At 42.9% G+C, this 57,500-nt stretch overlaps 1 long non-coding RNA gene and 1 other non-coding gene across 6 annotated transcripts; both read right to left on the bottom strand.

Annotated features, from left to right (window-relative positions):
- Window positions 1-21,675: 21,675 nt before the first annotated feature.
- Window positions 21,676-46,890, bottom strand: LOC122811429. Of its 5 annotated transcripts, none has more exons than XR_006366253.1 (7): window positions 46,641-46,890; window positions 35,936-36,035; window positions 35,436-35,471; window positions 29,811-29,898; window positions 29,570-29,627; window positions 29,346-29,381; window positions 21,676-22,284 (listed from the first exon to the last, which is right to left on the bottom strand). It is a non-coding gene; the product is annotated as an uncharacterized LOC122811429 (long non-coding RNA). The 5 variants fall into 5 exon arrangements; XR_006366255.1 differs by lacking the exon at window positions 46,641-46,890 and adding an exon at window positions 44,719-44,861; XR_006366256.1 differs by lacking the exon at window positions 46,641-46,890 and adding an exon at window positions 44,740-44,861.
- LOC122812566 lies at window positions 34,105-34,285 on the bottom strand. Its single transcript, XR_006366532.1, has one exon. It is a non-coding gene; the product is annotated as a small nucleolar RNA SNORA81 (small nucleolar RNA).
- Window positions 46,891-57,500: the final 10,610 nt, after the last annotated feature.

Raw genomic sequence — 57,500 nt, 5'->3', positions numbered from 1 at the left:
TTTTCAACTATGGCGCCCAGTTTGCAGTCATCTGCAAACTTTGTCAGCCATAACCCTCCTGTGTTTGCTTGTACTTCAGAAAAGTAGATGCCGAACAAGAGTGGACCCAGGACTGAGCCATGTGGGACACCACTTGTGACAGGCTTTTGAGTCTGACATGGCTCCAGCAACTCTGACCCTGTGGGTTCTGTCGCTTAGCCAGTTTGCAACCCATCTTGTGATGTATGGGTTTACATTCAAGCTGATGAGTTTTTCGATGATACCCGAGTGGGGTATTGTGTCGAAGGCCTTTGCCAGGTCGAGGTAGGCTGTATGGACTGCCTTTCCCTCATCAATGGCCTTGGTGACTGTCTCGAAAAAGTCAACCAAGTTTAAGAGGCAGGATCTGCCTTTGACCAAGCCAAACTGGGTTGGATCCAAAGTCTGCAAGTTCCCTATGTCTTTATTTATGAGTTCCATTATGATCCTCTCCATGGCTTTGCAGATAAGGCTTGTCAAGCTAATGGGGCGGTAATTTCCAGGGTCTGTGGAGGCACCGCCCTTATGAAGTGGGACCACAGTCGCCGTGCGCCACTCCTTGGGTACGTATCCTGAGGTGAGGCTAAGATTAAACAGCTGTCCTAACTGTGGGTTTAATTCCTCGTTGAGTTCATGAAGCACACAGCCGGGACACCATCCGTCCCATGTATGCCGTGTTTTTTGCCTCAGTGAGGGCAGTTCTCACCTGGGCGTTGGAGATGTTTGGGGCTACAATCCTCTGGAATAGATATCTCTCCTTTGGGAAGAAGTTTGCACTGAACCTGTCAGCCAGTATGTTAGCAATGTGTGTAGGTTCAGTAATTTTCACATCATTTTGAACTCATTCTGAGCATATCTGGGAGTTTCCTCCTAGGTTTCTAACATAGCTAAAGAAGGCCTTATGATTGTCTTTAGAGTCCTTGGAGATTTTTCGCTCAAAATTTGCCTTGGATGATTTTATGAGAGCTCTTAGTTTTTTACTTAATGATCAAAGGTGTCTTACCTTTCAAGGATTTTGCTCTATCTTGTAGTAGCTTCCTCCTTTTGTTGTAGAGCTTGTTTATGGCTGGGGTCCACCAGACTGGACGCTTGCCTTTGGTACAGAGAGTCTTAGTTTTGTTTGGGATTGCCTGATCCATGCAGTCCTGTAGGTGCTGGTAGAAGGCATTTGTAAGTGATTCAGCGGTTTGAGTAATGTTTACCACTGGCTCAGGGGCCTTAAAGGAGACCACACTAGTTTTTAGAAGTGTGAAATCGGCTTTTGAGAAGTTTTTCACTGTGGTCTTTTTGTTTCAGGTGGGGCGGATGAGGACCTCCAGCGAGATTAGTTTATGATCTGATCTCACCAGTGAGGGGTATACTTCGGTGTTGAACATTTTGATCCCATGTTCGTGATGATGAGATCAAGTATGTTTTCGCCTCTTGTGGGGATGGTGACTAGTTGTTCCATGGTATTTGAGTTTATGAACTCCAGGAATCTTTGGGTTAGAGTGTTCGGGCTTGAGTAGTGTTCCCAGTCTATATTAGGGTAGTTGAAGTCACCTAGTATGATGGTGTTTGGAGATACATTTATCCCCTCCAATGTTTTCAGGAAGGCCATGTGAGGTTCCTGAGTTTGAGAGGGTGGCCTGTAACATGCTACAAATTGCAGAGCAGTCTTGCCTATGGTTAATTGCACCTGGATGGTCTCCGATGCATCGTGCGTTGCCACCAACCTTGAGGTGTGGGTGTCCTTATGAATATGGACACCCCCCCTCCTTTCTTGGTGTTGTCCGGATTTTGGGGCCGGAACGTATGATATGAGGTGAAACCTGTTAGTGCTGGGGTGCTCTCAGGAGCCTTGAACCAGGTTTCTGTCACAGCACAGACATCGATGTTCTCCATATTGAGAAGGGCCTCGAAAAGTGCATCTTGAGATGCAGACTTCTGGCATTGAGCAGCATTACCCTTAGTTTTTTTCCTTTTTGGTGTTCTTGGGTGGTAGGTTTAGAATTTGAGCCTTGCCTAAAAAGGCACTATGGGGTGGCAAGAGCCTTTGCCAATATCCGAAGCCCAGGGTGACAGGTGCAAGCCGCCCTTGCGAAGCAGCGTGGCTTGTCCAGCATGTCATCCCAGGCAGACAGACATTGGATCCCCTTTGAATGACACCAGAATTTAAGCCAATTATTAAAGCTGATCATCTTATCACTGTATTGTGGCATCATTCTAGGTGAAGGTAGGATACTGCTCAAGGTCAGGGTCATATCTGCCTGGGCTACATAATCAGAGAGCTCCTCGACGTCCCTTTTCATGTAGTCCAAGGAGGTACGTCTCAGGTCGTTGACACCAGCGTGGACAATGACTGAGTCGTACTTGTACCTGCTGTTGCGAGACCTGAGTGCTTGCGTTATGTGGCGGATTCTAGCACCCGACAGGCAGCTTACTGTGACCTTCTCCTTACTCAGTCTGGTGAGCGGGACGGCAGTGTGTCTGACTATGGAATCACCAATGACAAGTGTGTCTGGCATTTTGTTTGGCCTTAAGGGCTGTGACTGTTTGACACTCTGACTGTGTGGTCTATGTGTTGCATGTGTTGGGTTGTGAGGTGGTAGTTGTTTGGGTGTCTGCTTTGGTGGCCTCTGCTGTTTTGGTAAATTTTTGACCAGAGCCTCCGAGTATGTCTTTGTGTGAGTATGTGTATGATTTGAAGTTGTGATGGTACCATGTGTGACTGGGTAAGTATTGTGTGTGGTTGCCTTCTCCTCCTGTCTGGTCTTGCCAGTCCTATGTTGAGAGAGCTCAGCCTCCAGTTTGGCCGTATAGTTGCATCTCTCGCATGTATTTGTGTTTTGTGGGAGAAGGAGAGGATTGTTCAGGTACATGAGGCAATTGTAACATTGCCTCAATATTCCCAGGTTCACCAGTTGAGCTGGAGAGGACACTAGCAACTGATCCCTCGACATACTAGAAGTAGTAGATAAAGAACTTTCAAAGGACTCCGGGGAAGTGGGTTTTGGGCTGGTGGGGTACTATCTATAATAAGAGTGCTTTATCAAGGTGCAAGTACTGTAGGAGTAAGTGCTAGGCTTTACAGATAGAATAGTCTACTTGGGAATCAAGTAGAGATGAACTTTTCAGTTATAGGATATGCTGGTTAGATCAGCAGTACAGTTTAGCGTGTTTTATAGCAGGGGGCTGAAGGGAGCTAGGAATTGGCCCAAAACGACCAATGGACTACTAGTTTCTGGCTGAAACTTCACCAAATCGGACAAAGAGGCCGCTCAGTGCTTCCCACTCCCACTGGTAAGCAAAGAAACTTCCCTCCTTCCTAATAAGGCAATGGATCAGTAACAGGAACTAAAAACAAAGCCCAGGGATCAGCAACTCTGAAACTGGACTACTCTAGTTCAGTAAAGTGGGAAAACAAGAGATTTTTTGTTTTATTACAGAGATAATGAATAAAAAACAGACAGTAAATGCTATAAATGCTGTAAATCGGCTAGCGCACTTTAGTGTGTAGCCTACAGAAACAATTTGCAACAATTAGTAACTTAGTGCAATAAACAGTGTAAAATGCAGAAATCACTTAAAGTAGCAGTAAAACAGGCGAAATGCAGTCGCTAGCTTAATAACAGTGGGAAAGCCACAAAAAATACTTGTATCTGGTAGAAAGTCACTCTTTTAGCTCTCTGCTGCTTGGATCACTCTGCAGGCCACCACGAGGATCTGTGCAGAGTTGGTACAAGCTGGAAAACACGTGTTTAGCGTGTTTTATAGCAGGGGGCTGAAAGGAGCTAGGAATTGGCCCAAAACGACCCTGAAACTTCACCAATTCGGACAAAAAGGCTGCTCAGTGCTTCCCACTCCCACTGGTAAGCAAAGAAACTTCCCTCCTTCCTAATAAGGCAATGGATCAGTAACAGGAACTAAAAACAAAGCCCAGGGATCAGCAACTCTGAAACTGGACTACTCTAGTTCAGTAAGGTGGGAAAACAAGAGATTTTTTTTTTTTTTTTTTTTTTTTTTTTTACACAGAGACAAGGAAAAAAAAGACAGTAAATGCTATAAATGCTTTTAAGTGGCTAGCACACTTGTGTGTTAGCCTACAGGTAAAATTAAGCAACAAATAACTTTAAGAGTGCAAAATAGTTAATCAACACAAAAACAGTTTAAATAGAATGCAGAGCTGTATAAACAGGCTAAGATGCAGTCGCTAAGCAGTAAATATTCAAAAAGCCAGAAAAAAATACTTAAATCAGTTATAGCAAATACAGTTATAACAAATGCTCTGAAATATACTGTATATTTCCAATATGTTTGAGAAGGACAGTCAGAACACAAGAAGGTTCAGGCGAAGAAGAAAAAAAGTTTTGTTTTACTTTTGAAAAGGTAAAAAGGAGGAACAGAAGGCCTTATCAAGTGTTCTCTGTATTAAGAAGAATGAGCTAATGACACTAGACTGGGAGGTGTGTCACAGTAGGGGCGGGCAACTGCAAAGCCACCAAGTATAAGAGCAAGACACCAACAGGGAGGGAGGGTGGGACAAAATAGCCTAAGACAACAAGCTATGAAAGTTTTTAAACAGAAAAAGATTTCTGAAGATTCTGAATAGACAAAGTGCTTTATATATATTAAATTATAAAAACAGTAATCTGTTAAAATAATCAAAAAATACTTATATTTTGTAGCTCAGTTGCGGTCAAACAACTTCTCCAGCCTGCACCAAAGACCAGAACAACAACTTTTTTTTACAAGAACACAAAAGAACCAGCCCCCACTAGCCAAGAGATAATTACACAGAGTGTGAGGCAAGAGCCTCGCCACATGTAGGTCTGTCCCCAAAAGTAGGTGAACTGTAATTTGAAAGTTTGATGCAATAGCCTTGCCTCCAATAACATTGTCCAACTATGTACTTAAAAAATTATTTATTTATTTTACATTTGTTTACCGGGCTAGTCCAACTGGATATAAATCCGTTTTCAGCAGAGGCCCGGGGAGAAAAGCTCCACAATGGTTAATACATTAATAAATTAGGTGGATATCAGTAAACTTTTAGTTATGTACTCACCATAACTTCAGATGTTTGGGATCCATCTCGCCTACATTCTGAATGATGGGTTCGGAGCCGATCCCTCGGCCGACTCGTGCGCTGCTTGCCAAAGAAGAAAAGTCTTCTCTTATTTGAGAGCTTACTATATCTATGCCAGCCACCACCCACCAGAGTCCCCTTAGATCTAGTTTGTCATACATGCATACATGGTACCCCCTGCTTATATAACATAAAACAGTGGAGCTCAAAACCGTTCTCTCTCTGATCTGCAAGGCAGGGGAAGGAGGGTAGAATAGTCGCAGATGTGGAGAGGATCCCAAACATCTGAAGCACCTGAATCCTGGGTGGCTCACTGGAAAACACTCCTGAGTACCGTGGAACCAAAATGAAGCTCCTTTAGATGCACATCCAATTTTGTAGTGGGAAATGAAGTGTGCGGGTTGGACCAGGTAGCCGCAGTAGCAAATTTTAATAATAGCGAAAAAGAATGAAAAAAAGCTATAGTAGCCATAGCTCAGAATGAGCTTGAAGAAGAATAGGCCTGAGTTATGCAACTGATCCATTTTGAGATTGTAGCTTATTATCTGAGAAGGACACAAACAACTGGTCTGACTTACGGTTGGGTTGCTGGGTGAACATCCAATTTATGGAGAGTGTATTCTGCCTCATTAGAGAATTTTGGAAAGAAAACTGGTAGTTCTAGAGATTGTTGAAGACAGAAACTAGAGCAGACCTTTGGGACAAAGGATGGATTAGGCCTAAGAGATACTCTATCTTTGTGAAAAATGAGATATGGTGGTTTAATAGACAGGGCTTGAAGCTCTGAGACTCTTCTTGCTGAAGTAATAGCCACTAAGAATGCCGCTTTCCATGACAGATATTTTAATTCGCAAGTAGCAGCCGGTTCAAAGGGGAGATGTTAAGCACTAAATCAAGATCCACGGGGTGCAGGATGAAATACTGGTGGTCTTAACAGACTCGCACCTTTAATGAATGTTTTGCATAGCCTGCTGCTCATCAAAGGAGGATCCGTGGATTCATGGAATTTAGAGATAGCAGCTAGTTGAACTTTAATAGTTGAGACAGAAGATCCCTGATTAAATAGGGATGTTAAGAATTTCAAACCTCTGGTACAGGAGCAGTGATAGGGTCTAAGCCCTTGAGTTGAGCCCAGATAGCAAACCTCTTCCACTTACTGAGGTACAATTTGTTAGTGGTGGGTTTATGGGTCAAGACAAAATGTGAACAACTTCCGGTCTAGTGTGTGGCTCCTGACTAAGGTCGGAAGTGGAGGAGCCAAGCTGTCAATTTCAGAGATTGAAGGACTGATGCCAATGTCCCGACTGATGGATTAGCAAATCGGATCAGGTCTAAGGTCCACGGATCGCCCACCGCATGCTTTTTCAGGTAAGGAAACCATATCTGACGAGGCCAGTATGGGGGCATCAGAATCATTGAAGACCTTAGCTGAGAAGCTGAATGACTTTGGGAAGGAGTGGGATTGGAGGAAAAGCATAAAGCAACCCTGTTGGCCAGGGTTGAGCTAGAGCATCCATGGCCGGTACTTCCTGATGTGGAATCAAGGAGAAGAACCTTTGGCACTTGGTGTTTTGTGGAGTCGAAAATAGGTCGCACCCAAGGCCGTCCCCATCTCTTGAAAACCTGGGCTGCTACTGTGCGGTTTAGAGACCATTCGTGAGGAGAGAGAATTGTCCTGCTTAATTTGTCCGCCAATACATTTGACTTTCCCGGGATGTGGGTCGCTACCAAGAAGCGGTTGGTAGCTACAGCCCATTCCCACACCTCATGGCCTCTCTGCAAGGGATACGATCTGGTCCCTCCCTTGTTTTCAGATACCAAACCACCGACATGTTGTCTGTGTGGATGGCGATGATACCCTGAGGAAGGAACTTGTGTAAGGCCTGTAGGGATAGAAGTACAGCCCTCATCTCCAACACGTTGATGTGGAGAAGAGCTTCCTGAAGCCAGGAGCCCCCTGACTACTAGCTCGAACAATGCCCCCCACCCTATCTGGGAGGCATCTGTCGCCAGGGTAACCGCTGGAGGGGGGAGAACAAAAGGTTTGCCCTGATCTAAGTTGGAAGTCTGAAGCCACCAGCGCAGGTCCCTTTGCATATTTCCGTAATCATGATGTGATGATTGAGGGGGAGATCTTGAAAGGACCATTGAGTTGATAAGAGCCACTGAAGAATCCTCATGTGTAACCTTGCTAGAGGAACTAAAAGTACCGTATGACATTGAGCCTAGAACCTGTAGGACCATCCTGGCTGGGGCTTTGGATCTCGAGATCAGAGCTTGAACTTGGCCCTGTAAGGTTCGGATCCTGTCGGCCGGAAGAAAGACACGATCAATCTTGAGTCTATCTCTGCTCCTATAAACTTTATGCGCCTGAGAGGGCAGCAAGACAGACTTTGACCAATTGAATGTAATCCCCAGGAAACACCCAGGAGATGGTGGCTTTGAGGTTGTCCATAAGTAGATGCCTGGTGTGGCAGTCAGGAGCCAGTCGTCGAGATAGGGAAACACTTGGAATCCAAGGCTCCTCAGGTGAGCCGTCACTACTGCCAAACACTTGGTGAACACCCTGGGGCTGTGGTGAGACCAAAGGCAGAGCACAAAATTGGTAATGACTGGCTCCCCAGGCTGAAGCGCAGATACCTCCTGGACGCCTGATGTATCGGTATGTGATAATAGGCGCCCTTGAGGTCTATGGAGCACATCCAAACATCCTTTTCCAACAACGAGGAGGGATTGCAATGGATTATTCGAATTTGGATTGTGTGACGGATAGGTTCAGTCTGCTGAGATCCAATATTGGTCTCAGGTCAGGTCCCCTGTTTTGGCACTAAAAAGAACCTGGAGTAATTTCCTGATCCGATTTGGTCTGTGGGACCGTTGACTCCCTTTTTGTAGCAGCTTTGAAGCTTCTGCGGCTGCTATTTCTTTGACTGGGTGGTGGGTCCGGGATTCTCTTGGATGGAGGGGTGAGTATTTGAATGGGATGGTGTAACCGCACCCATCTGTCCTGAGTGATTGACTCCCAGGCTTTTAGGTGCTTGGCAACGACACCCGACTGGCTCAGCAGCACAGCCGGGCAATCCCTCATGTCGTGTGGGAGGCTGAAGAGCCACGAAGGACTCATGTCTCCAGAATTGCGGGCCCTCTGCCTCTGGGACGGCCCTCTGCCTCTGGACGGGAATCTTCCTGCTGTTGGGAGAAAAACTTGTAGATTTCCGGAACCATTTTCCCTCCTTGGCCTTGGGGTAAGGCCCCTCAGAAGGGGAGTGGAATAACCCTACGCACGGTAACATTTTTCCCTCTTGCTCACAGCGGGTAAGGGTGTCTTTCACCTTGGGTCCAAACAATGAGGACCCATCAAAGGGAGCCCGTGTATGAAGACTTGAAGGCCTCCGCGAACTGACATAAGAGCCAGGCTTGTCTAGAGCCACGCCTGTGCCTGCCGCTTAGGATATGAGCCTCATGGACGAGTTAGCAATTGACGCCAGGATAGCCAACTGAGAGCCAACGGACTGGGCTAGCTGCTCAGGTAGGTTACCCGAGGGAGTCTGACAACTCCTTGACCAGATCCCTCTGAAGCCTAGTAAATGTGCCAAATAATTCAGAGACCCTTAAGGTAAAGGCCGCTGAAGTCAGGTGCGCTTCTGCAGCTATCCATACTCCTAGACTCCTTATTAGGAGGATGGATGGACGCTGAAGCCTCTGCCACGCCCTGCTGTGTAGCAGATGCCACCACCATGGCATCTACAGCCACGCCTTTAGTAAGGAACTCCTTCTCGGAGCAGATAAGAATTTGTTCGGACGAGAAGGGACTGGTTCCACAGTATCCGAGAATTCACCGACAAACTAAATCCAGAAGCTCGAAGGGCGGAGATACCCAGGAGGCGGAGGGCTGAGCCCCAAAGGCCTTGAGGAGCACTGATTCTGTCCCAGTTGGGGGTTTGGACATCCAGCTCGTTGTTTGAGGATCTCTAAGATGTCTGCAAAGGAGACATCATCAGAGGACGACAAGGGGGACCCTCTGCATCATCCATATCCGTGGTCCGATGATAGACCGGGGAGTCCACGTGTTACGTCCTTCCACCTCTTCCTCCTTGGGGGGGTCTGGAGATGACTAAAACCCTCAGGAAGAGGGAACCCCAATGGGGGTAACCTCAGGCCTCGGCCCGGCCTGAACAGACAGGGAACTACCAAAGACCCAGTCTCCATGCCCAGGGAAGGTGCTGGTAAACCGGAGAGATGGTCAAGAGGATTTGGCCAAGGCACTCCTCATGGCTCTGAAAGCCGGACCTCCCGATCCTGGGAGCGCCCAGTCTCCGGGCCATGATAGTGAGCAGAGTCCATAGCCGCCAAGCGAGAGGAGGCTCGAACCCAGCATCGGTCCCGAAACATCACCCTCGGGTCCAGCCAAGAAGTCCACAGACCAACTCGACCCGAGGGCCCGGGTTGTTGAGTAAGGGTCGGAGCGACCCCGAGATCTCCACCGGCTCCAAGCACCTGCTCCGACGGAGCCAAGCAGTCGGAGGAGGAATAGCAATGGATGGGTTATGGCCATGGCCATCGCCCGGCCAACTGGGTCGGAGTCAAACAAATTTTTGGAAGACTGGGGACTGGAAAGTCTTTGAGCACCCTGTCTATATCAGAATCCGACATTCTCAAGACCGAGAGGAAACAGAACGGGTTCGAGAAGACCTTCCTCGGCCCCAAGGGACTAGGGACTCGATGAGAATCGGCCGAGGAAACACACACACCAGATTCCATCGGTGCCGAGGTAGACTTCGCGCCGAGGAGGAAGTGTCTGAGCTGTGACCCTGTGTCGGCGAGCAGTGGAGCCGGCGTGACGAGCCGCCTCCAGCAATCGGGTCTGAAAGTCCAGTCGATGCTGGAGGTCTCTTGGCAGTCGGATCCGACGGACTGGTCGGAGCGAGCCCTTTTCTTTGGCAGGAGTCGGAGCGAAGACAAGGCTTTTCAAAAGAGGCATTAATCAACCCTTTACCAATTAATTTATTTGTCCTCTCCTGAAGGACCCTAGAGGAAAAGCGTGACATACGCTACATGACTCCTGCAAGTGCTTAGCCCCTAAACAATAAACACAAAGTAGATGGTCATCAGTAACAGACATCTTAAAAGCACACTTAGTACATTTTTTAAAGCCCGAAGGCCTAGGGGCTTGAGACATAATGTTAGCAATTCCTGACAGGAAATTTAACCACTGTAGAATCGGTTAGACAAAAAAAACCGAAGGCTTACAGAAACTGTGTAAACACAACCTTAGGTGTACAAACCGGGAACTTAACACAGTAAAAGCTCAGTTATAGAGTTTAACCTAAAGGCCCTGGATTGAAAGGGCGCCAAAACAAACTCTACCCAATCACACACAATAAGTCCAGTACTCAATCGAACACAGCAATAGCAATAGCTAAAGCAATAAAACGGCTTTTGTGAGATATAAGCACAAAACTGACAGAAAAGTAGTAATAAAGCTACTCAGCCCAGCCAGCTCGAGACCACGCCCTGCAGTTAAGCGGCAAACGAGATCTGGGGACTGTTGGTGGTGCATCCTGGGATATAGTAAGCTCAGCCAATAAGAGACTTCGAGGATCATTCAGAATGTAGGCGAGATAGGATCACATAACATCAAAAATTACTATATTAACTCAGTAAGCAACTTCCACTGAACTAGGTGCAGAGACAGTAGGAACATACAGTGGTTATAAAGTTTACACACCCCTGTTAAAAATGACAGGTTTGAGAGACCACAATAAATCATTTCAAAACTTTACCCAGCTTTAATGTGACCTATAACCTGAATAATTCAATTGAAAAAAATCTGTTATGGGGAAAAAATATATAAAAATGCACATTACACTAGATAAGTGTGCACACCCTTAAATACTTTGTTAAAGCACCTTTTGATTTAATTACAACATCCAATCTTCTTGGGTAGGATTCTATCAGCATGGCACATCTTGACTTGGCAATATTTCCCACTCTTCCTTGCAAAAGCACTCCAACAAGATTGAGAGGGAATCTCTTCTGCAGAGTCCTGTTGCAAGTCACCACACAGATTTTCTGTTTGATTTAGGTCAGGGCTCTGGCTAGGCCATTCAAAAATATTATTTTTTCTAGTGCAGCTATTGTTTTGTGGATTTGATGTATGCTTGGAGTCTGTGCTGAAAGGTGAAATTACTCTTCAGCTTTCCAGCAGACAAGGTTTTGGGCCAAGTGACTGGTATTTGGAACAGTTCATAATTCTCTCCACCTTGACTAAAAGCCCCTGTTACAGCTGAAAAGCAACCCCAAGGTATAATACTGCCACCATGTTCACAGCAGGGATTGTGTTCTTTTGGTGATGCAAAGTATTTAAGCCAACTGTATCTTTTGGAATCATGGCAAAAAGTCCAACCTTTGTCTCAAGACCATAACTCTCCCCCCACATGCTTTAAGACTAGGTCTTGTTTTGCAAATGTTAGCCAGGCCTGGATGGTTGTGTGTACAAAAAGGTTTGTCAGGCAACCCCATAGTCCAGCTACAGAGGATACAGGAAATTGTTACATGTAGTACCTACACAACAGTACTTGGCAGACACTCCTGCAGCTCATTCAGTGTTGCTGTAGGTCTCTTGGCAGTCTCCCTGACCAATTGGAGGGACATCCAGTTCATTGCAACATTACTATTGTCCCATATTTCTCCATTTGATGACAGCCTTCCACATTCCATGGTATATCCAATATTGTGGAAATTTGTTTGTCAACAATGAGATCTCTGTAAGCTCTCTACATACCCTGGCTTTTGCTGTAGCAGGCAACTGAGTGTCAGGAAAATCCTACTAGGCCATCTGAACTTTATCTGGTGTTAAGTCTTTAATTGATGGCAGGTGTGTACCCAAGACTGAATGCTGTAATTAAATCAAAGGTGCTTCAACAAAGTATTAGTTTTAAAGGTGTGTACACTTACACAACCTGTGTATTCCAAGTCCCCCCCCCAACAGTTTTTCAAATGAATTGTACAGGTCAGAATTTAAGGTGGGAAAATTTTTGAAGTGATTTATTGTGGTACCACAAGACAGGCATGTACACTTGATATCTGCTGTAGCTGTAGATCTTGGTGTTCAATAGATGTTCTACTTAAAACTGCACCCAAGCTAGCAAACTATCAAGACGATCCAGCTCATGTAGTGGTACTAAATACACAAAGTAGCTGTTCTATGCACAAGACCACTGGATTTGAGTACTTTATTTTGGTTTTTAATGCTTCCTCTATACAGGGCTGTGCAATGAGCAGCACACACCATTACTTTATACAAAGTAAAATGAACCAACCCAAATGGCCCAATGCCCAACCAATTACACTCTGTTGGGCCCAATGACGAAATGACCACTACCACCAGAGCAGTCCACACGCTTAATGTAAAGCCATCAAGAGTACAAACAGTATTAGCTATTACATTGAACAGTGTGCACAAGCCAGCAGACACTAATTACATTTTTGCATTAAAATAAACACACAACTGCCTTTCTAACTCAGTTAGCAAAAGTGTACAATTTAAGCTGCTAGACACAGCACAGGAATGCAGGAAGTGTCAGATCGCAAATGGGGAAGCCAAGCAGCTACTGCCACCTCCCAGACAGGTCTCAGGACACCAAAGCTTATAGCAAACATGCAAGATTCATAACCAAGCTCAAAGGTTGCAACGCCGCCCACACACACTTTCTGGCTCATCATTCAAGACTTTACCCTTAACTTTTCATTTCTCACTAAATTTACAGATCACTTGCACACAACTAAGAGATGATCAGCCACTGAATCAAGGAACGGACAACTCCAAGTAGACTAATTCAACTAAATCACAGTTGCCAGACAATATCAGAGCGGTGAGATCACAACTCTCCATCAATTATGAAGCACCCTGTTCCATTACTACACCTCCCATTAACCAAATCAGTATAAAGTACTTGGATTGAATATGTCTATCTTTAATGGCTTTCAGTATATTTTTATAAGTCTTTAGAGCTAGTTTAAAATGTTATCTTGTACATCTACTACAACCTAAAGCTTTTCTCCACAGGTCTCTGCAAAATTATAACCAGTCAGCCTTTTCTGGTAAAGAAAAATCAAACCAAAATCTTCTGTGGTTTTATAAGAACTGACCCTACAACAATCCTTGCATAGATAAAATTCCTCAACACATTTTCCAATGATTAACTCCAGATATATTCAAATTTCAGTGTTTATACCAGTTTACATGACCAATATAAAATCTTTCTAGACTAACTCCAGGTTTTGGACAGATCAAAGTTATGTCTTACCATAACATTCCGTTTTGTAAATCTTTGTTAGTTCATTAAAACTAGGACCTCAGTTCAGTCCTCGGACCAGATGCAGCCATTTCCAAGCTCACGCAAGCAAAACCAGGAGTTCAAGTTCACCAGAAGTTCAGGTCTGGGGAAGGAGGGCAGGAAGTAATGAATGAACACAGATGGAACATTATGGTAAGACAACTTTGATGTAAATTTTTGTTCATTCATTACAAATAAGACCAAACCCCTAGCTACTAGAGTCCTGGGTGGCCCCAAGGAAGGATATTCCTGAGCACCATAGAAATAAAAAGATGCTCATCCCCTGGAGGCCAAATCCAATTTGTAATGAGATATTAAGGCATGAGGTCTTGCCCAAGTGGCTGCTGCGCAGACATCCAGAGGCTCTGGAATGAAATGCTGCAGAAGTAGCCATAGCTCTGGCAGAATGGGCCTTTATTCTGGAAGGTAAGGATAGCTTAATCTGTTAGAAGATAAAGACATTTCTAAAACAGGAGGATAGTCACTTTGGAAACAGGTTTACCCAATCTGGGTCATGCAAAGGCTAAACTGATCTGTTTTCCTGAATGATTTAGTACTGTCCAAATAACCACAAAGCTGCCGATGCACATTAAGGGTGTACAAAAGGTACTCCCCTGTATTAGAATCCTGTGGGGGGGGGGGGGGCTTGACAGGATGGGTCAAAGACCGCTCCAATATATTAGTGTCTTCATTGGGGACATCTGAGATTTGCCTGAGACTGCAATCCCCAAGCGGAGAGCAAGACTAAGTGTTAGAGGCTGGAGACTAGGAGATTCCTGGTCAGAGCAGTAAGGAACCAATGGTCTAGACAGGGAAACATCCTGGAGGTCTATTGAACACATCCAATTGTCCCTCCCTAGGAAGGTAAGAATGGACTGTACCGTGACCATCTGGAATTTGAGGTTTGATAAATTTGTTCAATAGGCAGAGATCCAGAATTGGTCTCCAATCTGGTCTTTTTAGCACTCAAAAGAACCTAGAGTGAGACACAGATCCTGTCTGGTGGGACTGGTTGGATGACTTGGCAGCTTTCCTATTTCTAAGGCTAATTACCTCTGATTGGGTGGTACATCAGGGATTGATTTGACAGGTCTGGAGGTTAAATCAAATGGCATTTGATAAACTCTGGGTATTATTTTCTGCACCCAAACATCGGTAGTAAGATGCCAAGCTGGTAGATGCAGAAGGATAAAACAACCCCCATCTGCTTCCAGAGGAAAGCAACCAGGCCACTGCTCAGGAGCGCTGGTAGGGTCTAGACCGGTAGAGAAAACCTCCAACACCCTGGTTACACAGACCCCCTCTACCCCCAAAAGGGGAGTCTTCCCTGTCCCAGGGGGATTTGTTCAACAAGAGTGTCACAAAAGGATCCTTGGGATTTCTTAAACGACATCTTTCCTCCCTTCTGGTTCCTGGAGTAGGACCTCTGGGGTTGGAAAAGCATATGCCCACAGCAGACAAAGTCTTTCAGTCTCTCACTACATGCAAGTGTCTCGTACTTTGTGTCCTAACATTGCAGATTCGTAAACAGGTGCACTGACATAGGAAGACTTAAAAGGGGTCTGTGAAGTCGAACAACCGCATCCAAGCATTACATCTCATGAAAACGCCCAATTTGGCAGCTCACACTGCCCCCTCGGTGGTGAGATGAACAGAGGAGAGAGTCTGTCCATGATCCAGGACAGAGGATGGACAGTAGAACTCTCTTCTGCCACTTCCTCCTGGTGGCTGTCAATCAGAATCAACTATCTACTGCTTGGACCAGTGGGGCTGGTCTTCAGGTGTAGACTAAATTGTCTGTGGCCTTCCAGGCACACTGCACAACGAGTTTAACAAGGTCATCTGCCAGTGAGGTCACCCAGGAAGTAGATAGCCAGGCTCAGAAGGCCTGCAAGAACAGATTCCTTAGAAGGGTTGGTTCCAGCCCCCCCCCCCCCCCCACTGCTTGAGGATTTTTGAGAAAGTTTCCGAAGGAGACATCTGGGGGAGACCATGGTGCTTCTTGCACCATTTCTTCCAGGGTGGCTGGCTCTCCAGTGGGATCTTAAGGACTTTAATGAAGGGGTTCTCTTAAAAGGGGACTCTACGCCCATGCTCAGGGTCCCAAAATAGCAGGTTGGGAGAGGTGCATGCTGGGGGGTGACAGTCATTGGCACTACCTGTGAAGGACCCTCTCCATCACCCGAGGGATGGGAGTCCAGAACCAAGAGGGACAACCTTGGAACAAGGGTCAAACCCCACCCTAAGAAGCCCACCTCCAGTTGAGCTCCGGTGACCTGGAAGAGTCGAACAGTGGACAAACTGTGCCAGTGAGAGCTAGGTACCAAGGTACAGACAGTCCAAGCACTGCTCAGAGAAAGCATTTGCTTCACCACAGCAGATGCAGCAAGGGTAGTCTGTGCAGACAGGGGAACACTGCTGTCGGAGCAGAGACTGCAGGTAGCACAGTGGCCATTGGTACTGAGATTTCCAGGATCTAGTTAGAGGCTGGAGGATAAATGGGGAAAAATGGAGTAAAAGATTCAGAGCCAAAAGGGACGGAAGGTTTAGCTGGAATGAGCAATCCCCTAGCTGTCAGAAGCTGGTCCACAACCCACACTAGGTCTAATTTAGAAAGACTCCTAGTGGATCAAAAGGAGGCTGCTGAAGGAGAATCAGGTCTTTCTAGAAAAGGGCTAAATAAACCTTTGCCCCAAAAAAGGGTCATAAGTTGCATCTTGTCATTGGCAGGTATTAGAGTTTGAGCAAATGAAGCCAAAGAAACTGTCGGCAGTGGCCAGGGATGTTGCCAAAGCATGTCATTGGAGCCAATGTGGGATCCAAGGATGGCACCAGTCAGTGTTGCCAAGAATGGAACAGAAATAGGGAATATCATGGATGGCACAGAGAGACAGCCTGGTGCCAAAGAGGTCTGCACAGAGGGTGCCAGCAAAGCACAGAGCTGACTCGGTTCTGTAAAAGCTGCAGGAACAGTGACTTTTTCCTTGTTTTTTGGTCTTTGGAGGGGTGAGACCTCAGACCCAGATAGAGCCTTGGAAAAAGGAGTAGAGTAAACCTTTTAAAATAAATGTACACGTTCCGCTAGTCTCAGATTATTAAAACTAGCACAAATGTCAACTTTGATATGATCCACACCCAAACAGTAGACACGCATATATTTAATTAGGAATCTTACATCCACACTTCTCACACTGTTTAAATCCCAACTTGCTTTGTCTGACATAGTAAAGCAACAAGGCTATCCTATAGAAAAAAAAATTTAAGGGAGTGAAATGTTATTTAAAAACACTGGTAGTAAAGGGCCTGTCAAAGACAGGATAGGGGGAACAGTACCAATAAGTTAAAAATTAAATTACCAGGGTAGGAAATAAGATTAGGTTATAGGGGACAGTGAGAAAAGACTAACTTTACTAAAAATTAAAACAATTTTTGAGAAGCGTTAACTTTCTACTTCGCTTTGAGAGATGGTCAACATGTCTGTCTAGGAACACAGCAAACAAGATCTGGAGTAATTAGCAGGGCATTATAGGTAGGGTCTTAGCTGAGAGTTTTTGGCTTGTGCAAGCTGGGAAATGGCCATTATTAGTTCACAGGTCCTACTTGTAATGAACAAAGACAGATGTAATCTTTCCTCAAATGTTCATTCCAGCAATGTCGTACTGGTAGTGGATTCTAAATACTTTCTGAAAATTTAGAACTCCAATACTTACCAGACAGTGCAGAGGTAGCATTGCTGCCTCTCAGCTGGGGTTCCTTCTGTGTGGAGTCTGCATGTCCTCCCTGCATTTATATGGGTTTCCTCCCTGCATTTATATGGGTTTCCTCCCATGTTACAAAGACATGTATCTGGCGCATTTCTCCCCAGGCCTCTGCTGAAAATTTGCTTCATTCCATGTCCCAGTTAACAAAATGTTAAAAATAAAAGCGATTTAAATGGTTTTACAAGATATCTGCCGAGAATCACCTGCTAGACAAAAGTTATAAGGCTGTTCTGGAGCTCTGGAAGTTTGCACTAACTTTGTGGACAGAGGTAAAGTTTAGTAGAAAAAAATTCCATTTAAACAGGTGCTCATATCCTGGAGCCATTAATGCTATTAAACTCAATCATTGTAGTAGTACAATATTCCAACTCAAACAAAACAGTAAACACGTCTGTTAAACTGCTTACACTATCTTGGCAACTAGCATTTTGTTCCTTCAGCTGAGCACTTTCATATGAGGTCAAGTAGCTCTGTCTGTGCTACTTGAACAAGCGTTTGCATCCTACTGACACCTCGGGTGTGAAACATCCAAGCACCCAGCAGTGTCACCATCTGTATTGAGTTACTCAGCAACCCCCTAATCAGTTGCAGCAATGCATCAGAACCTGAAGCAGACTATTTACAGTGTACCGAAGTCCCTTCATTTAGTCACTGAATTCCTTTCTGGAGAAGGAAATGAGACTACTCACCTGGTTTCCATTTGGGTACTACATCAAGACCGTGAAATCCTTTTTGGGCGGATGATGGGCCTGCTTATCTACCTGCCTCTAGGTCTTTTGTTCAGTTTTACTATATCTTGATGCCCCTTTGCAGACCTCAAATCCTAAAACCTGTGCTACTGCCTCCTTATCTGGACACATTGAGCCATTTCCCTAAAAATGTCCCCTCTTGGGAGAGTCGTGATAAGGTAGTGTACCCTTTAAGAGGATAGCATAAATGGTTTTCCTTGAGGGTCTGAGATTAAAACCGGTCTTGGCTGGCCTTTAGAACCTGATGGAAAGCCTAAAACTGATAAAAGCACTCAACTCTCCTCGTCAATAAGGAGAAATTAATCGTAGGCACTAAGCCTATAATTGCAAATTACCTTGCAAAGGTAAGGGAAAACTGCTATTGTACTTTACAAAAAAAGCAGCTAAACAGGCATGTCCAAGGGTCAGCTTCTAGTGATTTCTCCTGTTCACCTGGTGAATCTGGGCATACTGGGGCAATGCAGAAACTAACTCATGTACAGACTCTCCTCCTACCACCCAACACTACAACCTGCAAGAGATGCACTTGCATAGCCAAACCGGAAGCAAAGCTCTCTCCAGCCAAGATTGTACTAAACAGTCAATAAAAGGTTAACTGCACTACACCTCAAGCAACACATAGCCCTTCAAAACCCACCCATAGCAACACTAAACCCACATATATGGAGGACCTTAACATTAACCTGCCCAGGCAATAAGGACTTCAGAAGCTGAAACAGTCACAAAGTAATAATTAGCTCACCAGTATGCCACCCAACAGCCCCTAAGGCAAGACAATGTACCAACACTGATGTCCCACTCAGACTGAACGAGAACTGCAGTCCGCTGCCAGGATCTGCCACAATGCATGCACTCAAGTACAAACTTGACTCTTATTGAAAAGATTAGAGACATACCTCCCTGGACTACATGGAAGAGCTCTCTGGTCATGTGGCCCCAGGCAGGTACGACCCTAGCCAGAGTAGCATCCTGCCTTCATCCAGAAGGCAGTAAAAGGACAAAACGACTGACCAATAATTAGCCAAGCTTCTGGTGTCAAAGGGGATCCAGTATATCTGCCTGGGACTGGATCGACAAACCACGATGCTTTGCCAGAGATGGTCTGCACCCGTCACCCATGGGATTCAGGTTACTGGCTAAAAGCTCTTGCCACCCCTACAGTGCCTTCTTTAAGCAAGGTTTAAAGGACAAAACAACCACTATAACAGATACAAGCATGCAAAATCTGAAGGTAATGCTATTCAATGCTACAAGTCTAAACCTTAAAATGCACTTGGGGCACTCCTAGGAGAATGACATATGTGCAGTAAGAGAGACTTTGTTCAAGGCTCGAGAGCACCCCTGCAATACCAGGCTTGCCACACTTTTCAGCCACCAAACCAAGACTGAAACACTAACATTCACCAAGGATATTCATACCTCCAGGCTAGTTGCCCAACACAACGCATCTGAAATTCTCCAGATGCGAACACTAGGCAAGATTGCAATCCAAATTGTAGCTTGCTACAGACCCCCCCCCCCCCCCCACTATGCCAAGATTCTCACTACACCTTTCTAAACATACTGGAAAATATTAAGATACAACCAAACACCCTAATACTGGGAGATTTCAACTACCCTGGTACCAACACCTTTTCCCAATAGTTCTTGGAATTCACAAATTCCAACACCCTGCATCAACTAATGCATTGCCCCACCAGCAACTCCAATATCTTAGACCTGGTCATTACCACCATGGGAGATGGATGCTCCACACCAGTGGTCACCCCCAGGTCTGACCATAAGCAAACCACCATACACATCCCACACCCCCATTAAGGAAGCCTCCATAAAAAAATTCTCCAAAGCCAACTTCATGCTACTCAAGTCAGAAGTGACCAACTTCATGGTGACCCATGTAGACAGGATCTGAAAGAGCACATCCACTTGTGCATGAATCGTGCCACCCCAAAATGGAATCAAGATGCTCTCAGAAATGGAAGCTAATCTGGTGGTCCCCTGCCATAAAACTATACAACAGAAGGAAGAAACTGTTGCAGAATAGGAAAATCTCAGGATGAAAAAAAAAAAACTCCCTTACCAGCCCTCAGTAAGAGGAGATCCCTCAAAAATCCTCAAAAGCTAGTTAAGAAAATAAAATTGCCAAAGATTCTAAAGACAACTACAAGGCATTATATAGTTATTTCAAGAATCTAAATGGCAATGCTCAGAGCTGTAACAAAATGGCATTAAAATATACTGATCCCAAGGATATTGCCAGTATGCTGGCAGCACAATTTAGTGCCAACTTCACCCCATCTCACCCACTAAAGGCCCCATCTCAATACCAAAAGATTGAGAAATTCCAGTAATCACAGCCACAAGTAGAGACCGCACTCTCCAAAGGCAAGAACAAGGCATCCATGGGACCAGACATCCCATGCAGTGTACTACATGAACTACAAAATGAACTGGCACCTCAATTAGTCATAGCCTCACCTCAGGCTTTGTGCCCACCAAGTGGAGCACAGCTACAGTTATCCCCCTCCACAACAGGGAAAACCACCTTGGATCCCAGGAACTACCATCCCATCAGTCTGACAAGCCTGATCTACAAGGGCATGGAACTTAAACAAAGACATTGGGTGGGGTCCAGTGTTTGAAGGTTGCCAGTTTGGGTTCATGAAGGGTCTATCTAGTCTCCTGAACCGGACTTCAAATCAGTCTCCAGAGCTGTGGAAGAGAGTAAGGTGGTCCCACACAACCTATCTGGACCTCACCAAGGCATTAGACAATCCCCCACTTTGGAATCAAACTTACTAAGCTGGGCATAAATCCATACATCACTTGCTGGGTTGCCAACTGGCTTACAAACAGAACCCAGACTGTAAAAGTAGCAGGCTCCAGACAAGTGACTAGTGGAGTACCTCAGGGTTCAGTCCTGGGACTGCTCTTGTTTGACATCTACTCTGACATACAGGCCAACACTAAGGAACTCTAGCTAAACAAAGTTCCCAGATGATGGCAAACTGGGAGCCATTACTGAATCCCCAAATGTGGATATGCTACAGAAGGGCCTTACAGAAACAGATGCTTGGTGCCAAAGCCATGGGCTCAAGCTTAATGACAAAATGTATAGTTATCCCCTTGGGAAAAAACATGTACCCATGAATTACCACATATGTAGCAGTACACTAAACACCAAAAGTGTGAGGAGACTTCAGGACAGTGGTCACCACCGCAGCCGCCCCACAAACCACACAAGGGTAATTTAAGGTAACGAGTGTTGCCAATACAAAATACTGGAGATGCTGTTTTAACTTTTACGGAGTCTTGCCAAGAATAAAAGCGACAATTAGAACCAGAGTTATCCTCATGCAGAGACAGGTCTGAGTGGAAAGCTCAGGAAAAACTCGACTACTTTTTTTGCTTTTTGTAAAAACTGGATGAGGGAGAAGACATGTGCTTTTACAGCATGCATCCCTGATCAGACCGTCTCAAACTGCACTTCTGACCAAAAATCAACACGCAATACTGCTTCAATTTGAGGAATGGGGACACCCACTTTAAGACTTTCAATATGCAGCAAAACAGTCAATCCCTGGCTAACAGATTTCACCCAACTCATATGGACCACAAGTGAAACATTAGTGCAGGTTTAGACTAGACTTCACACCTCTTTCCTGGGCTGCATTAACAGCAGCCACTTAGAATTCAGTGTACATGCTGCCACGGGCCAGAACAATTAAGGCACAAAGTTATAACATTTGCATACCTTTTATGAACAGACCACTATATTAAAGCAGCCACACTCAAACTGGGAGGCCAATAATCATAATGTGAAGTTAATCAGTTGCAAGCTTTTGAACTTTTTAAACAGAACACTTAAGACGTATATAAAAATTAATACACAGGAAATGTAAACATCGAACTGGCAACAGAACCTGCAGTCTTTTATACCACTTTACTTGAAATATGAAGTAAAAGCCATGTCTGGGACAGTATGCTGTTATCTACCCATCTATCTCCAAAAATTGATAAGTTGTGTTCAGGTGAATCCGAATTGAAACAAGAGTCCAGATTCAGATTTCTTCTCAGATCAGGTTTCCCAAATCCACAGTAGCAGTCCTGCTCCAGTACAGCAGAGTCAAGCCTTTTCAAAGCCAATGCTGCTCAGAAGTTGCATTCCGATGAGGCAACAGCAACGTGAAAGTAATTCCATTCTCCTACATGTATATGTACAACTACCAAAGTGTTGATTGAATAAAACTTTTCCATAAAAACTTGAACCACATAAGTAGCACAGTTACACTTTGCTTGACCAGTCCAGACAGCAAACTGTACACTCCAGAAGCCTCGATACATGTAACCTATTAAAAAAAGACAATACCAAAGAGGTTATACTTTGCATAGTCTACTTGCTGGATTTTTCACATCTGTTATTGCCAGACAAAAATTTAAGTCACTCAAAAAACTACTGCACTCCTAGTGGCATTCCCTTTACGCACACAGAATGGGCACAAACGGAACAAGGGAGTCAACTGCCTTAGCCAGTTTGAGTGGTCCACGCAGATACTTACAACCTTACTATTCCAACAGGCAAGTTGAAAAGCCCACTAAAAAGTGGTGAAGAGTCAAGACTTCATTCTCCCCAGAGCAAAAGATCCAAGACTTTACACCTCAAGCAATATGCACAGAACCCCCCCAAGATGTAGACCCCACTAGGGGACAGCATCCTCAATTTTAAATATTTCTCACATCCCTAGGAGATAACCAGACCCTTATAGTAAAACTTGAACTGTGGCACATGCTGGAGTGCACTACTTTGATGACCCCCCCCCTTATAAACATAAATACACCAAGTTGGCCATCTTACACCAAGCTCCTCTGAATGAGGAAATGCAGAGCACAACCCCAAATACAATATTTTCTTAAATAAAAAACCCACAAGGGGAATCCTGGAAAAGGAATCTTAGATTGCAAGAAATAAGCCTTGAATGAAAAAATTAAGAGCATCCAGGTGTAAAGGAATATTTCCCCATATACTGTATACACCTGTAACTGCAATGAAAGCCTAACATGCACAGAAATACATGTTACACAATACAACCAAATTAAGAGGCTTCCATGAAAATGGAAGTAAGGTACAGACAAACTGTCCCCTACCTTAGGAAATGTGAATGAAAATGCACTTTTATTGCAATGAGCAAGCTTTAAAGAGCATTTAGTAGTAGAGACCCACCTGACAAAAATGCAGCCTTCTGCTTAAGGGAGAATGGTATGTGCTGCTGGGCAAGCATTTTTGTTCAATACATTCAGTGCTGGTGCAGCCATGGGTACTTGCCCAATAGTTTGTACTCCGCCACAGCCACTGATCATGCTGCCACCAAGGCAATGTTCATGGAGTTGAAATCCAAGACTCCCATAGTGTTAATCTTATGCCACAACGTAATACTGACTACTCATGGCAAAAAGGTCAAGGGAAAAAGACAGCACCAAACCATGACAGATGTACTAACAAGCTAGTCACTCAACAGTACAGCCAAGGCCATGGGAAGCCAACATTTTTAGATACCAAAACCACCTATGGAGTGTTACACCGTTCAAGCCTACAGCCACCTTTCAGTGTTAGAATTCCAGGTGTTTTGGTACGCATGACAACAATCTCAATATACATAAAGAAAATATTTGACTCGCATTCGCTAAGCAATCACTTACGTGCCAGAATTAGGAATTCAGCAGTGTACTACAAGAGGACACGAGTTTGGACACACTCCAAACTTACATGAAGTATACCAGTGCAAGACTGGGCTTTGGATACAAGACTTGGGCTGCATTAAAAATCTACAAATAGTAAAATTACTTTTGGGAAGGGATCAAAAACTTTGTCCTCTACTATTCTGAAGATTTCCTGAGTTTTTTTTTTTTTTTTTTTAGGGCAACAGCTTCAATGTAAACACTTTCCTCTGCAACTGAGAAAGGAAAAAAGTTAGGCAGTCTCTAGAGATACTATGTGAAGTCTGGATGCACTCAATTCGCAATAGCAAAGCATTCTTTACAGAGTAAGAAGTCAATTGAAGGATTTATATCTGGATCAGCTGTAGTCCTCCAAGCAATACAGTATTTTGCTTTACCCAAACATACACCCAAGTGCTCAATTAAAATATTTGGTACATTAACAAGCTTGCTCTGCACTAAAGGTGCAAGCAAGACAGAGCTTCAAGAAGGTTCATCAATACTCTAATATATTGGCATACTGAGAACTCAAAAAATGCATCCAGCAGACCAAGTCTGCAGATTCTAAAGGGCTTCTAAGTGCTATTAACCCCTCATAACTGCCCTAGAGTACCTAAATTGTCACAATAGCATGACCAAGCTTAAAAAGGCCTCCTAGGTTAGCATGACCAAGCTTAAAAAGGCCTCATAGGTTAGCCTAGTTCTCTGAACTATGGCACAATTCCAAAGCACAACATGCAAGTTTACTTCATCTGGCGATTCCACCCACAAACATGCCTAGAATATTTTTTGCGCAAGGGGTTAATCTTAAGACCAAACACCGGATTCTCCATTCGCACAAGTTTTTGCAGCTGTAGAATCTCTCCATTGACAATTCCCAGCCACTATAGCTAGTGTCACACCAGTTAAATTTTTCTTGCATAAAATCCTTATGCAAACAAGAGATCAATGAAATAGGGATGTGAAGACAAAGGGGGTTGGTAAAGCTGGTCTCTATGGTTACATCTATTCACTTTTAAAAGAAATTTAAAGTTTACAGCCCCAGATGTTTATGAAAGCAGCTTTGACAGCACAGAAGTCTGTACAGCAGATAGCTTTAGAACACTGGTGGGTGTAAAAAAAAAATAAAGTTTAGGTTATTAGACAAAGCTTAGGTTAGAATTATAGAACACCGACATGCAGGAGTATGGGGACAGTAAACTACAAATGAAAATACACTATGGAAGAGACCATTTGGGAAGAGTTGTCCTAAAGTCATTTACCAAATCTGTAGTACCACAATGCACTCTCACATACCAAGTTTTGCAGAGTTCAAGCCAACTGCAGGGCCAGGTTAATGCTCCTAATGTAGATATAAGTAAACCTACACTGCTGAAGTTACCTGCCAAACCCATTGCCTGCTCTGTTAAAATAACCTATGCCGACTAACACAACCACCACATACCCATTCACTAGTGTGCATCTCTCTTCTATACTGTACTGAATCTACAGATGAAAACACATATGCATATATTAGTATTTGACCATTCATGGCAACCAATCCTCCCACACTGGTGAAGACAAGAGCATGCAGAGTAAAACATCCGGCCCAGCCAAAAGTTGTCAGTTTGTTCACAACACCCCAGATCAGAGATGCAACAGGGAATCTATGCTCCACACAGTCATACTAACCTCAAACTGTTCACTACTTAAAATGCATGCCAAGGAAACTACACAGGCAAAGTATATCTGCAGCAGATATCTGAACTACAGACAAACTAGTGCAGTATATGCATGTGTGGAATCCAGAAAGGATGCCCCCACCTCAAACTCAACACTAATCTACCATATTCAAGTGGAAACAGAGGAAAGTTTGCATCTTGAAGACTGGTAACTACCTTAAAATTAGTCAGCACTTTTCCATTAGATTATAAAAAAAAAGTGACAAAAGAACTTTAAACAAGGTTAGCGGCCCATTTTGAATAGACAGCCATTCCACTGGAGTCAATTCAGATATACCCTCAAATGCATCCAAAAAAGACTAGCACTACATTATGAGACGCAAGGACAGAGGAAATCAAGAGGTCAGTCCCGATCTGACAGTGCATTTTACTTTAGTGCACGCCATAGCTAGCATTATTGCAGAAAATTTAAAGCAGGAACTGCCAGCCAAGATGGATTAAAAAGAAAAGCTTCCAGCATTAAAATGTGTATACAGAACCACACATGACAAAATGCAGGTCAAAGGGTGGCAGTGCACACAGTTAAAAGGCAGGGGAATTTTAACTCTCGTAGACCTAGAACTGTTTACAACAAAAGCAGTTCTCATTTAAGTTTGTCATGTACTACAAGCAATCAATTCAAGAACATTCAATTTGGGACGAACTGAAAAAAGAACGCTTATGTACACATACTTTTCATGCCAATTTTCAGTGCTGAAACAAGTAGGAATAGGTTAACATTGACACTCTCAGAAGCAATGGCATAAGTTTGTAAACTGCTGCTACAAATACAGCAGTTTGTATGTTCAGTTGCCACCACTTAGACCAGCTGTGCATGGAAAAGGGGAGCCTGGCTTATTTATACAAAAGCTTGACCCAAATCCAAAGGGATTTTTCCTACACCTGCAAATGGAGGGGGTGATGTGTAGGTACAGCTTCTGCAAAACCACCAAACTTCATAACCAGAAACAGCACCCCCCCCCAAAAAAAAGTGGGTCATGCCAGTCACCATTAAAACCAGTGGACACCCACTATGGAATAAAACTCAAATGCAAACCCACCAGACCACAGTATAACCACTCAGTACAGTAAAACAGCAAAGTTTTAATTTCCCTGTCATATATGCTTAAAGGAAGCACTGAATGCTCTAGTACTAATATTGTAAATAATGCCTATATAGAATTTTTACGGAGTAGAGTACCTCCATAACTGTCAAGACGAGTACAGCTGTCAAGACTTAGCACCTGCTTTACAAACCTGCAATGGGCAGACTGGCAAAATAAATGCACGCCCAAGGACAATGGAAAAGTACCAAACTTGTACAACTCACCAGAGTAAGGTGTCTGGTAGCTGGAGCAAACACCGAATTGTATGTAGTTGTGGTTGCACAACTGTATGTAGCTCTGGTTGTACAGGGTTAGATTCGCCTCAGTGGCCTGTGTGACAGTGACAGTCACTTTACTACCAAAGGTAAATACCCTACCTGAATTTCCAGCACTTAAGCTCTTGGAGAAACTGCAATACTACTGCAATGAAGACGGCAATGTACTATTCCCTAGAAAACCACTTGCAAGGACTGTAGGCACTCCACTCACTACGCAGCCCCATTCTACACCACATCAAGTACAGTCAAACACTGGGAAATGCCCCCTTGACATATCCACTTTGTCCAGTTACTGGTGTAAAGGAGTTTGCTGCCAAGGGACCACCACCTCCCTTGTAGTCTGCATTCGTTTTATGTATGAATTACTGGCATGTTTTCAATGGGTACCAAGCTACCAGCAAAAGCTACTGTTTGTGCTAGCTATAGCGAGACCTGCACTCAAATGGAATGACTAGGCATCAAAACATGCACTAGGACCACATAAGTATACTTACAAGATGGTCAGAAAGCCCCAAGCAGTGGACAATTACAGCCTGCATGCAAACTGCCAAGTCTGAAATATTACATTTGTGACCACCATGACTTTGTCACAGCTTAAGTAACCAACATTCAAGGTAAAAGGAAAAAAAAGTCTCAATACCCCACCAGTAATGAGACTTTGGCATTCCAAGCCTCACAGGCAGACCCAATTTGATTTCTAAAAGACATAACAGGAACTGAAGTTAGATGCCCCTTTTGAAATAACCTTTCACAAGTGTAATTAACCTGCTGCCCCACGACATAAATGGGACTTTTATGAAGTACCAAGTCATGCAGCTGCCCTATGCCTTCATAACATTACCACCCCAAAGGACAACTGGTTGTTTTTACACCACTTGGGGGGGGGGGGGGCAATGCAAAACTAATGTTTATAAACTTATACAATGCCCCTTAGGCCATACAAATGCCATGTGCTCATCACCTATTACCCCCAAAAAATCTAGCCACCTTGACATCACTTAGAAGAGGACTTCTACATTTCTTTAGCCATTTTTCAACTGGTTGGACAAAATGTGCATTTCCAATAAAAGTTGTACCAACTCTTTATAAAACCACTCTTCCCCCTCAAGAAAAAGGGGCCTTCATCTTTGGCCATAACCTCCAGGTGAGGGACTCGTGTCGCATGTCAATTTTAACTTGCTGCCACCATTCCTAACCTCTGGGAAAAGGGTTCCCCTGCTGTAGCAGTTTATGCCACTAAAGTTACCCACAAATTAGCCAAGACTTCATAATACCTGCAAGTGAACAGTTCTTGAAGGCCACAAGTTTACACCTATTTATATCTGCAGTAAACGCAAGATTGGTTCTACTTCAACCAGTAAACATGGAGAACCCAACTACATCCCAGAAGCTTGTTCGCTGCCGAAATGTTGATTCCAAAACAAATTGAGCAAAACCAGGTGTTGCACTAAATCACAAGACAATTGACATCAAGGTCAGTCCTCATTTTGCCAACCATGCATTTTACTCTCCTTCCTATGTACCAGAGTCATTGTATAACTAGATTAACCAAGTTCTACAATTTTAGCCTGGTGCTTCCAACAGGAGGGAAAAGCAGACATTTACAGCAGAAAAGCTACTTACAGACCCAGACATACAGCACACCATACAATATGCCAGTCTGCAGGTCATAGGTGCCCCCCCCCCCATTTCCCAACTATGTAGTACTGCAGTATCTGGTCTAACCAAATAACCTGCAACAGTATAGGTTTAGCTTATATGCATAGTCACATCTTGCATTTTAGGAAATAAAAACCTTTCTAGACCAGAGGTTATATTGTAATGCATGCTTCAGTTCTGGTACTGACACAAACAAGAGATCGTAGCTTGAAGTATAGAGTAGGCAATGGTACAAAAACTTGGTAATTTCATGTATCAAACAAGTACAGTAAAGAGAGGGATACATTTATGCCACCACACATGAAACTTGGCAAGCCCACACTAAAATATGAAAGTGACAATAGACCATTTAAGTTTAAATGTTTAACTTTAGTGATTTGCTACAAGTACAATTTCAAGATTGTCAACACTAGTGATTACCCACATTTGCCACAAAAGGCATGAAGGACAAAAAGGAACAAAGCAACAGCAAAGCTGGTCATTAAAGTCATGCAACTAATATTCTCTTACGGTAAACACTGCATACTTTTCAATGTTTCATACAAACGTTTCCTTTAATGTAGGACAGTGTACCCCACAGCAACAGAGCTCAAAGTAGCAACTTCCATACAGCGGTCACAGCTTTACCAAGTGGGTGACAATTACCACTGCAAGTCTTCGCTAAAGCAAAACATGTTCATCTGTATAATGCACCCTTAACTGCTTACTCATTTCATTCAGCTCTGTAAATGGCCCCAAAAGAGGCCTGCCTGACAAAGGAGAGGTGCCCTACAAAGCACATTACAGTAACCATGGCAGACTTGAAATAAAATTAAACACCCCCAAGTGTGACTCACCCACCAGCCTATAGGTTTTCTGCTAACAGACACTAGCTCCTGGTCATACAAGCATTCAGAAGACAAGCTGCAACTTGCGCATCAAAACAATATCCATGACTGCAGATCATACTCACCTAGGACCTCCTCCACACCAGGACAATCCCATTCACCTGCAAGACAAAATATAGAGAGATCAAACCTTACTCCAATGGAGACTATTCAGACAAAGTGCTACTAGGAATGCATCAGTGCGCTGCGAGATCACATCAAGTGTTTTCAGAGACTCTAGTCTAAGGATTTCATCACTGCACTCCTAACTTGCATTTAAGGTATAGAAACAAGCCTAAACATGACTTACCAGTTAAAAAACATTCCTTCTGGCTTCCTAGTTATTTTACACCACATTTCAGATCCACCTAAGTGAGGGGAAAAAAAAAAAAAAAGTTAGAGTACAACCATAAGCCTGCCAACAACCACCAAAGGGATGCATCAGTTTAGCACCACTTTTAAGTCATATTTCGTATCAGAGACTCTAGTCTGCAGATTTCATCATGGCATCACCAGATTTTATTTTGGTTTTAAAATAAGTGAAACTTTACCTGAGCCCATTTCAATCTTCTCACTTCCAATGGGGCAGGTTTCTTTTGAGTTTCATGTTTAACAAGTTTGCCGAAACAGTCCTGTAGACTAGATGGAAAAGAAACAGGTCACTTGACACCACAAATCATGCTTCTACTGAAAACTGCCAATATCAAATTTTATTTAAACAATCTTGCCCTCCAACAGACCAACTAGTTACACATTTGATACACATACAACAGGGGAAAAAAAAATCCCATCACCAGACTACACCTGCTGGTGCAGTTGGATTAGTTAGCATGAGGAGCTTCTTGGCACAGCCCATTAAAATGCCCCCCACCCCACCCCAGTCAGTATTATAGCAAAAACTAGTTTCTAGTAGTGCACAAGCACTTCCATCCTCCTAAATGATTGTTTCAAGGGTATTCCCATCCCTTTGAGAAAGGGTAACCCATGCTGTGTCTACCAGTGCAGTACTCTACTCTATGGAACCATTCAGCAGTTAAGCTACACCCAAAGACCACAAAAAGTAATTAGTGCTCCAATTGCTCTACAAAATCCACTACTCGCAAGGCCAATCTCAGGAATTGGAACACCCCACACCAAGTACCACAATATAATTGATGCACACCCCAGCATGGTGTCACTTCCAATACAAAATCACTGCAGATAGATAGTGGTCCAAGTAAATTAAAGTGTCACCTCAAAAAGTTCAGGTTTTAATGGAAATGACAATTCCCAAATCAAATGCACATTTGAGGAACACTACCCTCTATGTAGGAGCAAAGGCAAAACGTGGAACACTTGCTATAAAGTTTAACTAAGCAACTCAAGATGCTCAAAACCATGGTAAAAATATCCCTTCTATTGGCATAGAAACTGTACTCAAGTCTTGTGGGTACCCATCAATCATATTACCTCACCCATGTACCAATCCACTTCAAGCAGGCAACCTGCATATCAAGGTTAAGAGCTGTGTAATGAATTTAAGTCTCCACTCTCAACCTTTCACAGACCTTTAACACCACATCCCACCCCTTCTACTCTAAATTCCGCTAAGAGTCTCCCTTCCAACCCTAAACTGGTTCTCAAACCATCTCTGGCAGATGGTGGCAGCAACCCTGTTCTCTTCCTCATCACTACAGTGTACCCCAAAGTTCCACATTGCCCCCCCTTATTAAAAATATCAACTTCCATAACTCCCTTACTCATGGCACCGTGACCCAATACGCAGAGGATTCTACAATCTGTACTACCAAAACCCCTTCTGAGCTACAATTACCTAACTCAACAAGCCTTTACATCCACTGGAAACTGGATGTCAAACAACCACCTTGCTCTCAACCCAAACAAGACACCGATTCTATTCACTCCCATCCTCCCACAGGACCAAACTCTATCCACTCAAGACAATACCATCGACGTCATCTCTAGCACCAAACTGTTCCACATTCTCAAACAGCAGAAACTGGGCACCCTCTACAGGCACAAGAATTACCTTAACCAGTGAAAAAAAAATCTAGCCTCATCCCTGCTATATGGTACCCCTATCACTCATCCCTCAAAACCAAGCTAGACTCAAGTTAGGACAATAAGGTCACCAGATTTGCAACAAATGTGAGATCCTCTGCACACCACTGCTCCTCTCAACAGCAACTAAACTGGCTTGAACTGCCACTCTCCAACTACCTACACTTGACTACTGCACATAAAATATACAAAACCACATGCCCCTCTCCTCCCTGCTGTCCTACCAACCAAAAAGACCCCTTAAGATCAGAAAATAAGACCCTGTTCAAGACAGACCCCCAACTCCCAGCCAGTCAAACACACTATTCCTTTACAGTTTCCAAACTCTGGATTGTCCTCTCAGCCACAATAACCTCCACCAGTAGCCCTGCACTCTTGAAAGTGTCTGACAACATCTCTTATCTTGCTGGCTATGCCCATGCCAAAAATAACTCAAGACTCGCCTACCCTTACTCAACCCCTCTGCCTCTCCCAATTTTCCCCATCCTTTTTTCTAGCCAGCAGTCTATCCCATCTGTGCCCAACCCAGTTACCTTACCCAACCTCGATACCCACTCCCATCTACTGAACCTACTCCTCCCTGTCTTTTTGCACTATTGTCCTAAACTCGTATCCAAACTACTTGTTAATACAGTCATGTTTGGTGATTAAGGATTTAAAGGAGACCATGAGTAACATGCTTGTGTTAAGTAATTTGATATTCATAAGAATTCTAAACAAGTTAGACAATTTGTGCTAGTCAGCATTTAGATGTTACGCAGTTAGAGATCAATAAAATAATGGGTGTCCCTTTTAAAAGGCTGTCATCTGTTGTGGAATTACCAACATGGAACTGCTTAGATTTGATCTGCAATCCCGCAGAGAAATGTGCAAAATAGTTAAATTACCAGAATCCAACAGGATATAGGAAGCATTTTTTCAACGCCAAATGCTGGTCTGTTAAAACAATTTTTTTTGTTTAGTGCTGAATCAATAAACAGACGTTTCCAGCATTAACTTTTAATAAAGATTCACTACTGCTGCCATTTCATATCTAGCATACATGTACTAACAGTGCCAAGATATTTTTCCACAGAAGGTCATTGAAATAACTGAGCACTGCCCTGTCAAAGAAGCATTACAAAATGCCCTTCAGAAATAAAGCTACTGTTTTTAACTACTGCAGCTATCACCAAGTCAAAATGGTACCTACCAACAGAATATCATTTAGCACAATGTTAGTTTACAGGAGAAAAGATGCAACGAAACTAACGGAAAGAAATCAGAGAGCTCAAATCAAAGAATCTTCACCTATTCTGGTTAGGAAGCATTCCTGTAAATACCATATTTGCGAGCTTATTTTATTGTTTCCACAGCCATAATTTAAAAGGTATCATAGGGGATGGGCAACAGTAAAAACTAGTAAGAGATTATATAGAAAAATACACTACTTAAAACATTGTGAATTGTTAACCAGCGAATGGCACAGTGCAACAGTAGGTAGTGTCACCTCATACCAAGGGGTTCTCTGGTTTGATTTCCTGCAGAGGTGCCTTTTGTGCAGAGCCTGCATGTCACCCCCATGTTCACATGGGTTTTCACCAGCTGCTCTGGTTTCCTCTCCCATTCCAAAGACATGCAGTAGGTGGATTGGACACTAAATTAGCCATAGTTATATGTGCACTATGGAAGAACAGCCATGACAGTGCTAGCCACCCAGTGGTGTGAACACTGGTTCTAGATAAGTGTCCCTGCTGAAGTGACTCACTTTGGGTCCAAAAATGGGAAAAGGGATTGTAGATGGGTCCAAAAATGGGAAAAGGGATTGTTGATGGATCAGAGACAGAACAGGAATATTAAACAGAGCAAACAGCTTTGCAGCAAATATAAAACAATTATGTATACGTGCATTAAGTGTTAGTTAATTAACAGATTTAAGCAAGGCAATTATGAAACAAGCATAGAAACATTGACTTTAATGGCAGATAAGAGCTCGTTGCCTCACATAGCCTACTGATGCGTTTTGCTTTTGTTTGTTGTCACAGAAATTTATTATCTGTCCACACCATCAGTCCAGGTAGTTTGTTCCAGTCATTGAATAACCACATATACTAAACCTTTCCAGAGTAGAACATACACCTTTAGGTCATGGTCCTGCTGTTATAAGAGCAGTTTTCCTGCAAGTTAAATCATGGAATCCCTTAGCTCTCTGTGGTGTTGATTTGTCAGACTCCACCACAACAGACTGCAGGTTGCGTTTTACCACTTGAAAAAGCAATGCAAAAGTAACGTTTCCAACTTGTACAACGCCCCGCATGCCACATACAAATGCCCTGTGCTAATCACCTACTACCCCAAAAATATCTAGCCACCTTGTTGACATCACTTAGAAGTGGATTTGAAATACACTTTAGCCATTTTTCAACTGGTTGTACAAAACGTGCATTTCCAATCAACTCACTTGATAAAACCACTCCCCCTAAAAAAAAAAAAGCAGCCCCCCCCCCCCTTCACCATCACCTCCAGTGAGACTAATGCAAAATGTTATTTAACTTGCTGCCACCACTCCTAACCTCTGGAAAAAGGGTTCCCCTGCTGTAGCAATTTATGCCACTAAAATTGCCCACAAATGAGTCCAGACTTCACAAGACCTGCAAGTGAACAGTTCTTGAAGGCCATAAGTTTACACCTGCAGAAAGCACAAGAGTGGTTGTACTTCACCCAGAAAACAAGGAGAACCCAACTACATCCCAGAAACTTGTTCATTGCTGAAAAATTGATTACAAAACAAAATGAAGGAAAACCAACTGTTGCACTACACCACGAGACAAAAGACAATGGACATTAAGAAAGAGGTCCGTCCTAGTCTCATTTTGATGACCATGCATTTTTTTACTCTCCTTCCTGCGTGTACCAGAGCTAGCATTATTGCATGACTAGATTAACCAAGTTCTACAATTTTAGCCTGGTGCTTTAACAGGAAGGAAAACACTTTACTTACAGACCCAAACAGTATCATGCAACACACCATACAATACGCCAGTCTGCAGGTCATGGGTGAAGAGGCATTAGGTGCCACCCCCCCCCCATTTCCCAAATATGTTGCAGTATCTAACCAAGTAGCAGCCAACAATATAGGTTTAACTAGTACATGTACAGTCGCATCTTGCATTTATCATGCCAGAAAAAAAAAAAGTTTTCTAGACCAGAGGTTATATGTGATGCAGGCTTCAGTTCTGGTACAGACACAAGAACAAGAGATCATATGGTACAAAAACGTGTTAGACACACTGAAACTATACTGACAACACTGATTACCAGCATTTGCCTTAAAAGGCATTAAGGATAAAGAGGACCAAAGCAACAGCAAAGCCAGTCATAAGGTTATGCACATGCTCTGGAGTGTTTTAATATTCCACTATGGTAAACTGTGCATAATTTTCAATGTTTCATACCAACATTTCCTTCAGTGTACAGCTTGTAGCAAACTCCCAAAACTAATGGCTGAATTAGCCTAATAAAAAAGGCCCAACCTTCACAAAATTCTTACTTTCATTGAGAAGGGATTAAGGGCCTTCACAATCAAAATTAAGACCTGCCAGTTAAGGGGCTTTAATGGCCAGCACACACAGTACTTCTGTCTTCCAAAATACATTCCGGAATGGGAATGAATGCAAGTCGGAACTTCCCTACACTACGCTGTAGAAAGTGGGATTCAGTTTGACAGTGTTACCCCACAGCAATAGAGCTCAAAGCTGCAGCTACTTCCATACAGCAGTCTGTCAGCTTTACCAACTGGGCAATAATTACCACTGCAGTCATTCCTAAAGCAAAACATGTTCACCTGTATACAATGCACTCTACTGCTTACTCATTCAGCTCTATAAATGACCACACAAAAAAAGGCCTGCCTGACAAAGGGCAGGTGTCCTACATTGGACAAAAGCACACTAACCATGGCAGGCTTGAGAAACAACAGCTCCAAATGTGACCCACCCACCAACCTATTAATCTGCCAATAGTTTTTTGCTCAGACACTAGCTCCTAGTCTTGATCATACTAGTTTTCATTCAGAAGACTGAAGCTGCAAGCAACTTTGCACATCAAAACCGTATCAATGTCTGCAGATCACTCACCTAGGACCTCCTTTACACCAGGACAATCCCATTCACCTGCAAGGCAAAAAAGATGTACGAGATCAACCTTATTCCAATGGAGACTATTCAGACAAAAGTGCTACTGGGAATGCATCAGTGCGCTGCGAGATCACATCAAGTGTTTTCAGAGACTCTAGTCTAAGGATTTCATCACTGCACTCCTAACTTGCATTTAGGGTATAGAAACAAGCCTAAATAAGACTTGCCAGTTAAAACATTCCTTCTGGCTTCCTTTAAGTCACGGTGGTATTTTACACCACATTTCAGAGTCACCTAAGAAGCGAGTGGGGAAAAAAAAAAATGTATGTATGTAGAGCACAACCATATACCTGCCACCAATTACCAGTGGCTGAGAGATGCATCAGTTTTAACACTACTTTAAGTCATATTTCGTATCGGAGACTCTAGTCTGCAGATTTCATCATGGCATCACCAGATTTTTTTTTCTTTTTCTTTTTTAAAATAAGTGTTAACTTTACCTGTGCCCACTTCACTTAGAATCTTCTCACTCCCAAAGGGCAAGGTTTCTTTGAGTTTCATGTTCAAGATGGCAAGTTTCTGCCAAAACAGCCCTGTAAACTAGATTTAAAAGAAAACAAGTCACACTTGACACCACAAATCATGCTCTGAAACCATTTAGTTTTTTTTTCTTTTTATAATACAATCTTGCCCTCCAAAAGTAAGGTTTTCTACATACAGACCAACTCGTTACACATTCGATAAACTCAATGCTCAAACTGTACAGTAGTTAGGGGGGGGCACATACCCCATCACTAGACTACAGCTGCTGATGCAGTTTCATTAGTTAGCATGATGATCTCCCCTTACACTGGGCCTGGCACAGCTCATTAAAAAGCTTTTTTTTCCCCCCAGTCAGTTCTTTCGGCTTTTCACAGTTAGGGGTCGCCACAGTGGAACTCTGGTCTGCTAAAGATTAGCAGATTTTTTTTTTTTTTTTTTTTTTTTTTTTTTACTGTGCAGAGGTGCCAGCTTAAAGCCAAACCTTCAACGAAGGCACACCCATTCACACGTCTTTAGAACGCCACTCGACTGCAGGGAGGACATGCAGACTACACACAGAAGGCGCTCCAGCAAAGAATTGAACGGGAAAACCTCTCGCTGTGAGGTGATACCACCGCTGCACCACTGGGGCTCGTTTCTAGTCATGCACAAGGACTTCCATCCTCCTAAATGACTTAACCCTAAAGTTTCAAAGTTACTCACCCCTTTAAGGGTAACCCATGCTGGCTGTGTCCACCAGTGCAGTACTCTACTTTGTGGAACCAGTCAGCAGTTAAGCTACACCAAAGACCACAAAAAGTAATTAGTGATTCAAGAACTCCACAAATCCACTACTTGCAAGGCCAATCTCTGAGGGAACTGAACATCCCCCCCCCATATAGGCAGTAGCAAACACCAAGTATCACAATATAATTGATCACACCCCAGCAAGGTGTCACATACTACATAAATCACTGCAGATAGAGGTTGTCCAAGTAAAAATATCATATCAGAAGTAGACTACCCTCTCCTATGTAGAGCAAAGGCAAAACGTGGAACACTTGCTATAAAGTTCAACTAAGCAACTCAAGATGCTCAAAACCATGTTAAAAATATCCCTTCTATTAGAATAGTGTCAGTCTTGTGGGTACCAAACATTACCTCACTCATGTAACAATCCACTTCAAGCAGGCAACCTATCAACGTTAAGAGCCGTGTAATGAATTTGTAAGTCTCCACTCTCTCGACCTTTCAAAAAGGCCTTTAACACCATATCCCAACCCCTTCTACTCTAAACTCAGCAATCTACAAGTCTCCCCTTCAACCCTAAACTGGCTCTCCACTCTCTCTGGCAGATAAAGTGGCAGCAATCCTGTTCTCCCTTCCTCATCACTACAGGTGTACCCCAAGGTTCCACATTGGGCCTCCTGTTCAATATATTTATCAAACACTTCCTTAACTCCCTTACTCTTGGCACAGTGATCCAACAGGCAAATAATTCAACAATCTGCACAGCCAAAACCCCTTCTGAGCTACTAACAAGCCTTTATGTCCACTGAAAACTGGACATCAAAAAACACACCTTGCTCTCAACTCAAAGACAAATCTGATTCCATTTACCCCCCCCCCCCCAAAAAAAAAATCCTGAACAGGACCCAATTCTCTATCCACACCCAGGAAAATACCACTGAAGTAGTCTCTAGCACCAAACTGTTGCTTTTCTTGTCAATGGTGACTAACATTTTACCTAAACATTCTCCAAAAAAAAACTGAGTACCCTCTACAGGCACAACTATTACCTTAACTACAGTGCAAAAATGACTAGCCTCTGCCTTCGATCCCTGCTACATGGTATCCCTTAATCCTTACAAATGTATACATCCCTCAAAACCAACTCATAAAACAAGGACACTTGTTGTAATGAAGGCCAAACAAATCCAGGAACACCTTTTTAAAACAATAGTCACCACAAAATACAGTTAAGCTCAGAACATCATGCTTGACATGTCATCCCTCAAAACCAAGCCAGACTCACGTTAGGACAAGATTACGAGATTTGTAACAAAGATCCTCAGCAAACCACTGCTCCTCTTTACAGCAACTAAACTGGCTTAAACTGCCACTCCAACTACCTACACTTTAAACGGCTGCACATAAAATACACCCCCCTTCCCTGCTGTCCTATCAACCAAATAAATCCCTTAGATCAGAAAATAAAATCCTGCTCAAGGTAGACAAACCTCAACTCCAAGCCAGTCAAGTGCTCTATTCCTTTACTGTTTCCAAACTCTGGATAGCCCTCCCAGCCACAACTACCTCCATCAGTAGCCCTGCACTCTTCAAGGGTCTGGACAACATCTCCCATCTTGCTGGCTATGTCCATGCCAAAAATAACTCAAGACTTGGCTACCCTTACTCAACCCCTCTGCTTTTTCTCCAATTTTTCCCAGCCTTTGTTACCTTACCCAAGGTAAATTACCCATCCTCGCTTTCCTGAACCTAGCTCTCCCTGCCTTTTTGCACACTATTGTCCTAAATTTATATCCAAACTACTTAATACAGTTTTAACTCGACATGTACATTATACTGTAAAATCCAGGCCTATTACTGTACTGTATTGCCTTCCAGCTATTTATGTACTGAAATTGTATTTTCTGTATAAATTATGTGAAGCTTTTCTCCCCAGACCTCCATTGAAAATGGGCTCTAAGCCTAGTAGACTTTCCCAGTTAAAAAAAAAAAAAAAAAATCAATGAATGTTGTGTCTTTTGGCTTTTCCCAGTTAGGGGTCGCCACAGCAGAACTCTGGTCCGCTAATGATTGGTAGTTTATTTTTACATGCAGAGTTACCAGCCCTGGCGCACAACCTTCAATGAAGGTACGCCCATTCACGCACGTCTCCATGCAGAAGCCGCTCAGAGAATCGAACCAGACAGAGTCTTACTGGGAGGAGACAACGCTGCCGCAGCACCACCACCACAGGTTAAACAAATGCAAATCTGTGATTAGCTGAAACTTGCCATTCAAAATAACTCAAGTTTGTTGCAATTGCATTAGCTTTATTGTGGTGAAGACCACTTAAAAACGAGTTGAGGGGGGTGGCATGTAATGGAGCTGTTCAGTTAACACAAGTTTATGCATGCTTGGGCATTCCTGATGTAATTGACATTTTATTTATTTATAAAGAAATACAATAATATCCAACTCTAGAGGAGTTGTTTTCAGCTCTGAAATCGCAATTTTAGACACCATTTTGGGCTGATTCTCTTTCAACTTTCTGGCATAAATGTGCCTTGTGCACCGGGGGGCTAAGGCTAAACTATTCAGTGCCAGAAAGTCTGCTCTTCAAATTTTAATTTAGAACTAGCTAATTTATCAGCAGTAGCACTAAAACCTTAATACCTGTGACTAGCACTTGCTCCAACTCACTAAAAAGCACTAGAAAGCCTTAATTTTTGTTACAAGCACTCACCTCTTCTCGGTATAAGGAGAAAATAGTCGTAGGCATAGGCAGAGAGCCTACAACTGCAAATACCATTGCCAGAAAGTAAGGGAAGACAGCTCTCTTACTACACAAGGAAAGCACCTAACCAGGCATGCCTAATGGTCAGCTTCAGGTGATTTCTCCTGTACACCTGGTGGGCATACTGGGGCAATGCAGCAATTGCCTCATTTACAGACAACCCTCTCCTCATTCCACCAAACACTACAACCTGCGAGAGATGCACCTACACAGCCAAAATGGAAGGAAAGCTTTCACCAGCCAAGATTGTGCTAGACAGTCACCCACACAACACCTCCAAAACAGTCCTTCAAAACACACATAAGCAGAGACTAATAACATTAACCTGCTCAGGCAACAAAGCTGAAACTCAACTACCCCCAAACACACCCAAAGCCACATAGCTCACACCAGTGTGCCACCAAACAGCAGCCCCCAAGGCAAAACATACCCACTTTAGTCATAGGTGACTATAGTCAGGCACACTAATGTCCCACTCACCAAGCTGAAGGAGAAAATTAGTTGCGTGTCGGACGACAGATCTGCCACATAATGCATGCACTCAAGTCACTCCACAACAGGTACAAATATGACTGCCATTGTCCATGCTGGAGTGAATGACCTGAGACATACCTCAAGTCAGGTATGACCCTAGCCCTGAGTGGCATCCTGACATCGCCCAGAATTATACCACAGTAAAAGGACAAAATGACTTCAATAATCAGCTAAGCTTCTGGTGTCATTCAAAGTGGATTCAGTATCTGTGCCTGGGATGACAAGATAGACAAACCACAATGCTTCGCAAGAGATGGTTTGCACCAATCACCCCTGGGATTCAGGTCATTGGCCAAGGCTCTTGCCACCCCTAGAGTGCCTTTTGAGGAAAGGTTCAAAAGGACAAACTACCACCGTAACTTCTACAAGCAAGCAAAATCTGAAGGTAATGCTAGCTCTCTCGAGACTCTAAAATGGAGAACATCAATATCTGTGCAGGAATGCCTGGTTCAAAGCTCCAGAGAGCACCCCTGCAATACCAGGCTACAACTCATACCACACTTCAGCCACCAAACCAGGACCAAAACACAAACTGTGGAGGAGTATCCATATTCACCAAGGATACTCACACCTCTAGGCTGGTTGCCCAACACAATGCATCTGAAATTATCCACGTATAACTAAGACTAGGCAAGACTGCAATACAAACTGTAGCTCGCTACAGATCCTCCACAATGCCCCAAGAGTCTCACTACACCTTTCTAAACATACTGGAAAATATTAAGACACACCTTAATACGGGACGATTTCAACTACCCTTCCATTAATGGGAAGACTACTCCTGTGCCAATACCTTTGCTCAACAGTTCTTGGAATTCATAAACTCAAACGCACTAGAGCAACTAATTCAGTCCCACCAGGGGTACCAATATGCTAGACCTGGTCAATGTCAACATAGATCGCTGCTCCACACCAGTGGTCACCCCCTCACTGGTTAGATCAGACCATAAGCTAATCACCCTTAACATTCACACCCTATCCACGCTCCCCTTTAAGGAAATCTCAGTTAAAAAAAAAAAAAAATTCAAGCCAGAAGTAAACTCGATGACACCCATGCAGATGGGAACTGGAAGTTCCAACTGCTGAATCCTACATTAAGGTGCTGTACGAGCACATTCACTTGTGCATGGACTGAGTGATCCCAAATAAAACCAAGAAGCTGTCCTCAAAAAAGGAAGTCAATCTGGTAATCTCCTTGTATAAACAAGCTGTAAAACAGAAGGAAGAAACTGGTGCAGAAAACAGGAAGAACCCAGGATTTAAAAAAAAATCCTTCACCAGCCTCAGTAGAAAGTTGGGATCCATCATAAAATCTTCCACAGCTAATTAAGTTAAAAAAAATTGCCAAAGACTCCAAAAACAACCACAAGACATTCTATAGCTAGGTCAAGAATCTTAATGGCAACGCTCATATCTGCTCTAAGCTACAGCAGAATGTCACTAGATATACTGATCCAAAGGATATTGCCAATATCCTGGCAGATAGATCCAGTGCCAACTTGGCATCTCAGTACCAACAGAATGCCAAATTCCAGTAATCACGGCCACTCTGGTAAAAAATCACACTCTCCAAAGCCAAGAATACAGCATCCATGGGACCAGAAGACATCCCGGGCAGTGTACTGTATGGCACTTCACCTGTGTGATGTTTAATCATAGCCTCACCACAGGCTTTGTACCCACAGAGAGTGGTGCACAGCTACAGTCATCCCAGTCTTTGGATGCTGGGAACTACCATCCCATTAGTCTGACCTGCAAGGCCATGGAACGTATCAAGGAACTTATAAACACAGACATTGGCAACTTTCAAACACTGGACCCCACCCAGTTTGGGTTCATGAAGGGCAGACCTTGCCTCCTGAACCTGACTTTCAACACTATCCCCCACTCTGGAATCAGATAAACTTACTAAACTGGGCATTAATCCCTACATCACTCGATGGGTTGCAAACTGGCTTACTGACAAACACTGTAAAAGTAGCAGACTAAATCCAGCTCCAGACAAGTGGTGTACTGCAGGGTTCTGTCCTGGGACCACACTTGTTTGGCATCTACTGCTCTGAAAAACAGGCCAACACTAAAGGACTCAGACTTGCAAAGTTTGCAGAGGACTGCAAGCTGGGACCCATTACTGAATCCCCAAATGATGTTGATATACTACAAAAGGGCCTTACTGAAACAGATACCTGGTGCCAGAACCATGGGCTCAAGCTAAAATGCCAAAAAAATGTATAGTTGTCCCCTTTGCGGAAAAACCACATCTGTGAACTACCACATAAGCAGCAGTACACACTAAACACCAAAAAAGTGATGCGACCTAGGGACACAGGTGGACAGTGGTCTCACCTTTGATAACCACACAGCCACAAGTTAGAAAATCCTTCTACATGGTACACATCACAAAGGGCTTTTCATCCAGAAAAAAAAGTTATTGTTCTTCATTAGACCCATTATAGAATACAATGCTCAGTTTGGTATGTACCCCACAAGACATCTGCAACTAGAAAGGCCGCAGAAATCTCACAAAAAGAATCACAAGCCTAAAGCAGATGCCTTATGCTGACCGTCTAAAGAAACTCCAGCTATACCCTGTCGGCTCTCGCCTACTCAGAGGTGATGCGAGTAACATACAAGGTCATATCAAACCCAGAGTTATTGGATACGCTACACTTGAAGAAATCCCAATCCCATCAAGCCACACGCTTCAGAGATAACATGCTGGAGGGATAGGCTCTTGACTTGAGACCCCCCCCCCCATACTCCAGAATAAGCTTCCCATACATGTTATGCAGAACGCCTCAGTGGCCTTCTAAGAGGAACCTTGAAGATTGGAAGGGAGATAGGAAATTCAACCCAGGGAACACATCAGTAGTCCTGCTAGACAGAGGTTCAGGAAAGTAAAATGTTTGTGGGAAGCAACAGCCAGGGAATAGTTAAGGCTAGGCTTGTATAGGCCCCTAGGGCAGATGCACCACTTTTACACAACCACAAAAGCAGCCCCAGAAACACTAGATCCAAGGTCCAGAACCTTGGCCTGCAACATAAACCAGAACATGCTGGAGAGAACAATGTCCCTGCACCATGAATCAATCCCTACATCTAGACAAAAAGTTTCTCTGCCAAACGAAAATATTACTCACTTGATGGAAAATTTGCAGTCATCCTACCAGAGCCCCCATATCTCTAATGGACAGAGAAATAAACCCCCAAACCCATCCCACCACTAATCTTGGCTACTCATTAACATACCCCAGCAATATTTTGGTTTAGACTGCACCACCTTGGAAGGCAGATCATTATGCTGTACTACCTCGAGTCCCACCCACACAAAGTGACATTTAACACCAAACCGAATGCCTTTTGAGCCAACTGGATACTCTGCAAATGTGTGTAGCAATGACGACTGAATCGAAAAGCAGAATGAATTAGGAGCCTCAAGTACTCACTGATAAATATATACAAGTGTTAATATCCGCAAGGTTAGGCCAGGTGGCCCCTTTCATGACCAACAGCATACACAACTTGAAATTTAATCTACTGCCTAACAAAGAATCCCTCGTATGTTCATAGGGGTGTACTAGGCCGAATGGCCCTGTTGCCCTTACAAGTCTAGGCAAAAAAAAAAAGCCTAGGTACCGTGCCACCCAGCGTTAGTATCCAGTACTGCAGCCAAAATTGATCCCTGGAGTGAACTTCCCCAATTGCCCTTCATATTTTGCTCTTATAAAAAGTGTTTCTGGTAATGTCAAAAACGAGTTCCACGCGAATGCAAACACCGGGACCCGAACGCATCACACCAAGTTTTAGGTTTAGTACTGTGGGTCGCGTTTACATCACCCTGCAGGCTGGCTTTGCGCATCAAACTAAAAGTACACAGTATTAATAACAATTAAATAATATTACACGATCAGAGTACTATTGGTATTTTCAACAGTTAAACATTGTTACGGTCTCAATTGACTCTTCCCACTGTAAAGGTGGGTGTAGCTTACAATTAAACTTTACCCATATTACTCAGAGGAAACTAGGGAGCCCAGAAAACTGACAAACTGGGTTGCTTTTGTACAGTTAGCCTCGTGAAGGCCACGTGGTCGATCCCCCAACGACTGCATAAAACTAGAGAACCGAAAGGTAATAATTACTGTACCCATTTAGGGTATAGATTTCCCCAGCAGCGTTATTTTGTAAATAAAGCAGGAACGTATTAGAAACAAAAGCACCTTAGCAGTGTTAATTCCTGATCTGCCCGAATACATTATTACCTAAACGACTGACAAGCACTTAACAGTATATTTTAGAAAAAATAAACGTATGCTATATTTGATTACTTCCCACACAGGAACATTTATTTTACCTGCGATAGCCACAAGCAATTAAGTAACCCTAAAAAGGTAAACTTTCCCGGTTAGGGGTCGCCGCAGCGCAACTCCGGCCCGCTAATGATTGGCAGTGGATTTTTATTTACTGTACCGAGTTACCAGTTCAGCCTTCAAAGGAGGCACACCAATTCACGTACGCATCAGACGTCACTCGGTCACGGGGAGGACACGCAAACTCCACACAAGGCGCTCCAGTCGAGAATCGAATGATAGAACCTCTTGCTGCGGGGAAAGAACACTAACCGATGCACCACCGCGGCTAAGTAACCGTAAAAAGTATACATTAAAAATAAAGGCAGCAGAGAGTAACCTCCCAGTGAAGTACCTCGCAGGTTACATTTTCTACCTGGCAAAAATCTTCATAAAATTATAAGATTACATTGCAGCAAAACGCAACCTCTTACTACTAGGACGCCTGACAAAATAGGCGATACTGAAGTATTAGCCCACCCGATGCGCAGCAGCAAACCACGCCTGCGCGAACTGGTGGGTTAATATCTTTTAGCTTTTACCGGTTAGGGGTCGCCACAGCGGAACTCCGGTCCGCTAATGATTGGCAGTATATTTTGACGAACGCCAATGTGCCAGGTCGACGTTCAACCTTCGAAGGCACGCCAATTTACGCAAGACTTTACAACGCCCACCCAATCGCGGGGAGGACATGCAGACTCCACACAGAAGGCACTCCTGCCGACAATCGAACTGGAGATGCAGTAATTTAAAGCCAGAACACTATGTGGTATACTTTGAGAACTAAGATGTGAAGCCTGACCCCATCTGGGCCGACTCTAATTAATACAAAGTCCAAATATATAACTTTAAAATGCAGGAAACGTACAGAAGTACCTCGGCTTAGTTCTGTACAGGTATGGTTGTCAGTAGTGATTAAACTAGCAGGCACGCAAATTCTCGTGTCACGTCATGTGAAAGGGCTTAATATTCACGCACGCAACGAACACAAAGCACCTAAAGCAGCAATTTGTCGCACGGTTAAACAGAAAAAATGGGGGCGCGGGGGGGCGCTCACCTCCCCTCCTTTTTTTATAGATGGGGAATACCTTGGTAACCAATTAAGCACTGAAGTGCTGTGCAACACTGCTGCTACCATCTTCTTAGAACCGTTTATTTTACCAGCTTTTGTTTACTGTTTCAGATAGACAGATCACACAGTAAAACAGTTTAAGTTAGTTACATTTTACCATCTGAAACAGTAGCAGCACTGTAGCACAACACTAGTACAAGGGGGTGGGGCATAATAAAGTACCTATAAAATGCGACAGTCGGTAGTGTTAAAAAAATAAACCCATTTATATTCTTTTCAACACGAATTCAGCAAATTCTACGCGCCTCCAGGAATGGTCGGCCTACAGCCGTATTTAGGGCGGGATTTGCTACTGCACATCCTGCGAGGTACTTCTAGTATATTATTAGTTTCCAGTCTATCCCAGCATGACTTTCTAGCCACGTTTTATTTCACTGGAGGCAATGTCTCCCCTTTTGGCCAATATCCTACCATTTCAGTTCTCCAAGTACTCAAATTCACGGCTTTTACCAGCAAAATTTAAAATATTCTGATATACACTAACACATAGGCCTGCACGCTAAACGTAACTTCAACATCGGCTCAGTCCCTCCCGGTGGTGGGGGAATATAGGCAAGTAATTACGCCTCTAGAGTAAAGCAACAAGAGACTTAATGTTAATGGCCATTACAGCTCATTCAGTTTTCTTTATTCCCCTCCAATTTGAAAAACCTCATTAAGAAAAGTTAGTTATAGCAACAAGTGAAACCCTTTTTCAAACAAGTACGCATAATGTGGATAGATGAGGATTCGCATTAACTTGCTCCCCTTTCCCCACGTCCACAGTAGTACTATTAATGGGGGGCGGGGGAATAGAAAGCAAACTGGAACTAATCATCATAATCTAGGTACTTCGCGAGAGCGGGGAATCACTTTCGTATTAATTGTGCTCATACGCAAGACTTTTCCAACTTACACCACTGCAAAAAGAAATACAACAGTTTGAATTCATCTGGAACTTAATCACACACACACTAGAAAAATAAAATGCCCGTTATCAGGAGCTTCATTTGGAAGTTGAACTTCACTAACATTTAGCATTAGCGAATTCGATGAAAATAAAACATGAAAAAATTTACATAATATTTAAGAAATATTCACCAATGCTAAACTCGAAAAGAAAAACGTTTACCAATTATAACATTATCAACTTAAAAGGTACTTACCGTACTCGATCAATTCACGGCTACAAAAGAAAGCCTCCCCTCTTACGTTGGGATTTTATAAGCGGGGAGGGTTGTCCTTAAAATCTGGCCTGGATTTCTAACCAGTCTGCATCAGGTCAATACAATACAACGTAAAGAATCGTTGGAGTACAGTTAATAATATAAAACCAATTATAAATAACTAATCTGCTTAATCAGAAATAGTGGTACTGGTTCAGAATGATGTCAAAGTAACAGGCCTCTAAATAAAAAAAAAAAACACCTATCGCGGTCCATTTAAGTGCACAAACTAACAGGCTTCTAAAAAACACCTATCGCGGTCCATGTGCACAGAGTAACAGGACTCTAAAAAACACCTATCGCGGTCCATTTAAGTGCACAAAGTAACAGGCCTCTAAAAAATACCTATCGCGGTCCATTTAAGTGCACAAAGTGACGGGATTATTGAAGTTTTTTTCTTAAAATGATATAATGTTAGATAAAGCACAAAATCATTTCCTGTCTTTGTATTTTATCGGTTGAGTCAGTGTTTGCGGGATAAAAACAATATTTATTATTTATTTATTTTATTTTACATTTGTTGATCGGGTTAGTCCGACTGGATACATGTCCATTTTCAGCGGAAGCCCAGGAGAAAAGCTCCAAGGTAAAACATACAGTAAAAATCGCAAAATGGTTACAAGGTGCACACAGTTTATAGGCGCCAGTTGAGCAAGCAGATAATATAATCATACACTTTTAAAACTGTTGATAAATTGACTAGGCAATGTAACATGATTACAGACTTAGAGGAGGATCTAGTTGGGTTTTGAACAAGGATATAGCCAGTGAGTTTTAAAGTATAGCTTGAGCCTTTTTTTGAACTGAATATCGGAGGGTTCAAGAGGAAGAGAGTTCCAAGTTTTGCCAACAGAGTTAGCAGAGTCCCTAGCATAGTTGTTGATTTTTGAAGTTTGAACCAGTAGTTTATCAGAAGAGCGACCACCAGTGACCTCAGGTTACTATAAGGGTTGATGATATTTTTAAGTGCAGGGTGGTTGAGAACTTTAGGGCAATTATAGGCTGGTTGTACTGAAGCAGGCTCGGCCATTCTAGCCACCCCATAAGATTTACATTGTGACAGTGGTGGGTCCTGTAGGCTGTGCCTCTTGCAAATATAGTTATAACAGAGGGAGAGTTTGCTGCAAAAGCAACAGAGACCTCCAAAGCAGACATCCAAGCAACCTCCACCCCCAACACAAACCGGTTATCTTACAGATTAGTACCTCGCAGGATGCGCAGTAGCAAATCCCGCCCCGACACGCCCCCTGCTGGGCTACTCAATATTTACATGTGTCATCCTCATTACGCTATGTTTTAAATAACTAATTACTGTAAACAAACACAACGTAAAACAGTCTTATAAATGTTTTTGCAGGGGGGCAGGCCCCCTGCACCCCCCCCAGTTATATTTACCAACTCCGCGATCACTCTACATTGGGGACATAAATTTTACTTTTGCTACTGTTATTAAAGTCATGACTCTTGGTTATCTTAAACATAAAACACAACGTAAAACAGTTTTATAAATGTTTTTGCAGGGGGGCAGGCCCCCCTGCACCGCCCTACTTATATTTACCAACTCCGACACCACTCTACATTGGGGATTTGAATTGAATTGGAAATAGCTTTCTTGCTTTTACTGCAAGAAAGCACTGCATATGTACTTCATCTTATAAAGCTGTTTTTGTGTTAAATTGAAAACAGCTTACTTGCTTTTACTGTTAACTTTACAATACCGATGCAGAATCCTTAAAGTCGCGGCACTAAAGACTTTTGTGTTAAATTGAAAATAGCTTAGTCGCTGTTACTGTTAAGATGCAGACTCCTTCTTTTGGGTAACACATTTCACATTTGAAGTAGCTGTCGCGGGCATGTCGATGCTGGCCTTGACAACTACACCTGTCAGTCAAAACTGCCAATCATGCCAGACACGCCCAAAGCTGCGCAGTTCCGCCCGCGAGGTACTAATCTGTAAGATAACCCACAAACCATGAAACACATACTTCACAAAACCAGTGTGCCACGCAATCAGAGCTCTTAAGGCAAAATGACATACCCAACATACTAGTAATAGGTGACTCTATAGTCAGGCACACGGACGTCCCACTCACTAGGCTGAATAAGGAGAAGGTTACTGTTAGCTGCTTGTCGGGTGCCAGGATCTGCCACATAACACAAGCACTCAGGTCACTCCAGAACAAGTACAAATACAACTCTGTCGTCCATGTTGGTGTGAATGACCTGAGCCGTACCTCCCTGGACTACATGAAAAGAGACATGGAAGAGCTCTCTAATCACGTAGCCCAGGCCGGTATGACCCTAACCCTGAGTAGCATCCTGCCCTCACTAGGAATTATACCATGGTATAAAGAAAAAAATATCAATTTCAACAATTGGCTAAGTTTCTGGTGTCATTCAAAGGGGATCCAGTGTCTGTCTGCCTGGGATGACATGCTCGACAAGCCACGCTGCTTCGCTAGAGGCGGCTTGCACCTGTCACCCTTAGGCTTTCGAATACTGGCCAAGGCTTTTGCCACCCCCATAGTGCCTTTTTTAGGCAAGGCTCAAAAGACAAACCCTCTGCCGTAAATAGCACAAGTAACAAAAAACTGGGGGTAATGCTACTCAATACCATAAGCCTAAACCTCAGAATGCATGCACTTGAGGCACTCCTCAGTATGGAGAAAATCGATAAATGTGCAGTAACAGAAACCTGGTTTAAGGCTCCAGAGAGCACCCCGGCACTATCAGGCTACAACTCATACCATACATTTCGACCACAGAACCCAGACCGAAATACAAAAGGTGGGGGCATATCCATATTCATCAAGGATACCCACACCTCTAGGTTAGTGGGACAGCACAATGCTTCAGAGATCATCCACGTGCAACTAACAACGGGCAAAACTGCAATTCAAATTGTAGCTTGCTACAGATCACCCACCATATCCCAGGACCACCATTCCACGTTTTTGGAAACACTGGGAAACATAAAGGTCCTACCAAACACCCTAATATTGGGTGATTTTAATTACCCAAATATTAACTGGGAGAACTACTCAAGTACTAACTCCCTTGCCCAACATTTCTTAGAATTTATAAACTCAAATGCTCTGGCTCAACTGGTCAACACTCCCACCAGAGGTGACCACATATTAGACCTGGTCATCACCAACATGGGCGACCGGTGGTCAACCCCTCGCTGGTTAGATCTGAACATAAACAAATCACTCTGGATATCCACATTCTGCCCGCACCCCCGGACAAGGAAACCAGCGTGAAAACCATTTCAAAAGCAAACTTCACGTTACTTAAGACCAAGGTGGAAAGTTTCAAAGCCCCCAAGCTAAAGGATAACACTGTCCAAGCTGCAAAATCCTTTACTAATGCATTCTACGGGCACCTACAAGAATGCATGGATCATGCTATCCCAAGCAAAATTAAGACTCACTCTTCCAAGAAAAGGAAACCAGTCTGGTGGACCCCTGCCATAAACAAGCTATACAATAGAAGGAGAAAATGAGTACAGAAAAGAGTAAAATCCCAAGAAGGGAAGACATCCCTGATTGGTATCAGCAAGAAACTATGATTCCTCATAAAGTCATCCAAGGTGAGCTTCGAAAGAAAAATTGCCAGGAACTCCAAGGAGAACCACAAGGCATTCTTTAGCTATGTGGCAATGCTCAGATCTGCTCAAAGTTAGTGTAGAATGGCACACAATACACTAAACCGACCAATATCGCCAACATCCTGGCAGACAGGTTCAGTGCAAACTTCACCCCCCTCTCACCCCTAAAAGGGCCCATCACCATACCAGAAGTATGTAGACCCCCTGAAATCACAGACACTCAGGTTAAAACAGCCCTTTCCAAAGCCAAAAACACAGCATCAATGGGAATGGACGGTGTCCCAGGCTGCGTCCTACACGTGCTCCCTCACCTAAACACACTGTTCAAACTCAGGCTATGTACCCATAGAGTGGCGCACAGCAACAGTTATTCCACTCCACAAAGGTGGAGCCACAACAGACCCCATAAACTATCGCCCTATAAGCCTGACTAGCTTGGTCTGCAAGGCTATGGAGCGCATCATCATGGAACTCATTAACATAGACATTGGAAACCTCCAAACACAGGACCCTACCCAGTTCGGCTTTGTTAAGGGCAGATCATGCCTCCTAAACCTGGTGGACTTCTTTGAGACAGTTACCAAGGCTATAGACGAGGGAAAGGTGGTACACACAGCCTATCTAGATCTCGCAAAGGCCTTTGACACCATTCCCCATTCTGGTATTATAGACAAGTTCACCAGCCTGAACATAAACTCCTACATCACAAGATGGGTTGCCAACTGGCTCATGGACAGAACCCACATGGTGAGAGTTGCGGGAGCTAGGTCCGACTCTAATCCGGTTACAAGTGGTGTTCCCCAGGGCTCAGTCCTACGACCCCTCCTGTTCGGCATATACTTCTCAGAGGTACAGGCAAGCACAGGAGGACTATGGCTGATCAAGTTCGCAGATGACTGCAAACTAGGGGCTATAATTGACTCTCCGGCTGACACAGATATACTGCAAAAGAGTCTCACTGAGACGGATACCTGGTGTCAAAATCATGGCCTCAAGCTAAATGCCAAAAAGTGCATAGTCATCCCTTTTGGAAAAAACAAAGTACACACAAAACTACCACATAGGTGGTAGTCCAAGGGATCTGGGGACCCAAGTAGATAGTAATCTCTCCTTTGATAATCACATTGCCAAAGTGGTTATAAAATCCTTCTGTGTGGCCCTCCTAATCACAAAAGGGTTCGCATCCAGATCAAAAGAGGTCATTGTGCCCCTCTACTCATCACTCATCAGACCCATCATAGAGTACAACGCCCTATTTGCGATGTACCTTACAAGACACATGCAACAACTGGAAAGACCACAGAAGTACCTCACCAAGAGGATCACTGGCCTTAAACAGATGCCCTATGCAGCTTGACTGAAGAAACTCCAGCTGTACATGGTTGCATACCGCCTACTCAGAGGTGATCTCTGCTTGACATACAAGGTCATGTCCAACCCAGAATTGATGGACATGCTCCACCTAAAGAAAACCTTATCCCCTCGAGCCACACGCTCTAGGGATCTAAACCTCAGCACAACAATAAATAGGATGTGCTGGAGGGATAGATTCCTGTCCCAGAGACTTCCCATGCTTTGGAACAAGATTCCAATCTACATTAAGCAGAGCTCCTCGCTAACACTCTTCAAGATAAACCTTGACGAGTGGATGGGAAACAGAAAGTTTACCCCGGGGATGACTTCAGTGGCTCTGCTGGACAGAGAAAGGAAAGGTTTGAATAGAGGGAGGCAAGTTTTTTTAATGGTTTTGATAGTTAGATTGACATGGATATCAAATTTGAGGATGTTGTCTACTGTGACGCCTAAGAGTTTGGTTTGCGCATCTGGGGAGATAATGGTACCATTATTAGATTTTATGGTAAAGAGTAGTGAGGAAGACTTGCAAGTGGGGGAGAAAAGAAGCAACTTTGTTTTGTTAGGGTTTAATATCAGCTGGTGGTTAGAGAGCCAGTTTTCAACTATATTGAAAATATTCTGGGTTAATGTCATTAAATCTGTGAGGGAGTTAGCTGAACAAATCAAGGTGGAGTCATCTGCGTATTGGGTAGAGGTAGCATTTGAGATGACAGTGTGAAGGTCATTAATAAAGAGAGAAAAAAGAAGGGGTCCCCTGGGGGACACCTAGGATGACAGATAGATGGGTTGATAGTTTGTCCTGCCATAGGATGGCTTGTTGTCTACCACACAGGTAAGATTGGAACCATTGAAGTGCATGGTTATTTAGTGAGAATACCTTAAGGGTGTGCATGAGTATTTGGTGGTTGCCCATATCGAAGGCCTTGGAGAGATCTAAAAAGAGGACTGAGGAAAGCTTGCTATTATTTTGGTTATGGTTTATGGTGTTAGAGAAGGATAGGAGGGCTGAAGTGGTACCGTGGTGTGGCCTAAAACCATGCTGAGAATTAGCCAACAGCTTATTCTGGGTAAGATAATGCATAAGTTGTTTATTGAAACACTTTTCCATAATTTTAGCCAGTGGTGACACAATAGGTATGGGTCTTTAGTTTGACAGTTCGAAGGAGTTGCCTCCTTTATGGAGTGGTGTTACATGGATATTTTCCAAATGGAGGGGTTGGTGGCTTCATATAAGGTTCTGTTGATTATGATGGAGATGGGGTACTGTATGGCATCTGCTGCTTTTTGCAGATACTCTGGTGGGAGGAGATCAGCTGCTAGAGTAGTTGGTTTTAATTTCTTAATTAGAGATCTGATAAGTGATGTAGAAACAGGCTGAAAGCTAAAGGAGAGTGGGGTATTAGCTAAAGGAGACTGGGGTATTGGCTAAAGGAGAGTGGGGTATTGGCTGTGGCAGAATTTGGGTTGGAGCAGCTGGGTGCCAATTGGCTGGCTAAGGACTGGATAGTCTCTGTGAAGAGACTATTGAAGGTATTTGCAATATCCTCTGGGGATTTATGGTTGGAAGCTGATGGGATAGGAGTGGAGGACTGTCCTGGGTGAAGAAGTTTGTTTATTCCTGCCCAAAAGTTTTGAGATTTGTTGTGATGTTTTTGTTGAAGATGATAGTAGAAGTTTTTTGTCTAGTATAATAAATTTGTTTTGTGTGATTCCTTAGCTGTCCGTGTCTGAATTGATTTAGTGGGTCTTTTGTGGCACGCCATTTGTCCCATGCCTTATTTCTAGCTATGATTTTAGATTTGGTCTCTTTTGAGAGCCACGGGGCAGTTTTTGTTTTGGTTTTAATGGAGCGAGCAGAAGCATGAGAAGGAATATGGAATTAAAGTACGTTACTGCATTGTCCAGTAAAAGGTGTTTTAGGATTGACCAATTGCAATCTTTAAGTTCATTTTGAAACTTGGTGGAGTTGAAGTTCTTATTATTTCTTATGGTTTTATAGGTGGTCTGGTGGGGGTTGTCCACCATGTGTTTGATAATGTATGTAAGTAAGTGGTCACTTAGGTCATCTGGGAGGGTCCCTAACTTGTACATAGAGTGGTGGCTGTTGATAAGTATCTAATCTAGGATACTGTCTTTGTTATTGGGTTTGCCTATCCTGGTGGAGGAAGATATGAGCTGCGTAAAACCATGTAGGTTGACATGGGTTGTAGGCAATTCCGAGGAATAGGTGTTCCAATCATTGTTAAAATCTCCAAGCACCATAGTTTGTTGGGGGTAGGTACTGGATAACCAGTGGAGGATGTCCTCTAGTGTGTTTGTATTATTACCTGGGGAAATGTAAACACAGACAATGTTTATGAATTTATTATTGTTAATCTGTAGTTTGGTTATAAGAATTTCTGCATTATTAAACTGGGATGGTTGTAGGGAGACCGTAGTAACATCTAGTGTATTTTTATAGAGTACAGCTACCCTACCACCCTTAGTATGATCTAATCTAAGTATGTTTTACCCTGGTGGTATTATCTCATTGTCTTTAGTTACCGGTTTTAGCCAGGCCTCCGTAAGACATAATACATCGGGGGAGCAAACTGCTAAGAGGGCATGCAGATTATGGACCTTATTGTTTTTGCCTCAGATATTTAGTTGGCAAGTCAATAAAAATTAAAGGTTAGAATATGAAACTTACTTTTTGCTTTTTATTCATTTAAAAGAGATCTCTAGCCTAGTGGGACTAATCCGGTCAAACAAATGACAAATAAAAAATGTATTTTTAAGTTGTTTATAGTGTGGTATGATATCCTACTATCTCTTCATACAAGTTGAGGTAGAATTAGTGAAGTACTGTTGCTTGCTTGAGGTCGGGCAACTTTACTAGTTTGCATAAATGTATTGACATTTGCACAATCATCAAAGTAAACACCTAGTTGAAGATTTTTACAGTTAATACACTTAGTGCCTCTTAATTATATAAAACTTCACTAGTTTTTTTTTTTTAAATGTTTATCTCATTACACAAATGTAACTATGTATAATGTGTTTGATGGGCCTTGAATCTTTATTTTCCCATTGCTGGTTATATAACTAATGTATTTAGCTCTATTTCTTCTTTTTCCATCTTTTCTCCCTATTGTATTACATATCTTGTAAGGAGGTCTTACAGCTGTTATAATTTAGTTATTAGTGTTGTAAATATTGTAAGCAGTTATTTATTGTTAGATTGTGTACCTTTCAACTATACAGATTTTCGCAGAATGTCCAGATTTTTGCCTCATATTTTTGGTCCATTTTTCATAAATTTGTGGTTTTCTGTCAAATTAGTGGCAAATCATTAAATATTAAAGTTGGAAAATAATGACAGACATTTGAGTTTCAGACTTCCTACCCTTCAGAAAGTTAATGCTAATGCAAAACATTTTATTCTATCAACTTTCTAAGTTTGTAAGAGCAATATTTAAAAGAAATTGTCCCTACTTTTGGGCCTTTGTCCCACTTTTGTTTATGGCTTTGCCCAGATTTCTTGCTCTAAGAGGTTGAGAAGTATGTGCTGATCTGGTTTAGGTTTATAATCCGATTTTATAGAACTAAATTACAACATGTATTGAAATTCTAATGTGTTATCAAATTATACTGCTGTTAAAGAATGTTGGAATTGGAATTACTGAAACCTATTTAGACAGAAAAAATTAACTATGGCAGGTGTTGAGTATACTGTTATCAGCATCAATGCATTCTGGTATTTGTAGGATCTTATTTTCACTGGAATGAACTGCTGTTTTTACACGGTATGGATGGACACTTCCTGTTATTGTCTGCCTAGTGGCCACAGCTACAAGTAATTATTTACAGAAAAAATAGTTAATTGAGAAATTCACCTTATTCGGGTGGGGATGGGTTGAAGGGCACAGCAGTTATCAGGCAAGGTAGGAGTTAAATACTTATTCTGGACCATGCTTTAACATATACTTTTCAGCCAACAAGCATTAAGAATCATAGCACTGGCCTTTAAAAATATAGCAGAGGTTCAGAAAATAGAGCAACTTCTTATTTGTCACAGTAGAAGGTATTTATGTACTAGATCCTAAATGAATTGACTTAGTTTATAAAGTATTTCCCCATAACCAGCTCTAATTTTGAAGAACATAATAAATCTTGGAGGAGCAAGGCTAAATCTGAGGGCCAAAATTGTAGTATTATGTGTAAATCATAAAAGTTGAGAAGTATGCTTAACCTTGTATCTGACTGCCTACCACTGATAAGTAGTATCATATTTCACATGATTTTGATGGCAAAAAATAAATCTCAGTCAGTGGAGCTATCAATCTGAGAGTCAAATGGGACTGTGCATTACCAGAATTGCCTAACCTATGGGGAGTGCTTACTACACATGTATCCCGCCGTGCAGTATGCCCTACAATAACCGGATAATTTGAGCATGACTCTTGAATTTACAACGTCACAAAAGAAAAGGCACGCAAGTCCTGATATAGAGAATTATGACTGGGTTTTCATTATAACTAGGTTGTTATGTGTTCGAGAAAGAAATGTCAATAAATTCACTGAGGGCAAATCTGTAGATCCCTTACAAAAATACATGGAAGAGACCCAATCATAATTCTTTATACAGGGAGCTTCATGTACTCCCATGTCCTACAAAGGTCAGAGTGAACAAAAAAATAAATAAATAAATAAGTAAAATGACAACATTCAACTTCTACATTTCTTCCCATACCTGTTGGTGTCCCCAAGGATCAATCCTAGTAGGAGGCCTAGTAGGATTGATCCTACTAGGAGGCCTAGTGGGATCAATCCTACTAGGCCTCCTAGTAGGATCAATCCTACTAGGCCTCCTACTCTTCAAAATCATTATGAATGACCTACCTAAGATTACACATTAATCTTTACTTATTCAATATACAGCGTCTACTCTCATCTGCACCCCCCACCCCAAGAACTCCGCAAACTCATGCAAAAAGTATTCTCTTCAGTGGAAATGTGGCTGAATAAATTGTATCTGGTCCTCAACCTAAACAAGACCAAACCTTGCTGCTCTTCCCAAAGTCAATATCTGGCACTACCATTGAAATAGCCCAATACAAAACTATTTGGGGTCATTATCAACGGTTAGCTAAAATGTGACCTGCATATCCAATAAATTGTACAAAAATAAATAAATAAAAACTAGGACTCCTCTATAGAGAAAAATATTTCCTATATGATCATGAATGAAAAAACACAGCTACCACTTGCATACTTCTCAGTCTATCCTATACATCTGCAATCCAAACTCTCAAACATAGAACAGTCCTACAAGAATATAGCTAAATTTGCCACCAACTTTCCAAACAGAAAACACAAATGCACTGCTGTCAAAAACCTAAACTGGCTTAAATTTCCTGACCTTCTATAATAGACTCGGCAAAAAAATAGTACATAAAATCCTATATCAGCCTAGCAAATTTTCCTCCATCCCCCACCCCCTTAATGGTACTTTCCTAGCCATACTTTAAGATCCAGGGATAAATACCTCACATGTATGAATCCCTCCCACAACTCCCATGGGAACAAATTGTATGCTACCTTTGTTGCAAACATGTTGAACACTCTCTACCAAACTGACATTTCACATATAAAGAAAAAGCTAAAAGCATGCCTACTAGACTGTCATATTTCCCACTGCATCAACCCTCCAGCCTAAATGCACCCCTTCCAAAAGCATCTGTAACATACCGTAACGAAGCTCACACATTACCCAGTCCTACTTGCTGATGTATATCTCCTTTCTAATAACTATTTGCAATCTGATACTTTCTGTCTTCATTTTTTATTAACTC

Source organism: Protopterus annectens, chromosome 9.part0 (genome assembly GCF_019279795.1).
Source record: "Protopterus annectens isolate FY-2018-M chromosome 9.part0, PAN1.0, whole genome shotgun sequence".
Classification (NCBI taxonomy): domain Eukaryota; kingdom Metazoa; phylum Chordata; order Ceratodontiformes; family Protopteridae; genus Protopterus; species Protopterus annectens.
The sequence above is the reverse complement of the archived record's forward strand: the minus strand, read 5'-3'. Positions and strand labels throughout refer to the sequence as shown.